The sequence below is a fragment of the Brassica napus genome, chromosome C8, assembly GCF_020379485.1.
Source record: "Brassica napus cultivar Da-Ae chromosome C8, Da-Ae, whole genome shotgun sequence".
Lineage (NCBI taxonomy): Eukaryota > Viridiplantae > Streptophyta > Magnoliopsida > Brassicales > Brassicaceae > Brassica > Brassica napus.
In genome coordinates this window covers 18,109,837-18,180,105 of record NC_063451.1, presented here as the reverse complement: position 1 = coordinate 18,180,105, position 70,269 = coordinate 18,109,837, and the positions used below count along the sequence as shown (strand labels likewise).

Below are 70,269 nucleotides of genomic sequence, written 5' to 3'. Positions count from 1 at the left end.
ATGGACCTCCGCGCTACTACTTCCAGCCATATGCTGGAGTTCTTCCCCCTGGTCCGCTTCGTGATGCTCATGAGCATATTGGTCGACTTCAGAGATGGAACAAAGCACAAGACAGGACGATAAAAAAGCTGAAAGACAAGTGCAAGGTGCTTAGCAAGACTGTGAAGAAGCAAGGAAAGACTTCAGCCAAGTTCATGAAGAAAGTAGCTGACGTCTTGACCAGGTGAGGAATAGCTGGATGTAGCTCAGCAGACTTCGCCTTCGCAAACACATCAGTCCCCCAGCCTCCACCTCAGCCTACAGATCTTCCCCCTCACTGCTAGACAGCTCCAGCGCAAGTGGAGGAACCCACCCATTGAACCCTCCGCCTCAGGAAACAAGTCCCCATCCCTAGCCTCTTCTGATAATGAGGTCGAGATTGACGAGGTTCAGAGCCAGCCATGGTTTGGAGGCTACAGCTCAGCAACAGGTGGTTACTACACCACATTCTCACCTGACGACGACGATGCTGGGGCATCTGCTCATACTCACTATCCGTAGAAGGTACTTCATTACTTTCCCTTGTATATACCATTTCATTTTTTTTTTGCATATTAGCTTTCTTTTGGGTATCTCTCTCTACTTGACAACACAGAGACTGTGTAACTTAAGTTTGAGGGAGTACCAAGTATTTGATCATGTTTTCTTTGATGATTTTGCATTGAGTCTTGCATACATACCTTTTTGCATAAAAAATAAAAAATCATATAGATTACATCACTTGCATTTTTAGGAGAGTTTAGAGCATATAGGTTGCAATCACTTGCATTGGGAGCAATGATTTAAAATGCATGTGGGAACCAAAATTCGCACTGTCGATTTCCGTTTAAATTAGGAAAATAGGAGAACCCTAATTTTCCAGAGGTCCCGGATATCTGCTAATACCACACGCCAAGCAATAAGAACATGAAACGAGAACAGTAATAAAATAACAAATCGAAAAAGAGAGCAAGATAGTTCTTATTCCGAATCTGCGTTTGATCATTTACAACAAGGTAAGTGCCTGGTCTACAAGAGCTGTCGGCGAGATTCCTAGTTCTAAAACCCTAAGACGGCAAGGTCGGTTTACGCTTTTCCCCTTCTGCCCTTAAGCCGTCATAACATAAAAATGGAGACATTCCATTTTTTCTGATCTTTGTAATTATCTTCAAAATTTCGAATTTTTCCGCGGAAACTTGACATTTATCTTTCCTTGCGAACCAAGCGTAAACCGTCATGCGGCTTACGGGCTGTTGGTTAAAAAATCGTAAGTTGGGCCTCGAGTCATGTCTTAGGTCCCTTTGGGCCGTCTTCCGACTCGAAGCGTTTATTACGGCTTCTTTCGATAAAGAACGAACTTTCCGCGGTTTTTACGGTAAAGTTTGATCGATAACTTAGAATGGCGGGGAATCGTGAAATGGGTTCGCTACGGTCTTCGGGAGATAGCATCGAAGGGTAGACAAGAAAGCATGGACTAATGTCGTATCGACGTTTCGGAAGAGCTCGGTCGCTACGTAGCCACCGATCTTCGGTTCGAGCTCGGTCGCTACGTAGCGACCGAGCGGAATGGACGTTCGGTCGCTACGTAGCGACCGAGCCTTGGCTCGAACTCGGTCGCTACGTAGCGACCGAGCGGAGCACGTGTTCGGTCGCTGCGTAACGATCCTTTTCGGGCTCTTGTCCGATGACGCGCGTTTCCTCCGCAAAGCTTTTCGTAAAGAAGAATCTATTTCGAAAAAGTATTTGTCGAAGAAGGTTTCTACGTTTTTCTTCTTCGGGGATTTGGACGTTAACTTCGTCGTAACCGTTTTCGACCCCAACAATGCCTTGTAAAGAACACTACCTCGCGCTCGAATAGCAATTGCATCTCTCAAAAAGCCTTGTATGTTTCGAGCCTTGAAAACTCTTCCTGAATCTCATTAGTTGCTGAAACTCAATCTTTGAAGCCAACTACAACCTTATTTGAACAGAACGAACTTAATGCTTCTTGCTCATGGTCCCTTGTGTACTGAGTCATGGCTATATACACTTGAGTTGTCACATCCTTTACGCCAATCTTTTTGACAAACTCGAGTGGTAGACCACTCCCAAAACCCTTTCCTCCTTTTAAGCTTTTATTGTTTGATGAGTGAGGTCTTTTTCGGAAAGTCTTACATGTGCATAATGTTGAGAGTATCGGAAACGACAATGCTTGATCTTCATTCTTGCTAGATTAGGCACTCTATTGTCTAGCTATAGGTGGGGGGTGAGTGTTGTGATTATGATTTGGGAGTATGAAAAGTTTGAAGGAAAAGAATAGACTCATTGTGTTTAAGTGAATAGTCTTATTGGGATAAGTAGATAAAGATCTAGCTCAAGTTTATGAAAATTCTTGGCCCCAAAAAAAAAAAAAAAAAAAAAAGAAAAAAAAAGGGAAAAAGAAAAGAAAAGGGGACTAGCAAAGTTGTTAGAAGCTAAGAAATGTTTTTAAATTGTGAAAGACAAAAAAAAAAAAAATCTCTTGTAGATTTCAAAGAGAAAGAGTTTTATGTGAAAAATGTTCTTAGGATCTTTTGGGGAGAGATGTGAGTTGAGTTTGACATTGGGAAATGATTGTGTAACTTGTATGTTTGGGAAAATGGTAGAACAATGGAGATTGAGCATTGTATGCATGAGTTGATCCCTTTCTTAGATATATTATATGCAATGTCAAGGCTACTTGTCTTGAGAGTAAACCACCTTAAAGATCATAAATCTTAAACCTCTTGACTCACTTGAATAAAAAGTCTTCCCTTAGCCAACCAAATGATTTGGACCAATTGACCATTTGCAAGAATTCACCTGATGTTTATTGCTTAATGAATGTGAGAGTTGGTTGATTTAAATGTGTGGATGCTTGATGATGATTGTAGAGAAGCTAGAGTATAATAAGAGAGTGTGCTGATGCTGATTTGAGTGCTAGCTGTGTTTCTTTTGGCCATGAGCTCCCACCTTCAAACCTCTCTTCCTATGAGTTCTAGAAAGTTCACTTGTGGACAAGTAAAAGACCAAGTTTGGGGGAGTTGATATCTTGCATATTTCCATTGTGTTATCCATTCACCCATGTGCATTTTGATCATATAGACTAGGATTTAGCCATGTTTAGGTTGCATTTTTGCATGCATGAGTCTTTATTAGGTATTGGAGTACCACATGGAGTTCTTGGAGACATTTGGGTGCGTTTGGAGCTCAAAAGAGGTGATAAAGGTGATCATTGGACGAGCAGTGCATGGGAGAGACCCTACCGGAGCGACGCCATGAACTCGATGTGCCCTACCCCTCAGAGCGACCTTACCAGAGTGACAACACGAGGTCGCTCGCCATTTTTGTTTCGGAGCGACCTCCTAGAGCGACAAGGCGAAGTCACTCCAGCTCCAGAGCGACCTCACCACAGCGACACCCAGAGGTCGCTCGGGTTTGTGTCGAAAACGAGCCGGGAGAAACCTCCCGGAGCGACGTGCCGAGGTCGCTGTGCTTCAATTATTTGGTCGAACTTATGATTAATCAAAGGCCTTTTGGTCATTTGTTATGCACGTTTTTACACTTTCTAAACCTATGTTTAAGTACCTTTTGTAAGCCATTGGAGGCTAATTATCTTTTATCTTAAGAAAAACCACCAAAAACCTCTTGGAAAGTTCATCTCTTTGATTCAATTGATCATTTTTGTTATTGCAGTCCTGTTATTTTCATATCGATTCTCTGTATTTCTCTACATGATTAATCTGAAATCCAATATGGGTTTAAGAGGAATCATGGAGATTAGTGAGTAATCACCTTTTGAATTCATGTGTTAGGGAGATTAAGGGTGATTAGGTTAGAGTTAGGATGTTTTAGTGTAGATCATTCTTAGTCCTTGCTAGTAGAGTATTCATAAAGCATCTTCTGAGTTGGCCTCTCAAAAGTTGATCTTTAGGCATTTTCCACCCAAAAGGTGTTTGATGAAATGCCTGAGACAACTCTTCTAAGCTTTTAGCATACTTTGCCAAAAACATTTGTTGTTAGAGGTGCTAAGATAGCTATTAGACTTGTTAGTAATGATTGCTTTCATATTATTCAACCAAAGACATTTGATGTTTTAAATTTGTTAGTAAATGAACATTCATCTAGACATAGAGCTTGTTTAGAATTGTATCTAAGCTTAAGGTTGATAGTTTGATTGATCGTTTTACATCCTTAGTTCGAAACTTGATCGCCCAAGGTCTAATCTCTATGCCCATGAGTTCTCTTTTCCCTTAGTCAAGAAAGTTACTCCATTTATCGCTTTTCTTATTCTGCAACTGCATTAGCATTAATCATTAGTTTAGAAATCTTTTAAATCACCGGTTGCACTTAGATTAAGTGAGTACTTGCATTCTCAGTGCTTTGAAATCCCTTATAATTGGTTCGACAATCTTTTATACTACATCATTTGTCTTAGGAGCCTTGAAAACTCTTAACATCACGTACATCCGGCAAGGAGCTCAGGCTGGATCCACGACCAGACGACCAAACTGATCGTACTGAAGCCCGTCTTTCCCGACCAATCGTAAGTAGCTCAGGCTGGATCTTCGGTTCGAGCTCGGTCGCTACGTAGCGACCGATCTTTGGTTCGAGCTCAGTCACTACGTAGCGACCGAACTCTGGCTCAAACTTGGTCGCTACGTAGCGACCGAACTCCTGCTCGAGCGACCGAGCGGAATGGACGTTCGGTCGCTACGTAGCGACCGAGCCTTGGATCGAACTCGGTCGCTATGTAGCGACCGAGCGGAGCACGTGTTCAGTCGCTGTGTAACGATCCTTTTCGCACTCTTGTCTGATGACTCGCGTTTCCTCCGCAAAGCTTTTCGTAAAGAAGAATCTATTTCAAAAAAGTATTTGTCGAAGAAGGTTTCTACGTTGCTCTTCTTCGGGGATTTGGACGTTAACTTCGTCGTAACCGTTTTCGACCCCAATAGTTAGCCCCCCAGCTCGTTGGGAGCGTGGATTTCTAGCGAGGTCCCAATGTACAGTATGGCGAGTTCGGACGAGATTGGTGTATTTGGGCGAAGTTCGTGTCCAAAAATCCGCAAGTAAATAGTAATTTCTCATGCCTATAAGAAGGGAGGTAATTTCTTCACAATCTTCACACTTACTCATTCTCATAGAGAGGTTTTTCTTGAAAAGTTCTTTCTCTTTCTCTCTATCATTTCCTTCTTGATTAAAAAGAAAAACACGAGATGTCGAGTAAGAAGAGGAGTTCGAAGATAGGGTCCTTGCCCGCGAACGTTTCTTAAGAGCTTCGAGTGCCAAAGATGGAATTCGTTCCTCATTCGGTAGACCCAGCCGAGAACAAGGCATGGTGGGTGGCGTGTTACGGTTCGATCACGCCTCCCAAAGAAAAATCATTCCCGGTCATGAACCATCGCCCGGTGGAGGCAGGTGCACCGAGTAGGAGTACTAGTGTATTCCTCGAGGTCATGTGGTCGTTCTACCATATTTCGGATGCGGTGGAATTCAGGGTTCCTCGTCAAGGAGAATGCGCTAGTAGTCCCCCGGAGGGCTTCTTTACTTGTTACGAGGCATTCGTAGTGCGCTGCCATTTGTAGTTCCCAATCCCCGAGATTATCGTCCGTGTGTTGGGTCATTTCGGGGTGGCGATAAGCCAACTGAATCCTCTTGGCATCCAGCACCTCATAGGAATCCTGGTCCTGAGCTACGAGCATGGTCTCTCTCTCACCGTCGATCACTTCGAAGCGCTTCTTCGATTACAGATCATCAGGGACACGGACACGTACAGGCTGGTTCCTCGGAACTTCATGTCAGTGGTAAAGGGGTTTACTTCTAACTTCAACTCGTGGAGGATGTTTTTCTTTTTCGTTCATGTAAACGCAGCGTCCGTTGAGGAGAGTTGTATCCCACTGTTTCGGAGGTTGACGAACGATCATCCCTTTATCAACCCTCTTGCTCCGTTTCGTGAGGACATTATTGCGATGAGGGATCTCCTCAGGAATGGTCCTTTTTTCTGGACTTCCTTTACGCCGAAGAGAGTTCGAAAGGCGCTGAGGTTTGTGCATCCTAGTCCTGCTTTGGGCGGAGAAACAAGGAGTGATTCCGAACCTGAAGACCAAGGTCCCAACACCACTCCCACGATTGTGACGGGGCTGAACTCTTCGAAGGGGAAAGATATTGATCTCGGCGACCTGGAGTTTTCGGTGGACGATTGCATGCTTCCAGGATGGGATCCAAACCTTGCTTTTGGCAATGGAAGCGGTACGAGCGAGGTCCTTATTCCGGAATTTGATGATTTCTTCGCTGGTCTTCCTTCGGGCTTTGATGCTCCTCAGGCCACGAGCGAGTCGAGGAGGCCGAAAGTTGTCGCAGAAGGATCTCGTATCATTAACGGGGTATAAACTTTAAGAATTTTGACGATCGTTATTATTATTTTTTGCTTATAACGTATCAATCGGTTTTATAGGGTTTGAGCTTGCTTGGATCGGCCATTGAGGCGAGCCACAGAGAGGCCATGATCTATCGCTTTAAAGTGGAGAAGGCGGAAAAGGATCTTGCTCGCATGCGAGACGAGATGTTGGCACGAGACGCTCAACTCGCTCGTGATCTTGCTAGGGCTGTTCGTAGGGCGGAACAGAAGGGCAAGAGGGAAATTGTCGAGGTGATGAAGACTCGCGCTTCTCAATTCCATGTTGAGTACGGGAATCTTAAGGGCGCTTTCAACTCACTGGGCGACATCCGTGAGTGTCGCGGCTCCGTCGGGAGCCTTTGGAAGACGCAGGCGGATGACTACGTTTTCGAGAGGGAGATGGAGTTAATGAAGGGTGGTATGAAGGATCATGCTCACGCTGAGGCGATCATTCCTCCAATCGATGGGAAGATTCAGGGATTCTGAGATCCCATCCCGGTTTCTTCTGATACCGTAGAAACCACGACTGATTTTGCCGGTGACGATGAGGAAGTGAACTTTCCCTCGGATGCATTCGGAGCTTCCTTGTCCGGGAATTTTAACTTTGATCTGTGAGCGTTTTGACGGGAAGGAATTTTTCCCTTTATCTAGTATTTAGCGGCCGAGTGTGGCCTTTGTTCATATATGTCTGGCCGAGTGTGGCCTTCGAACTTTGTATGGGCCTATTTTGGCCGTTTTTGTCGGGACTGGCCGTTGGTGGCTTTGAACCCCTACCGCTATGCGGTTTATATAATGGATGTTCGTTTGAGTTACTTTATTTAGAGTGGGTTTGAAGTAAACATGAGTTGTCATCTCATATTTAACTTCGTTGAGGCACTCAATCTGTTAGTTTGTTCGAGACGTGAGTTTTCGTGAAAATTATTTACGATCTTTCGGGAACATTGAGATATGAACGAAGAGACATGTTTTAGGATCTCGTATCGTTTAGATATCATGTCTTTGAGATGTCTGAGACCAATGCGATGGGTTTAGGGCAAGACTTAGGTTTACACTCGGTTTTAAGGTTTGTGCGGTGACTAGCCGGCTATCGGTTTTCCTGTTGCGATTTCTACCTGATTCGTACCGATTTAAAGTCCGCGATAGGTTCTCGGATTATACGACTTGTATGGTACGAATCGAGCATCTTTCCAGAGACAATTTTTAAGCCAACTGGAAATGCTAGACCAAAATTTCGGATTTTTTTTGTAGCGCGCTTTCGTCCTTGTGTTGGGCGTTTGAAGATCAAAAGAGTGATCAAGTTGCGTTTGTTTAAGACGGCTGATGTGTTTGTCAGGGCCAATCGACGAACGGAGTGTAAGATTTGTAGTGGTCGCGTTCGGACAATTTGTTCGTATCATCTCGATTTTTAACTTGACGACGTCTCGCAGTTATTTCGAAGACTATACGTATATTTTCGGTGCTGAAGTGAGATTGTTTTGCGATTTTGGGCCGTACGAGGCTGCTGGCAAGAGTATTAACGTTCGTAGATTTTCTAGGCGTGTTCTGAGACTTTTGCAAGTGTCTTAAAAAGGAGCGACGCATATTGATCGTAAAAAATTTCGAAATCTCTATAGAATTCGACGCATCTTTTCCTATGGGGGAGTATACGAGTATACGCACCCAATCCCCCCCCCCTTTTTTTAGAGAGGAGGATAGCTGAACTCGTCTTTCGACGAGCTGCCTACGTACCCCTTTCGAGGATAAAGCCATCTCGTAGTTCTGTTTTATGCCGCAAGTATTTTCACTCGGCGGTTGTTGCCGTGCTGGCCGCCTTGATCGTGATGATCGTGGCTGGGTCAGTGTTCTCTTCCGGAAGTTCCAGTTGAGTTGTAGTGTCGGCTTCGGATTCATGTTGAGTTTCGACACCCGAAGCGTCTGCGTCAGCAGATGATGTTAAATCGTCTTTTCTTGAAACGTTGTTGGTCGAAGATTTATCAATCTTCGTGCGTTTACGATTTGCCATTGCAGAGGTTGTCATCTGTCTTAACTTGTGTTCCGCGAGGAAGCACAGTCGCGACTGTTTATGACATCCCAGATAGCTGCGACTCCATTTGGGGTCGGGAATTTGGCGCCCAGGTGGTACGTCAATGGAACGGCTTGCATAGCGTTGAGCCATGGGATTCCCATGATCACGTTGTAGATGGCAGGATGATCGACTACCGTGAACTCGACGATTTTTGTGATCTCCTTGGCCATGACTGGTAGCTGAATCGATCTGAGGGTCATCGATACTTCGCCTGAAAAGCCTGTGAGCGGTTTCGGAGTTGGAGTTACTTCTCCGAGTTTGATGCTCATCTGATTGAGAGTGTCGCAGAAGATTACATTGACCGTGCTTCCCATGTCAATGAGTACTCTTCTGACTTCCAGATCTCGTATGACGAGGTCTATGACGAGCGGATCGCAGTGAGGCTGATCGATCCCGCCGGCTTCCTCCTTTGTGAAGGTGAATGAGCAGTTCTGATCATCTTGGGTAGGAGACCATGTAGGCCAGTTTGCGCTTGACTCCGCCTTCCACTGGTAAGCCTTGATGGCCGAAACCGTATCGTTGCAGAATTGCGATCCTCCGATGATCATGTTGACTCAACGACGATTGTTATCGTTCCCTTTGTCGTCTACCCTCCTGCCGCGTTTATCCCAAATTGGTTTCTTTGAGGAGATCTCTCCGCGGGAAGATTTCTGTCCGGCTTCGGGGGGTGATCGGTCTCGAGGATGAGATCTTTCACGCTGGTCACTTCCGAGAGTTCTCCGGCTAGTAGCTTCGCGGCCAGCCTTGCTCCCAAGACCTTGCAGTTAGTCGTGGAGTGCCCTCGGGACTGGTGGAACTCGCAGAAGGTGTTTTCATCATATCATTGATTGCGAGTCCATGTATTACCCGTGGTTCGGCCCTGGTCTGAGCCGATCGCGTAATTGTGCGCTCCTTGGAGTTCTTCCCCCTCGTGATGGACATACTTGTCGTTACGAGGGTTCTTCTTCCTTGTTTTTGGGTCTACATCTTTCGAGGATGATCTCGCCGACTTATGTTTTTGCGATAATATTTTCGGTTCTTCCTCGATCATGATGTAGTTCGTCGCCTTGTGGAGGGCGTCTTGGATTGTTCGCGGTTTTTCGAGGGATATCCATTTTCTGAATTTCGACTTGTACCAGAGCGCCTTTCTGAGCGCATCGATGGCTACCTTGTCGCTTATCCCGCTGACCCTAGACACTACCAACTTGAATCGGCTGATGAACTGGCAGAGGGGTTCGTCTTCCCTCCGGGACAGACTCCAGAGATCGACATCGGAAGGTTCTCTATCTATGAACATAGAGTATTGCTTGAGAAATTCCGATGCAAGCTGTCGGAAACTTCCGATAGAGTTTCGCTTAAGGCGCGCGAACCATTCGAGGGCTGCTCCTTCTAGATTCTCGACGAACAGGCGGCAGTAGCCGGCGTCTCTTTCGCCGTCCTTCAGCCTCGCTCTTCCCATTATGATGTGGAAAGCCTGAAGGTGCACTCTCGGATCGGTCGTACCATCATACTTTGGTATTTGATTTTTCCTGGATCGGATACCCTCGTATATGAGATGCGAGCGGTGAAAGGGGTCTTCCGAGCCCCTTCCAGCAGCCTGTCGATCTCGGGGGCCGCGATGGTAGCGTGATGGTTTTGGGATTTTACGGCTATTACTTCTACCACAGTCTTGGTGATATAGTCGCGAAGATCGCGTATATCCGACGTCTCGTCAGCAGATTTCCGCGCTTGTCGGCGTTTACTGCGAGTGAGCTCGGTTTATTTTTCAGCCAGCTCTTCTTGTTCGTTCCAATAGAGGATTTCCTCCTCTTCTGTCATTGGTTTGTCGAACGGAGAGCTTTCCCGAGTGAATCGGCTTCTGGTCCTCCTTGGATGCCTGTCGACGTCCTCATCAGTATTGTTGGAGACATCGCTAGGATCCAGGTCGACTTGCTTGACTCTGTTGTCCTCCGAAGCCTTCGCGGGAGGCGGAGCGCTTTAAGAGTTTCCCTTTTCGATGGGAGATTTCTCGCTAGGGTTTTGACCCGATGGTTGTTCCTGCGCGGCTCCAGTCCTGTTGAGTGGGGTTGCAAAGTCGAGTCTTTTCCCGCGGACTTGAGTGGTTCCACGGGGGCGGATTGCTCGAGTCCTTGTCGTTAAAGTTTCAACTTGTTTGGTCAAGGTGCTCACGAGCTTATCCTGTTCTTCCGACCTTTCTTCGTAGGTGGCGAACATCTTTTTAAACTCCTCGAGCGTCGCGGCGTTGGCTGGTGCGTTGGCCGCGGATACGTCCGCTGCGGGAGTGTGGATATCAGTGCCACTGCCTCCGTTAAGAGGAGTCTGCACGTTATCTGTGTCGTCAGTTGACATGTCTAGTTGAGCGTGATGTGGTTGAGAGTTAGATTGATCCGTACCCCCTCCTTCTAGCGCCAAACTGTGGGAACCGAAATTCACACAGGCGATTTCCGTTTAAATTAGGAAAGTAGGAGAACCCTAATTTCCCAGAGGTCCGGGATATCTGCTAATACCACACGCCAAGCAATCAGAACACGAAACGAGAACAGTAATAAAATAAGAAATCAAAAAAGAGAGCAAGATAGTTCTTATTCCGAATCTGCGTTTGAGCGTTTACACAAGGTAAGTGTCTGGGCTACGAGAGCTATCGGCGAGATTCCTAGTTCTAAAACCCTAAGACGGCAAAAACCTAATTGAGTCGCAGCTCGAATAACAAAAACGGAAAATTGCCTAAAATCGCTCTAAGTGCTAAGTTTTCTGTGAAAAAGTTCTCTCCCATGCCTCTCGCCTAGGACTCCTTAGATACTGGCTCCAAGGTCGGTTTACGCTTTTCCCCTTCTGCCCTTAAACCGTCATAGCATAAAAATGGAGATATTCTATTTTTCCAATCTTCGTAATAATCTTCAAAATTTCGTATTTATCCGCGGAAACTTGACATTTATCTTTTCTTGCGAACCAAGCGTAAACCGTCATGCGGCTTACGGGCTGTTGGTTAAGAAATCATAAGTTGGGCCTCGAGTCATGTCTTAGGTCCCTTTGGGCCGTCTTCCGACTCGAAGCGTTTATTACGGCTTCTTTCGATAAAGAACGAACTTTCCGCGGTTTTTACGGTAAAGTTTGATCGATAACTTAGAATGGCGGGGAATCGTGAAATGAGTTCGCTACGGTCTTCAGGAGATAGCATCGAAGGGTAGACGAGAACGCATGGACTATTGTCGTATCGACATTTCGGAAGATTTCGGTCGCTACGTAGCCACCGATCTTCGGTTCGAGCTCGGTCGCTATGTAACGACCAAGCGGAATGGACGTTCGGTCGCTACGTAGCGACCGAGCCTTGGCTCGAACTCGGTCGCTACGTAGCGACCGAGCGGAGCACGTGTTCGGTCGCTGCGTAACGATCCTTTTCGGGCTCTTGTCCGATGATTCGCGTTTCCTTCGCAAAGTTTTTCGTAAAGAAGAATCTATTTCAAAAAATTATTTGTCAAAGAAGGTTTCTACGTTTTTCTTCTTCGGGGATTTGGACGTTAACTTCGTCGTAACCGTTTTCGACCCCAACAATGCCTTGTAAAGAACACTACCTCGCACTCGAATAGCTATTGCATCTCTCAAAATGTGCATAATGTTGAGAGTATCGGGAACGACAATGCTTGATCTTCATTCTTGCTAGATTAGGCACTCTATTGTCTATCTATAGGTGGGGGGGGGGGGGTGAGTGTTGTGATTATGATTTGGGAGCATGAAAAGTTTGTAGGAAAAGAATAGACTCTTTGTGTTTAAGTGAATAGTCTCTTGGCCCGCCAAAATAAAAATAGACTCTTGGCCCCCAAAAATAAAAATAAAAAAAGAAAAAAAAAAAGAGAAAAAGAAAAGAAAAGGGGGCTAGCAAAGTTGTTAGGAGCTAAGAAATGTTTTTAAATTGTGAAAGACAAAAAAAAAAAATCCCTTTTAGATTTCAAAGAGAAAGAGTTTTATGTGAAAAATGTTCTTAGGATCTTTTGGTGAGAGATGTGAGTTGGGTTTGACATTGGGAAATGATTGTGTAACTTGTATGTTTGGGAAAAAGGGTAGAACAATGGAGATTGAGCATTGTATGCATGAGTTGATCCCTTTCTTAGATATATTATATGCAATGTCAAGGCTATTTGTCTTGAGAGTAAATCACCTTAAAGTTGATGTATCTTGAACCTCTTGACTCACTTGAATAAAAAGTATTCCCTTACCCAACCAAACGATTTGGACCAATTGACCATTTGCAAGAATTCACCTGATGTTTATTGCTTAATGAATGTGAGAGTTGGTTGATTTGAATGTGTGGATGCTTGATGATGATTGTAGAGAAGCTAGAGTATTATAAGAGAGTGTGCTGATTCTGAATTGAGTGCTAGATGTGTTTCTTTTGGCTATGAGCTCCCACCTTCAAACCTCTCTCCCTATGAGTTCTAGAAAGTTCACTTGTGGAAAAGTAAAAGACCAAGTTTGGGGGAGTTGATATCTTGCATATTTCCATTGTGTTATCCATTCACCCATGTGCATTTTGATCATATAGACTAGGATTTAGCCATGTTTAGGTTGCATTTTGGCATGCATGAGTCTTTATTAGGTATTGGAGTACCACATGGAGTTCTTGGAGACATTTGGGTGCGTTTGGAGCTCAAAAGAGGTGATAAAGGTGATCATTGGACGAGCAGTGCCCTACCTCTCAAAGCGACCTTACCAGAGCGACAACACAAGGTCGCTCGCCATTTTTGGTTTCGGAGCGACCTCCTAGAGCGACAAGGCGAAGTCGCTCCAGCTCGCTCCAGCTCCAGAGTGACCTCACCACAACGACACCCAGAGGTCGCTCGAGTTTGTGTCGAAAACGAGCCGGGAGCGACCTCCCGGAGCGACGTGCTAAGGTCGCTGCGCTTCAATTATTTGGTCGAAATTATGATTAATCAAGGGCCTTTTGGTCATTTGTTATGCACGTTTTTACACTTTCTGAACCTATGTTTAAGTACCTTTTGTAAGCCATTGGAGGCTGATTATTTTTTATCTTAAGAAAAACCACCAAAAACCTCTTGGAAAGTTCATCTCTTTGATTCAATTGATCATTTTTGTTATTGCAGTCCTGTTATTTTCATATCGATTCTCTGTATTTCTCTACATGATTAATCTGAAATCCAATATGGGTTTAAGAGGAATCATGGAGATTAGTGAGTAATCACCTTTTGAATTCATGGGTTAGGGAGATTAAGGGTGATTAGGTTAGAGCTAGGATGTTTTAGTGTAGATCATTCTTAGTCCTTGCTAGTAGAGTATTTATAATGCATCTTCTGAGTTGGCATCTCAAAAGTTGATCTTTAGGCATTTTCCACCCAAAAGGTGTTTGATGAAATGTCTGAGACAACTCTTCTAAACTTTTAGCATACTTTGCCAAAGACATTTGTTGTTAGAGGTGCTAAGATAGCCATTAGACTTGTTAGTAATGATTGCTTTCATATTATTCAACCAAAGACATTTGATGTTTGAAATGTGTTAGTAAATGAACATTCATCTAGACATAGAGCTTGTTTAGAATTGTATCTAAGCTTAAGGTTGATAGTTTGATTGATCGTTTGCCATCCTTAGTTCGAAACTTGATCACCCAAGGTCTAATCCCTATGCCCATGAGTTCTCTTTTCCCTTAGTCAAGAAAGTTACTCCATTTATCGCTTTTCTTATTCTGCAACTGCATTAGCATTAATCATTAGTTTAGAAATCTTTTAAATCACCGGTTGCACTTAGATTAAGTGAGTACTTGCATTCTCAGTGCTTTGAAATCCCTTAGAATTGGTTCGACAATCTTTTATACTACATCATTTGTCTTAGGAGCCTTGAAAACTCTTAACATCACGTACATCCGGCAAGGAGCTCAGGCTGGATCCACGACCAGACGACCGAACTGACCGTACTGAAGCCCGTCTTTCCCGACCAACTCGACAAGCTAGGACTAATGATCAAGCCAGAATCAACTTCGAACGCACCGATTTGGATTCAGACCGTAGCTTCTCATTTCTCGTCCGGATGGGCCGTACCGCATGTACTGACGGACGTACTGATGGACTGTCCGACTACTTTGATCCGATCTTCGAGTTTAATCATCAGGAATTCTCTAAGGCAACAATACTGAAGCTTTCAGATGATCTCAGTCACATTTGGTCCAGTTCAGTTTGTGAGAAACTTCATTCAGACCGTGCCGACTGTCCGGCTCATGTACTGGTCCTTACCGCGGGACGTGCTGCCGGATACATTGAATATGGAAAGAACTACTCGAAGAGACCATCGACCAGTCTTCTTGTTTTTCCGTGTTTGACTAGATCTGGTCAAGTTTATGTTTTCTATTCATTGTTTTTACACATTTCTCATCAATTCTCTTTGACCAAGAATTCTATAAGTATGTAACTCAACTTCGGATTTTGGGATCGATTTTCCCTTTATAAAATTTGAGTCTTTACTCTCTCTTTGTTCTTCTTCAAGAACTTGTCTTTGATTGCTTGGTGTGGTTAGCTCCAAACAATTCTCTCCTTCTCGTTGGACCGGTGCGTCACATCCGACAACAGATTGAGAACCATCTCTTTGTCGGACATGTGAGTCATATCAGGCGACAATCAGACACGGGAACATCGAAGGCCACTCCGCATCCTTCGTGCGACCCTACGATCCATCAGTACTCCCATCGGAGTTCATATCAAAACCGTACCGGCTGAGTGTTCCGTACTTTAGGCGTATCAGTTTGGTATCAGAGCCACTCAACCGGTATCATCTAATCATTCCATCTTCTCATCTATTATTTTCATGAAACACCTCTTCTTCTACCTTTCTTGAATCCGGGCCCCTCATTACCATCCACATATAAATAAAAAAAAAAGAAAAGAGAAAAGAAAATGTATAAAAAAAAAGAGATTGATTTGTGGATTGGTGGTGGAAGAGTAAGTCTGCTGGCTGAGGAGAAATCCAGCCTTTGAGGTGGTTAAGGCGGATTCCAAACCAAAAATTTCTTATCTGTCTTTCTTACCAAAAATCCCATTATTTTGTTTGGATCTACCCATTGGGTTTTCTTAGACTTGTCTTACTTAGAACCTTGAGAAACAAAGACCTTGAGTGAATCACCATAAAACTTGAGAGAAACACGTGTGTGGGTGAGGATCAAACACTCGAGGGTGTGAGGTTTTTTTAAATTTCTAACGTTTTGTGTTTAAGCTTTATCAGGAAAACATGAGCAGTGAAGAGGAGAAGAACCGTCCCGAAAATTCTATGGCCGATTTATCTAACCTGCAGATGAGAGCCTTGAATGATACTATGACTAACCTTATGAATGCAGGTCTTGATCAAATCCATCAGAGGCTAGATGAGATCCAAGGGAGTCAACAAACGAGATCTAGAACCGGAGCAAGAAGAGCCCATTCTAGGAGACCCAACCGGTCCGACCATGACATCCATGAGGAGGAGGGTTTGGGTGGTTTGAAATTGAAAATTCCGAGCTTTGATGGCAAGAATGATTCGGACGCCTTTTTTGAATGGGAAAGAAAAATGGAGTTGGTTTTTGATTGTCAAAATTTTTCAGATCTTAAAAAGGTTAGACTTGCTGCTGCTGAATTTTCTGGCTATCCTATTAACTGGTATGATCGAGTTGTGACTCACAGGAGGAGAACAGGTGAGGCACCAGTTGATACATGGGAGGAGCTTACCATGCTGATGAGGCGACGCTTTGTACCTGACCATTACCACCGTGATCTACATCAGAAACTCAGGCGTTTGCTTCAGGGTACTAAGTCAGTGGAGGATTATCATCAGGAAATTGAGATATTGATGATCAAGGCTAAAGTGGACGAACCTTTAGATGCCACCATGGCTAGATTTCTAACCGGGCTCAACCGTGACATCCAGGACCGTATGGAGCTCCAAGACTATGACAACATGGAGCAGATGCTACACAAGGCCATCCTGATCGAACAGCAAGTCAAGAGAGAGAGTTACTCTAAGTCGGCCTATGCTCCAAAACCGTCATTCACTCTTAAGCCAAACTACCAAGAAAAAGGTAAGTCTTCTTCCACAACAAATATTGCTTTGAAAACTGATGTCTCTACTCGTGTTGACAAAGGAAAAGCAGTTGAGAACCCAAGCCGGGAAAAAGACATCAGATGCTTCAAGTGTCAAGTTCTAGGACACTATGCCAACAAGTGTCCAAACCAACGGGTGATGATTCTCATGGATAATGGTGAAGTTGAGTCCGAGGATGAAAAGGAAGACAAGGAGGATCTTGGACCAGTTTTTGATGAGGATGAGGAAACCTTTGATTACCCAGCCAGCGGTCCACTTCTTGTTGCTAGGAAACTCTTGGACGACACTCATGAGCCCATTTTCGATGAGGAGGTCGATGGTGTGATTGACGAGTCCTGTTCGACCTTCATGGAGGATTCTGGTCCGATCTTTGATGAGGACAGCCTTGACTACCCAATATCTGGTCCATTTCTTTTCACTAGACGTTCCTTGAGTGTGCAACCAAAAACCGATGACAAAAAACAAAGGGAGAATCTCTTTCACTCTAGATGTCTCATTTCTTCTAAAGTTTGTTCTTTGATTATTGATGGAGGTAGTTGCACTAATGTGTCTAGTGACACCCTTGTAAAGAAACTTGGGCTTGTTACTCGGCCTCTTTCTCGTCCTTTCAGGCTTGAGTGGCTAAATGAAGCTGGTGAGCAGTACGTTAAGGAGCAAGTCACCGTTCCACTCACCATTGGTCGTTATGAGGATGAGGTCGTGTGCAATGTCCTTCCCATGGACGCTTGTCATATCCTTTTGGGTCGTCCTTGGCAGTTTGATAACAGGAGAGTACATGATGGGTTCACAAACCGACACTCTTTTGATCACAAGGGAAAGAAAATCACCTTGGTTCCCTTGTCACCTTTGGAGGTTCATCAAGACCAGGTTTAGCTCAAGAAAGGTCGTGAACAAGATTCTAAAGTAGACTAACCTAAAGCCTCCACTAGAAACTCCAACTTTTATATCAAGGAAAGTCAGGTAAGAAAATCCCTTTGTTCTCAAAAGCCATTTCTTTTACTTGTTTGTAAAGAATCACTCTTGGCTTCTTCTTCTTCTAACCTTGCACCAGAGATTTCGAGTGAATTGCTAAGTATTTTGCAGGATTTTTCTGATGTTTTTCCAGAAGAAAATCCCAAGGGATTGCCACCAATAAGAGGCATTGAGCATCAGATCGATCTTGTCCCGGGCGCTTCACTACCAAACCGATCAGCGTACCGCACCAATCCAGTTGAAACCAAGGAGCTCCAGAAACAGATTGAAGAGCTGCTTGAGAAGGGATACATCAGGGAGAGTCTCAGCCCTTGTGCCGTGCCTGTTCTACTTGTACCAAAGAAAGATTGTTCGTGGAGGATGTGTGTGGACTGTCGTGCCATCAACAACATTGATATTAGGAGTTTCAAGGCTCCTAAGACAAATGTTGTAGTATAAATGATTGTCGAACCAATTCTAAGGGATTTCAAGCACTGAGAATGCAAGTACTTACTTAATCTAAGTGGAACCGATGATTTTAAGGGTTTTCTAAACTAATGATTAATACTAATGCAGTTTCAGAATAATAAAAACGGTAAATGAGTTGACTTTCTTAACTAAGGAAAATGAGAACTCATGGGCATATGAATTAGACCTTGGGTGATCAAGTTTCGAACTAAGGATGGCAGACGAACAATCAAACTATTAACCTTAAGCTTAGACACAATCCTAAACAAACTCTATGTCTAGATGAATGTTCATTTACTAACACATTTCAAACAACAAATGTCTTCGGTTGAATAATATGGAAGCAATCATTACTAACAGGTCTAAGGCTATCTTAGCACTTCTAACAACAAATGTCTTTGGCAAAATATGCTAAAAGCTTAGAAGAGTTGTTTCAGGCATTTCATCGAACACGTTTTGGGTGGGAAATGCCTAAAGATCAACTTTTGAGAAGCTAACTCAGAAGATGCATTATGATTACTATACTAGCAAGGTTTTGGAATGATCTACTCTAAAACATCCTAGCTCTAACCTAAATCACCCTTAATCTTCCTAACCCATGAATTCAAAAGGTGATTACTCACTACTCTTCATGATTCCTCTTAAACCCATTTTGGATTTCAGATTAATCATACAGAGGGATACAACAACGAATTAGAAAACACAGAATTGCAATAACTAGATGAACAAAGATGATTCAAGAGATAAACTTTCCAAAGGTTTTTCTTAGAACCAAAGATAATATGTCTGGTGGCTGCCAATAATCCTTAAAATATAGGTTTTCAGAAGTAAAAACGTGCATAATGAAATGACCAAAAGGCCCTTGAGTAGAAATGAATTCAAGCAAACAGAAGGCGCACAGCGACCTCCAGTAGTCGCTCCGGGAGGTCGCTCCAGGCTTCGGGAGTGACCTGGAGGGGTCTCTGCGAGACGTGGCTCTGGGTCGCTCTTCGCGAGCGACCTCGCTGTGTCGCTCCGGTCACGTCACTCCGGGTGATGGAGACGCGAGCGACCTCGCTGTGTCGCTCCGGTCACGTCGCTCTGGGTGATGGAGACGCGAGCGACCTCGCTGTGTCGCTCCGGTCAAGTCACTCTGAAAGGGTGTCACAGGGACTTCACGATGTCACTCCGGTGAGGTCGCTCCCATGCACTGCTCGTCCAATGATCACCTTTATCACCTCTTTTGTGCTCGAAATGCACCCAAATGTCTCCAAGAACTCCATGTGGTACTTCAATACCTGATAAGGACTCATGTATGCAAAAATGGAACCTAAACATGGCTAAATCCTAGTCTATATGATCAAAATGCACATGGGTGAATGGATAAGACAATGGAATTATGCAAGATATCAAAGCCCTTGGTGCTTGTTTCAAGCCGTAGAGAGCTTTATGTAACCTATAAACCTTATCTTCACTTCCGTTTACCTTGAAACCCTCAGGTTGTGAAACATAAACCTCTTCAATCAAATCTTCATGAAGAAATGCCGTCTTAACATCAAGATGATGAGTCTCCCAACCATTGGACGCAGCTAAAGCGATGATAACACAAACAGTTTCTATCCTTGCAACCGGAGCAAACACCTCTTCAAAGTCAATGCCATGACGTTGCACATAACCCTTAGCTACAAGTCTGACCTTGTATTTGCTTATACTCCATCTGCGTTGTGTTTTATTTTAAAAACGTACTTCAACCCAATTGCCTTGCACCCCATGGGAAGCTCCACAAGCGTCCAGGTCTTGTTCTTCTCTATAGACGGGATCTCATCCTCACAAGCTTCTCTCTAGACTCTCTCATATTTTGCCTCATTCCAGTCCCAAAGCTCTTCATTAACGAGAAGAAGAAGACTTTCTGTCTCAATAACTTCTGATATCAGAACGTAGTCATCCAAGTAACTCAGTTTTGTACTAAATCATGTTGATCTTCTCGGTATTGTCTCAAAATCCTCTGTTTCAATTTCCTCTGTTTTGACTTCATTATCACCATCACGGTCACTGTCTTCTTCTTCTTCTTCTTCTTCACATTGATCGATGTCTTCAGTCACGGGTTTAGCTTCTATCTCTTTATCATAAACAGGAAACATTACGTCAAAGCTCGCTTCATATGTGTCGTCTCCGACCTTGTTCCATCTCCAAGTCTTGTCTTCAGCAAAGATTACATCTCGGCTGACCACTATTTTGCGTTTCTTAGGATCATACAAATGATATGCCTTCGAACCTGGTTCAACTCCGAGATGTAACTAATTCTCTAGACTTATCATCCAGCCTTTTGAGATGTGGAATATCTTGTTTATCATAACAAATACAGCCAACTACTCGTAGATGTCCCTCGTCAGGCTTCCTTTTCTTAAAACACTCGTATGGACATTGATCCTTTAGCGTTCGAGTAGAGATCCTATTAATCAAATAGGTTGAGTGTCTCACAGATTCTCCCCATAAATAGTTTGGTACCTTTCGTGTGTTTTATGATACTCCTCGTCATCTCCATTAACGTCATGTTTCGTCTCTCCATGACTCCATTCTGTTGTGGTGAGTATGGAGCCGTTAAATGACGGTTGATCCCATGATTATCACAAAATGTTTGAAATTCTTGTGACGTGAATTCTCCTCCCCTGTCTGTGCGTAGCGTTTTTCTTCCTCAATAAGTCGCTTAAACCTTTTAAAACGATCAAAGGCTTCACTTGATACCCCCTAAGTACGGAACATTCAGCCGGTACGGTTTTGATATGAACTCCGATGGGAGAACTGATGGATCGTAGGATGCGGAGTGGCCTTCGATGTTCCCCTGTCTAATTGTCGCCTGATATGACTCACAGGTCCGACAAAGAGACGGTTCTCAATCTATTGTCGGATGTGACGCACCAGTCCAACGAAAAGGAGAGAATTGTTTGGAGCTAACCACACCAAGCAATCAAAGACAAGTTCTTGAAGAAGAAAAAAGAGAGAGTAAGGACTCAAATTTTATAAAGGGAAAATCGATCCCAAAATCTGAAGTTGAGTTAGATACTTATAGAATTCTTGGTCAAAGAGAATTGATGATAAATGTGTAAAAACAATGCATAGAAAACATAAACTTGACCAGATCTTGTCAAACACGGAAAAACAAGAAGACTGGTCGATGGTCTCTTTGCCTACTTCTGTCCAGATTCAATGTATCCGGCAGCACGTCCTACGGTAAGGGCCAGTACATGAGCCAGACAGTCGGCACAGTCTGAATGAAGATTCTCATGAACTGAACTGGACCAAATGTGACCGAGATCATCTGAAAGCTTCAGTATTGTTGCCTTAGAGAATTCCTGATGATTAAACTCAAAGATCAGATCAAAGTAGTCGGACAGTCCATCAGTACATCCGTCGGTACATGCGGTACAGCCCAGCCAGACGAGAAATGAGAAGCTACGGTCTGAATCCGAATCGGTGCGTTGGAAGTTGATTCTGGCTCGATCATTAGTCCTAGCTTGTCGAGTTGTTCGGGAAAGACGGGATTCAGTACCGTCAGTTCGGTCGTCTGGTCGTGGATCCAGCCTGAGCTCCTTGTCAGACGTACGCGGGTCGATCCGATACACTGCACAGTCAGTCTATCTGATACGGTCAGATGGCCGAACCTCAGTCGAAATAATCTGATTGTCCTGATCAGCATCCAGTGCTGGTTCCATGTACTAATCCATGGAATAAAGCGCATCATTCCCTCCTTCTTCAAAAGGATTTGTCCACAAATCTGGAACATCTGCAAGAAAAGGGGAAAGATCAGAAACATTAAAGCTAGAAGAGATGTCATACTTACCTTGCATGTCTAGTTGGTAGGCATTGTCGTTGATCTTCCTAAGGATCTGGAAAGGACCGTCGACCCTAGACATGAGTTTGGACTTTCTCTCTTCTTGAAATCGTTCCTTCCTTAGATGAACCCAAACAAGATCACCTTCTTTAAAGACCACTTCCTTTTTCTTCTTGTTTGCCTTCCTTGTGTAGATTTCGGTTTTGACTTTGATGTTGTCACGGACTTTCTGATGCAACTTTAGAATCGTGTCCGCCTTCATCTTGCCATCTGTACTAACTCTTTCACTCAAAGGCAGAGGCAAAAGATCAAGTGGAGATAAGGGATTGAAATCATAAACAACCTCAAATGGAGAAAAATTTGTAGAAGAATGCAAAGAATGATTATATGCAAATCTACATGAGGCAAACATTCTTCCCAAAATTTCAAGTTTTTCTTAATCAATGATCTAAGCAATACAGATAAGGTTCGGTTTACAACCTCAGTTTGACCATCGGTTTGAGGATGACAAGTAGTAGAGAACATTAATCTGGTACCTAGCTTAGACCACAAGGTTTTCTAAAAATAGCTAAGGAACTTAGCATCACGATCTGAAACTATTGTCCTAGGCATACCATGCAACCTAACAACATCTCTAAAGAACAAATCAGCAATATGCACGGCATCATCAGTTTTATGGCACAGAATGAAATGAGCAATTTTGGAGAACCTGTCAACTACCACAAAGATGGAATTTCTACCAGATTTTGATCTAGGCAAACCAAGTACGAAGTCCATTGAAATGTCAACCCATGAATCAGAAGGGATGGGAAGAGAAGAATACAAACCTTGGTTCAAGGCCTTGGACTTTGCTTTCTTACACACCACACATCGGCTGCAAATTCTTTCCACATCTTTCATCAGGCTCGGCCAATAGAAGTGCTCATGGACGACCTTGTGTGTTTTCTTGACTCCAAAGTGTCCCATCAGGCCTCCTCTGTGTGCTTCCCTGAGAAACAACTCCCTCAAAGAACATTGGGGAACACAAAGGCGGTTATCAGAGAATAAGAAACCAGAAATCTGATAATACTTCCCATAGGCCGTTTTAGAACTCTTTCTGAAAACTTCTTTGAAATCTGGGTCAGTTGCATAAATGTCTTTTATAAACTCAAAACCCAGCAACTTAGTCTCAAGGGCTGAAAGTAGAACATACCTGCGTGACAAGGCATCAGCCACCACATTCTCCTTACCTTGTTTGTATTTGATCACGTAAGGAAACGTTTCTATAAACTCCACCCAGCGTGCATGACGCTTGTTCAGTTTCTGCTGGCCCTTAAGATCAAACGATGAGAACAAGAAACCATCACTTGCTCCTCCTTCCGGGTTAGGAATACAGTGAAGTTGACTAAAGATATAGAGAAAGAAGCTGCAAATTGGTTCATAAAGTTTATGGAAAAAGCTTTGGAGAAAGGGATGAAGAAGTGTAAAGGCACGGATGATGCAGATGTTAACAAGTTCCACTGTCTCAGTTTTTTCCAAGTTGTAAACTAGGTGGAAGCAGAACAGGCTGTTGTAATCAAGTTTATCATACAGTGGCTGTTCTCAAATGTCATAGATAAAAGATGGTCATATCAGTAAGAAAAAGAAGAAAAAGACAAATAGCAAATGTTATACAAATTACATAAGTAGCTTCGTGTAAATGTAATGAAGGTCAATTTATCATTATCATAAGTGTTAATGCTTTATCAAACTAAGTCGAGAAATAAGCATAACTAAGTCCAGCTGTTAAGGGCGAGTTGCCTGATTTGGTCCCTTGATGGCAGTAACAACAAGCTTGACTTGCAAGTAATTGAACTTTGTTTTGTTTCACCGAAACCAGATTTGCAAAAGAAAATAAAAAGAGCGAATCGCATTGTTTTAATAAAAATTTGTATAAATACATAACTCCATTACAGGGTAACTAAAATCAAATGAGGTCTGAATCTGACATAACTTTTTCTTTTTTTCATTAACAAAACTTGAGCTTTGAAAAATCAATTTAAAAATGATGAAACCAAAATCAATGATTAATACATAATCAGAAAAATAAAAAACTAACAAAATGTAACAAATATAAAAAAAAAATTTATTGAATTACGTACATAAAATAATCCATAATACATAACAACAACAAAATATTGCTTTTACGTTGTATCAAACCAAATTGCACAAAAATCAAGAAGAAAAATAGTGTATCTTAGAGTTTTTTTTTTCATGTATAAACTCAAGTTTTTCAAAAAAAATCAAGTTAAAAGTATTAACCAGAAATTATTAAAAGAAAGAAAAAAACAAGTAAGATTCAAAAATAGTTGGAAAAGTAATAAAATAATAATTTTATATGAATATCAAGAGAACTAAAAAATTGTAAAACAAAATTATAAAAACGTAAATCTAAGCTACTATATCCAATCAAATATCTAGAATACACCCAATTTAAGTTTTCAATGAATAAAGAGATACAATGTAATAAATAAAAACACATATCATGTTCACATCTTAAAAAAAACACATTATAAACCACATGAAGAAAAAAACAGAATATACATTACTCATGTTTCAATTTTCGTGTTGCAGAAATGGGCAATCACTTAAGATAATAAGGATGTAATTTTGTTAATCAAATAAACACAATAATAATAAATTACACTAATTAAAATGAGACAATATAAAAATATTTGTTTGATAGAAATTTTTAAACAAACCACATTAATATAAAAACAATTGTTAACCTATAAAATTAAAAAATAGAATATTCAGTACAATGCGGGTAAGGTAATATAGAATAACCTGACAGTGAAAATGCCAATAATCGTAGAAATCAAATTAGATGATCTAAATAAAATAAACATATCGGTGGAAGTCCATTTGGTCCGGTGGTTTGACTAATGGTTCATTAATGCTTCTACACCAGAAGGTCTGGGTTTCAATTCCCGGAGAAGACGGAATTGTGCGATTAATGGAGAAAAGGCTTACAAGTGATCTGCAGCATGACGCAAGGAGTACCGACAAGCGTGGATCCTATAGGGCACAGCTCAGGTGATGCAGTCAGGCGTAAATTCTTATATGGCAAGTAGAATTGTCGGTTTTAAAATCGTCTGTAATATTTCTCATAGTTGTAATAGCATAATTATCCAGCGTTAAAAAATAAAATAAACATCTCAAAATATTCACTCTGCCAAAATAAAAATAGTCTGTTAAATTTTAACATTATATTTTGAGATTTAGTTAACCGCAACGAAATTGAAGTTGAATATCATAACATCAAACAATTTTAACCGTCAAAATTGATGAAAATAATAAGTGAAATAAAAAAAATAAAGATTTAAAAATAACATATAGTACATGTTTTAATAATAAACATAAAGTTTAAAAAATATCTAATGTTTCATAGTGTTTTGTAATTTAAAACATTTATGTGTCTTATTGGCATAGTTAAACTAAAATAAACACTGAGATAAATTAAATAATTATTTTTAAATGTTTACTATAACTAGATAAGTTGATAACTTCTAAAATGAACTTTAAAATGCATAGATAAAATTGTGGTAAAAAAATTATGAACTTTAATAGTATTTTTAGTTAAAAGTAAATTAAAATTTCATATAAATTTGTATTATTAATTTATTTATTTTTTCACTCCAGGGTCCGCCACCTAAGATCGAAGTCTCTCATGGTGACACGTGTCCCTCTTATGATACGCATCACTTCATTAACTTGAGTACTTGACCATCGGATGGGCTTTCTCTTATACACTTAATGGGTTCTTTCTTTCATTATTAATTTTATGAAAGTAAAAAACGCAGCCAGATAGAAAGAGACCAATGTCTTCTTCGGGTAAGGATATCCAGTTTTAGGGTTCATGATTCTCCTTCAATCTCTGACGATCTTCAACAACAATGGAGTTTCAGGAGGGTGAGTGAGCGAATCGTCGTGAATAATATATTTGTCAAGCATCTATTGTGTCGGTTCCTCTTATCCTCCGAAACGTTACGAGGTATTGATTCATCGCATTCAACAAACTCCATCGACCTATATCTAGCACGATTTCACATTCAATGTTCCTTATCCCTTTGATGGGCGGTGTATCTTGACCTATAAAAAATTGAGTCTTCATCCCTTGAAGTCTGACCGTTGTTCTTCCACCGTTGAGGCGTGGCTGCTCAGATTTTGGGAAGTCAGAAACCTGAAACGCGACGGGGAGTTGATAGGCGTGGACTTATGCAAAGGTTTTCTGTTCTTTATACTCATCATGATCATTGTAGTGTTAAACTTTTCTGGCGTTTAAACTTTAAACTCATGATTATCAAAGTTTTGTATTCATATCTTTAGATCATCATACTGTTAGACTTTTCTGGCGTTTAAACTCATAATTATCAAAAACAATCATTCTTGGTTTCAATCTTTTTGGTTGCTGTGAACTGTAACCTCAGTGTTTTTTATTTGTTACAAGATCGATGCTCCACTGAATGAGAGGGATGGAAAAGTTCTAATGATGGTTCTACTTCTCCACCACAATGGAGCTGCGAAAATAAGAACAAGCTTACAGTGAATAAATCATGAGTGAAACCCATTCAAAACCCATTGTGTCAACAGAAAATAGTCCATTTTTTTAAATCAGTTTTTCATTTGTCATTCAGGTCTGATTCATGTGTTTGTCACATGTTGTTCTTAACTCTGATCGTGCTATATACAATACAAGTGCTTCTCTCAAGCTGTCTGATTATTTCTTTATTGATTTCTTGGATGAAGATGAGATGCTAAGAAAGCTATGGAAGTTTGCAAAGTAACTATCTTATTATAAAATATACAGTCATGTGCCATACATGGTCTAAGCATAATTTGTTTCACTCATCGAACTATCATATCTCTACTCTTTTAGTGTTATTTGGATTGCTAAGTGATCAGTAGTGCTTTATTACAATCTAAATTTGATGCATGTGTCAGATGTCTAGATTGCAATGTTTATTTTCTAATATTGGGCAGGTTTGGTGATCAAATGGGGCTAAATGGGAAGGCTTTAGGCGACAGAGAAACAAAGAATTAGCAAAAATAAGTTTACAGTTGTAGGAGTTCCCCCACATGCATCACATGGTCTGTAAGAAATAATATTCTTGGCTTAGGACATAACAGGATTTATCCCTGGATGGAATGTAGGTAGGGTGTCATCGCAAAACTATTACGAAATTGCACTAGCTCACTTTCCAATTTTTAGATTATTTCACCTTATTTTCAAAAGGTTTATTACTTCCTTTACTATTCACTTCAAAATTGTAGTTCTATTTTATAAAATCATAAAATATGTTCATTAGGCATTTTATATTTGTTTTTGTTCATGCTTCACCTCATATTTGTTACTGGCCATACTCTGCGTTTTTTCAACAAGTTGAGGATAAGGTGTAAAAATGTTTCCAATTTTTTGGACAAAAGTATAAATGTTTCCTTTAAAGATCACTAATATTAAAGAGAGGAGAATATATGATCTCAAAAGAGCAATGACAATGTCAGGTAAAAGAGAAGATCAATGATAATGTAAAGCCGAATTAAAAGCTCAAAAAAATAGTGTTAAGAGCGTTCAGTTTAGAGGGAGATCATAAGGATGGAGCCACCGCAAATGATCCAAGACTCACTAAAGAAGATACTATTCCAAAACTAATTGGGTTATGCAAGTGGAGAAATTGACTCACGAACTTTGGTTTGAAGAAATTAATCTATATATATATATATTCAATAGTACACACAACAATAAACTAAAACTGTAAATCAACTGTCAACAAATAAAAGACTTCGTCTGAAACATATGTTCACCAAGGTTGAGACCTCATAAGAAGAGTAAGAAAATTTTATACATTTCTAACTTAATCTCTGACTTTTTATTACATTTATGTTCACAAAAATAAAATGAAGTTTAAAAATAAATAGTTTATGAAGTTTAGCAAAAGAAAAAAATAATCCTTCAAATCATATAAAAAAAATTAAAATGAAAACAAAAATAACAAAGCTGAATAATAAATATATTTTCAAATAATTTTCAAAAATTGAAAATAAACTAAATATTATTTTTTTTCTTCAGTTACGGGCCTACCCTAGTATATTATATATTTTACCACAACAAGCACTACAAGAAAACATATTTTTTACTAGGGTAGTATTCGTTGTAAATTCGTCGTAAACGGGGTGTTACGACGAATTAACCTCGAAGGACGTTTCGTTGTTAAACCTCCGTCGTAACGGAGGTTTCGTCATAAACGACTCGTTACGTTTACGACGAAATATATTCCCCGTAAAGCGCAGGGAAAGAATTCGTCGTAAATGAGACGTAAGATTTCGTGGTAAAGCCCACGTAATGATTTCGATGTAAAGCACACGTAAATACTTTCGTTGTAAATCACTCGTAAACATTTCGATGTAAAACCCTCGTAAATCTTTCGATGTTAATCACTCGTAAATCTTTCGATGTTAATCACTCGTAAACATTCGATGTAAACTCCATGTAATGTTTACAAGAAGTTTACATCGATTATTATTATATGATTATGAATTAGTATATAATAAATTTTAATTTATATTTAATATTCAGAATTTAAAATAATTTAAATTTTGAAACGAAATATGAAATTGAAAAACATATTTTAAAAAGTCATTTAAAAAGTCATACAATAATATTTAAATTCATAATACAAACAGAAATATAAAAAAAACTGCATATTCTCGAAGTAGTTGGTGGGGTTGCTCGGCTGTTGACGGGTTGGATCGGATTCTTGGGGATCTCGTACTGGCAACCCAAGAGCGGCTCGTCTCTCACTCAACATTCTCTGCATAACCGGGTTTTCCACGGCCATCACGTCTAGCAAATCCTCAAGAGAGTCTAAACGAACCTGCTGGCTATCCATTCGAGCCTTCATCTGAGCAGTCTCTTCATCCCGTCTCGAAGTGTATGACGAAGTTGCCCTTGCAACTTCGTTAACAGAGCCTATACCGACTATCCGTCCCTTCTTTTTAGGAGCGACCTATAAAATCAAAACATATATTAATATAGTTAATTATGTTAAAATATTTAAAATAATGTAAACAAAAATTTTAAGTTGTAGTTGTTTCTAAAAATGCATCACTAATCATATCTTGAACCCTATCATGATCTACCATCTGCTCCTGATCTTGATGATAATTATATTCATTATGCAAATGATTCGGTTCTTCACTATGATGAGCATCCTCAAAATTATTATTACTACTACTAGCTTCATTTCCCCCATAACCCTCTCCATGTTGATACCAAATGTAGTACTGTGGTGTAAATCCTATGTTTACTAAATGCTTCCATACAGTTTCACTACGTGCAAATTTTGAATTCCTGCATTTCCGACAGGGGCAGAACATCTTACCGCTTTCCTGCGTGATCGGTGTACAGCCCGCCTGGTGCATGAATGTCTCTAGCCCGCTCAGAAATGCGTTCGTCACCCTCCCGTTGGAATCTTTGTGCAAATACATCCAACTCCGTAACTCGTAAATACTACCGCCACCGGCCATTTTTTTCTTAGATTTTTTTTGAAATTTTTTTTTTTCTGATTTTTTCGGATTTTTTTTTTCCGTTTGTGTGTTGTGAGGAAGAGAGTTGTGGGAAATGACATATATATAGAGAAATTTTCGAGTTGGGTAGTTGAAATATAACAACGATTTTACAAGGAATGTTTTACATGAATTTTACATGGTTTTAACATAATATTTACAACGACTTTACGACGAAATTAGGTAAGTTAAAGCACATTGAATACACGTTTTCACCTAAATATAAAGGTAACATGTTTCGTTGTAATGTCGATGTAACGATTACGACGTATTTCTCATTCCACGTACTTTCGTCGTAAACTTACATGGATTTTATGACGAACATATTTCGTCGTAAATTTACATGGCGTTTACGACGAAAGTTGGACTCCTCGTAACTGCGTTATAAACACCATGTAAATTTACGACGAAATATTTTCGTCGTAAATCTTCGTTGTTATGGGCACGTTTTCTTGTAGTGAAGATAATATGTGTACTAAATCAAAAATCTGCCACATCAAAAATTTATGATTAATGCAATATTTTTGTATAAAAATTCCATCATCAAGTTGGGATGACATAAACAGGAGTTGATTACACTAAGAGACATTTTTTGAGTTTCTATTACACCTAGAGACACTTCTTACATGTGACACACTTTGTTGTGGGCCAGCAACAGATTGTGGACAATTTTGCCCTTAATGGGAAGGACAGTTGTGGATGGGTGATTTGTGGATGAGTGATGTGTGGTTGGGTGATTTGTGGACGGGTGATGTGTGGATGAGTGATGAGTAATGTGTGGATATGTGATGTTAATGTGTTTATAGTAGATAAGTGGACAAACTCTCTGTTTTGATTCCATAAAACTATACAACAATACGTGGACATGGACTCATGTTACTAAAATTATACCATAAAACGTGGACACGAACTATGTTATCTCCAATACAAACACTTGGCTTCTTCAGCTCAATTGATAAATTATCTGCAGTTAAACTTCAATCAAAATGAGAAAGAGATGATATCGAATAAGCGTTTACCTTCTGTCGGAGAGTAATAGATCTTGCATGTCAGAGATTTCTGATCTAAGGAATTTGCGCTTTGTCATGATGTGGATGGATGTAATTTTGATTAGAATTGTATTTAGATCCCGAGATGATGAATGAAATCGAATGAATATTGTCCATGTCCACAACTAGTTTATAATTCTGTTAAGATGTTCATGTCCATAACTAATTTATAATTCTGTTATCCACGCTTTCGTGTTCACGTCAACATTTTGTTTACACATTAATATATATAATATATATATGAACATGGATCTTAAAAGATAGAGAATTTTATATAGTTTATTATGACAATTATTTTTGTTTAATATATTTTAGAACTTGAGATAAAAGTAAATAAATACATAAAGTAAAATAAGAAAAATAATAAAATGAAATAAGAAGAGAAGAGATATTCTCTTTAGTTTAGGCTCATAAGAGTCTTTTTGACAAACAAAAGTGTGTCTCAAGTAATAAGTGTCTTGTAGTGTAATTTGAACGTGAGAAAGTATCTCTAGATTGTAAAAAATTCTTAAGCCAATACATTACCTCGCTTCTATGAACATGAAACATAAAAAAAATAATGTAACAGTTTAAAGAAAAGATCGCTGGACCTCTAAATCTGAGTCATTGTTGTATATATGAATCTTCTCAAAATTGACATGTATTCTAAAGGAACCTGTTTTGGTCTGTATTAGCTAGGATTAAACTAAATATTATTTGAGGTTTAGATACCAAAACAAGCAGTTGACTCTTTAGACTATTCCTAGAATATTATTTCAAACTACGAATCTGGTTCATTATATACGATGGATCACACACAAGAAGTTGAACACCACAACTCGGTAACTCTCGTTGCAGAGATTCACCATCTTCACAACAAGATCAAAGATATCTGTATGATAATCCTTGAAGGCAAATATCTTCATCTCCTCCAAACACGGGGAAGACTCCAACAAATGCTTCACCATTCTCATCTCTCCCGTTGTCCCTCCACAACTTTCAATTTGTATCTTTTTCAGTGGACAAGATGTGAGCCAAAGATTTTTGTCCTCCCGTGAAATGGAGTCCCAAAGAAAGAGACGCTGAAAGCACAAAACCTACAATAAGAGCATGATTAATCCGAGCTCTTAATTTGGGGTTTTTAACTTATGATTTGACATTTTTTTTTAATACTTTTATTCGGGTTCTTAGAGCATGATTAACCTGGACTCTTAATTTGGGGTTATTAACTCATGATTTGACATTTTTTTTGTTTTTGATTTTTTTCTTACACTTTTCGACTAAGAACCGGTTCTTATATCTCTTATTTAAGAGACGGTTCTTAGCATTTCTTAGTTAAAAGTTAAGAAACGGTTCTTACCCAAAGCTAAGAACCCCATCCTAAAAACCCGGGTTAATCATGGTCTCTGGAGTATCAAAAGAAATGCTCATGCTCGTTGGAACATGTACTGTCATGCTTTCACAACCCTCGGCTCGGAGAGTTAGCTTCTTAAGGCTTGCACTTGACACTGTATCACCCCAAGGTTTCCACAGAATGTTTTTTACGTATAACTCATCGAGCACAGGGAAAGCGGGAAGTAGCATCTCAAGCTTATCCTTACAGCGCAAATCTCGGCTAATAACTAGAGTTTTAAGCTTTGGTAAGAAAGTGCCTTCAACTCAAGGCCACCACTGAACGTCGCTTAATTTCAGCATGACTAGTGTCCTACTGACGAACATCTCTTGAGGCAGAAGATAATCAAGATCATCACGACCATCTTCATGAAAAGTTCAAGGTCTGAAACACCATGACGCAGCACGTTACGTATCCAACGATTCAGATCATCTGGATGAACATAGTTTTTACACTTTAGGGATACTTTATTAATGGAAATATTACCCTGCAAAGCCAATCCCTTTCCATAAAAGCCATGAAGCTCCGCATAGTTCCATACATATCATCCTTGCGAATAGCACCATAAATTGCACAAGAAACAGAGCCGTCTAATTGCACGATCTTGTTATGAGAACTGATGTCAAGATTGGGGACCAACGTAAGAAGATTGCGCCACCTCGTAGAGAGAACAGATGTCAAAGCAGCAAGCTTTGTCGGAAGGAAGGACAATATATGGCTAAGAACCTCGTCAAGTAGACCGCTAATATGATCCATCTCTAAAGTCATTGTCTTCAAACTTTAAGACTTGAAACACTATGGAGCAGATGTCAGGTACTATACTTCCATGTGTTGTTTTTCTTTTAGTGTTGCTATCTGTCTTTTACACGAAACAAATGTCTTGCTATCTTTTGTATGCCAGGAACTTGGAAGTCTAAGACACTTAACAGATGCAGGGAATCTGATTGAAGTCCCAGACCTTCTTTATAAGGCAAGGAGAGTGTTTTTGTCTTTGTTACAGCCTTACAGGGGAAGCTTATGCATCTCACGCTTGCTTACTGCCCAAACATTCCAGTGCTTGGAAATGGAGTGAAAATACTGGTCTTAAACGGAAGAGCGATCGAACAAGTGTCAAGGTGCAAGAGGCTCTATAATCTCCCTCACACGGAGAAAAGTGAAAACATTGAGGTTTCTTTGTCTTAATGGATGCATTAATATCACTGATCAGAAGTTGCAGGGGAAATAGAGAAATATGGAATTCAATCTGAATATGGAATTCGTGAAAGGGTTTCCCACTCTAGATAGTTGAACCACAAGATATGATGTATTAATATCACTGAGAACCAACATTCTTATTATTACCGTTGTTTTTCAAATCTTGGATGTGTATAGTAACCACAAGATATGTAACAAAAGGTTCTTTTAGCAAACAAAACACGCATGTTCTTCCTCATTATTGAGTTTACACATCCCATTTCTGATCTTACAAGGAACCAACAACATTGCATATTACCTTTATCATACTGAGATTATTTACTTGTCATCAACTCCGTGGATGTTCTTCTTACGGGCAAGCTCTCGCGCCATCTCTCGTAGCTCCTCGGGTGAAGGAGGTCGAGGTGCCTCCTCAGGGTACACAACATATGATCGCTGCAAAACCAAAAAAATAAATAATTGAATCCATTGAGCATTAAAGGAAACAATTCAGATCATAATATACACATGTTACTAAGCAACAATCAAGCGAAACATATCAATTTTACATTTCTAATCGAACACGATGATATTCAGTAAGAGAGAGAGAGAGATTACATTTCCCATGAATTTCTTGATATTGGTGCTATTGTTGGCGAATGTATACATAAGACCGATAGGTACAGCGACGTAGAAACCGAACTTGGCTATCTCCAAGATCCCTTTCGATGTTCCTACAGCCGACATTTTTTTCTTTCCCAGAGATCAGATTGGATCCAACGACGAGCTTTTTAGGGTTTTTCGATTGAGAAATTGGGGGGGGGGGGGGGGGGGGCAGAGCCTATTCGTCTACTTTAATGGGCCGGTGTATTGCTTGTTTACGAGCAAGCATGTCAAAGCCTCTTTATAATTTTTGAAGCCTAAATAAAAGAGCTTTGGGCCTGGCCTCATCGAGTCATTCATTGATTCCATCAACCCTTGAAAAAGCTTTAGAGAACACATACAAAGACTCCTTATATCATAAATAAACAAGTCTCCACGTCTGTATTTTGCCGAAAGGGCTTTGGTTCAAACAAGACAGAGATAGCCATAGCTATACATCTATAAAAACAATTCTTGCAGCGGCTACAGTTGTACTATGATCATACAGTATGATACTTAAATGACCATTGATTGTTTTATTTCATCACTGTTTTTTTCATTTATATTTTACTTGGTGAATATTTATCCTTTTTTCTTTTCTACGAATTTTAGTAGACATTTTGTGTTCTTACGAGCAAGCTCTCTCAACATAAAAAAAAAAGTTTCTCCAAAATTGAATCCATATTTTATAAAACTATAAACAAATATTTTAACTCAACTCCAATAGGAGCATGTGTTAAATGGAGTAATGTTAAACCAGTCCATTTTTTTTTGTCATCAAGCCAGTCCATTATAGACATAATCATATAAAACATAAAAATAATCATATTCTGAATTTTTTTTTTTTTTAAACATAAAACAAATGTTATCATAGTAAGCGTGTTTTAATAGCAACACAAAATTATCTACTGAATCCTACTATATAAAAGGGACTAAATTCAAGGCTTTTGGGACTATCCACCTCAGCCAAAATATTCTCATAAAAAAAAAATTAGAAATAAATGTCATTTAGAAGATAATTAACTAATATACGACTTTTGATATTTTTAGAAATTTCAAATTTGTAACTGCTAATTTATTAATAGAATCATATATCTAGATTGAATTATGTTCTATTTTTAATCGTTAGACTTCAAGGGTAAATAAATTATTAATTTATAATATATATAGTTTATAACTTTATATTGTAGTTATAAATAAAGAGAAAATAACCGGGGAGGGTGAAAAAACTCATGTAAAATTATGTAATTAAAATGGTAAAATGGTGAGTATGATGAGGTGAATCTAAGAAAATTTGTTGTACAAATTATGGTGCTTTATTTGTCCATTATAATGATTTAAAATAAAATATATATTCACATAAATAAGTCAATATTTGTTGTTTTTTTTTTGGTAAGATGTTAAGATTATCATTTTCTAAAAGGTTACACTGTTGTTTTTAAACAACTTATTACATCAAGGAAACAAAAACAACCAACAACAACTCAAAGTAAAAAAAGCCTTAAGGAAGTCTTATACAAGAAAGATAAAAAGAAGTAGAGAAGAAGAGAAAGAAGAACTTGCCGGGTAAGAGAGGAGACGGTCACGCATCTTACGGTCGAGAGAGGCAAGGATGACTGATGAAGGTGAGGAGACAGCTGTGAACACACGAGCATTACACTCTTTCCACAGCAGGTAGATGGCTGACTGAAAGTAGAGCTTGATGACTGGAGTAGCATGCGCATCTGCGTTGACGCGAGGTTGATTGATCCAGGCTGCAACAGAGTGTAGATCATCCGAGGAGAAATCCAAACTTCAGCAACAAAAGGCTCCTATATCAAGCGAGAAAAAGAGCACTCAAAGAAGAGATGATGGTGAGTCTCTATTTCCAGATTACAAAGGACGCACGTTCCGAAGACATTTAACCCCCAACGCCTCAAGCGATCCTTGGTTGGCAGTCTTCTCCGCAAAGCCAGCCATGATATAAACGCATTACGTGGAATATGTTCCTTGAACCAAATAGTCTTGTGCCAATATTTACTGTTGATAGTGTTTATATTCTTTTCTGACATTAGTATCCATATTTTTTTAGTAAACTGATCCAAAGAGATTAGTTTGTGGAGCTAACCAAACGAGGATTATAGTGTTTACTTTGGAAAAAGTAATAGGTTGAATGATAGATGACGTGCGTGCTTTTTCACATGGAAATCTGCACATATATTAAAATTGTAAGATTTGAATCATAGAAAAAATATAGTGTATATGACTGAAGTTGGTCCATTCCGAAACTAAAGATGGCTAAAATTCTTCTTTGTCAAAATGCATAGATGTGAATCTTATACGAATAGAGTTCTCCATTGCTGAAAGCAGTGTAATAAATTCCGTGTGTAAAGGAGAAAACATGTTATATAAGTGAAAACAAAAATTATGATTTTTTTTCTTGTGCCTATAGGCTCTTCGCAATTTGAAGAAGAAAGAACATATTGTGTAAAAATCTTTGGCTCGGTCAAATTTTATCCAGTTGTTTATAAAACTGTTGTTATCTGATTCATGTAATTTTTCAGTGTTGATTTAAAAGCTCAAAAAACCCATCTATACTGACTTTTTGATATTTTTTTCTGTGATTTGAATTTAAAAAGAGATAAAACTTTCGATAAGTTATGTAAGCTCAGAACAAGTATTTAGCTTTAGAAAGCATTTACATGTTTCAAACTTATAATATATACATATATAATGTTTAAAATTATGCATATACAACCTGTGTAAAATGTGCCTGAATATGTTTCTCTTCTTTAATGTGTTAATCGTACTATATATAACATTATTTTAGAATTTCAAAAATTTTATGTCACATACAAAAAACCATCAATAAAAAATATAATTCTCCATCTACAACAAGAAAAATGAAAATTTATAAACATATAAATTTAAATTAAGAAAAACTAACATTGGAAAAAAACAAGAAGTTAATGTAAAAGAAAAAAACCAAAAAATAATATTATAAATAAAATAAATTTATAAGACACAATCCGCGCGAAGCGCGGAAAAAATCTCTAGTCAACAATAATGTTTGTAGACAAACAAAAAGACCAATCGATATAATAAATCAATATTACTTAAAAGACTAATAATTAATTTTACTCTTTGAAAGTACATATAAAATATGGGACAAGAAATCTAATACGAGACGTCAAAATAAATTAGAATTGGTTATAAACATCAAAACTTAAATATTAAAATCTAACCAAAAATCCGTAGTGGCTTTTAAATCCAAAAACTATTAATCAAAAAGTCATTTCTCCTTTAAAAAGTGTGGGTCAAAATCTATTCTGCGTGCAATAAAAATTCTTTTTGTTTCTAATGTGAAATTTTTTTTATTATTTGCCTAAATTTAATAAGATTATTTATTTAGAGACCAAAAAATATTTCTCCACATTTTTCTTTACATTAAATAACCATTTTATTCAGTTTAAAAACTTATAAAATTTTGGTTCTAACACAAACTCGTTTGATTTGGTTTAAATAAAAAATAAGTCAGGGTGTAAAGTTGCACAAACACAAAGATTATAAGAACTTCTTTTATTAGATTTAGAAACTCTCTCAAAACTAAACATTTCAATATGTTTCTCTTGATTGAACATCTCTCTATGAGAACTCTTTATATAGGAAGAAGCTACATCTTTTCCTAAGGGCGAAGGTACATCTTTTTCTAATAATAATATGGAAACATTCCTAAGCTCGATATGTTTTCCTTTTTCCTTAACCCATCAAACTTCACTTTAATGAGTTAACTTGCTCCTCAAGTTAATTGGAATTATCCAACATTCTCCCCCCTTAATTCCAACTTGAATCTTAGGTACGTTGATCTTCTGAACTCCGATGAACTTGCGCATTGCTTCGAACTTGATCCTTGCCAATGGCTTAGTGAGTATGTCTGCCTTCTGCTCCACTCCAGGTACGTGCTTCACTTCGATAAAGTCGAACTCCACACATTCTCGAATGAAATGGTACTTCGAGAGCATGTGTTTGCTTCTACCGTGAAACACCGGGTTCTTGGTGAGGGCTATCGCTGACTTGTTGTCAATCTTCAACACGACCTTCTTGTCTTCTTTGTTCATGATCTCTACCATTAACTCATGTAACCATATTGCTTGTTTTGCAGCTTCTGCAGCTGCCCTGAACTACGCCTCACACGAAGAGAGTGCCACTGTGGATTGCTTGCACGATGTCCACGTGATCGGCGATGTTCCTAGGTAGAACATAAACCTTGTAGTGCTTCTTCCATCCTCAACGTCTATGTTATGGTTGCTGTCACTGTAACCTGTAATCTCCGTTGTTCCATCCCGTTTGAAGAAGAGACCATACTTTGTAGTGTCATTTATGTATCGTAGTAGATGCTTCACTGCTTCTCCATGACTCTCTCTTGGACTCTGCATATATCTGCTTAATACACCAACCGAAAACGCCAAGTCTGGTCGTGTATGAAGAAAATACCTTAAGCATCCTATGATGCTTCGATATGATGTTGCATCAATCTCAGGCTCCTCCTCTGCCTTTGATACTTTCGAACTCGTGTGCATCGGAACATGAGTATAGTTACATGACTCCATCTTCGTCTTGACAAGTATACCTTGCGCGTATCATTCTTGTTTGATGTGAATGCCATCAGCTCCTTGCGTTACTTCTATACCAAGATAGTATGTAAGCTTCCCGAGGTCTGACATCTCAAATCTTCTTGACATATCATCTTTGAATTGCTTGATAACGTTGAGTGAAGTCCCTGTTACAAACAAGTCATCAACGTATATAGCTATGATCAGAAGCTCCCCCTTCTCTTTCTTTTGATATACCGCAGGTTTCTTGGTGCACTTCGTGAACTCCATCTCCTTGAGAACACGGTCGAGTTTGATGTTCCAAGCTCTCGGAGCTTGACGCAAACCGTATAGTGCTTTGCTAAGTTTTTACACATGATCCTCCTTTCCTTTCTCCACAAAGCCTTCTGGTTGAGTCACGTATATATCCTCATTTAAGTCTCCATTCAGGAACGCAGTTTTTACATCTAAGTCATGGATCTCCCATCCATTAGTTGCTGCTAACGCCAAGATTAGTCGTATGGTTTCTATCCGAGCAACTGGAGCAAATACTTCGTCGAAGTCTATGCCTTGTTGTTGCACGTAGCCTTTTGCAACTAGCCTTGCTTTGTATTTGATCACCGTTCCATCTGCATTTCTCTTGACCTTGTAGATCCACTTCAAACCTATCGGTTTCACACCTGCCGGCTTCTTGACGAGCTTCCAGGTCTTGTTTTTGATGATAGATTCGATCTCTGCCTTCATTGCATCGATCCAAGCTTGTATTACTACAGCTTCGATGAAACTTTCTGGTTCACCATCGATGGTGAGCAAGAGTCTGCCACCTTCAACTTCAGCGAGTAGGGTGTAATCATCGAACCGCTTTGGTTTTCTGATGTTACGACCATATCTTGATGTTACATGCGGGTCTTTGGTTTGCATCGTTGTTCTCTACTACTTGCTCTGTTCATCTGCGTCTACAGCTTCTTCTTCTTCATTATTGTTTTGCTCTTCGTGGTGTTGGTGATCTTGATGCTCATCGCCATCTCCTTCTTCTGTAACATCAATATGAGGAAGCTTGAATGATCATGCTTGAATGATCCTGGTTCTTCGTCTACGTTTGTTGATAGTGTGTACGATGCAGTGAGATGTCTAGTTACTCTGTTTTCTTCACAAAAATGAATGAACTCAGAAGATGTGAACTCTCCTCCTCTATCGGTGCGAAAAGTCTTGAGTTGTAGCTTCATTTGATTCTCCATGTACTCCTTGAACTTTTTGAACCGATCGAACGCTTCACTCTTCTCTCTTAGCAGCATCGTCCACATATATCTTGAGTAATCATCAATTAAGACAAATACATATCTATTGTTTGCTGGTGTTGATGGTGATATCGGACCGCACAAGTCACCATGTACCAACTCCAATGCGTGTGATGCTCGATACTTTGCTTTAGGCGGGAAAGACTTCCGAGCTTGCTTCCCAACTAAGCAGGCGCTGCACACATCTTTCTCGTGTATCACCTGAGGCATCCCTACTACCATCTCTTTGTCTACCATATTCTTCATGACTCCAAATTTCACATGTCCTAGCCGTGCATGCCACGTCCATGTAACATCAGTTTCTTGTATTTGAAGACACTTCGGATATTCAACCTCCATTGGCATCTTTTACAATCGGTTTGGTTGCCTTGCGACTTGTACTAATAGCCTTCCACGGGGATCTTTCAGCATCAGTAAGTCTTCTTTCATATTAACCTCACAACCCATCTCAGTTGTTTGTCCAAGACTTATGATATTGTGTTTAAGACTTGGGATGTAGTTCTTTGAGTGCTCTTCTCTCCCCTGTTTTTCCGATGAACGTGATCGAACCTTTCCCAACAATCTCGACGTTTGATCCATCACCGAATTTGACTTTGCCTTTGAAGACACTTCGGATATTCAACCTCCATTGGCGTCTTGTACAATCGGTTTGGTTGCCTTGCGACTTGTACTAATAGCCTTCCACGGGGATCTTTCAGCATCAGTAAGTCTTCTTTCATATTAACCTCACAACCCATCTCGGTTTCTTGTCCAAGACTTATGATATTGTTTTTAAGACTTGGGATGTAGTAGATATCTTTGAGTGCTCTTCTCTCCACTGTTTTTCTGATGAACGTGATCGAACCTTTCCCAACAATCTGGACGTTTGATCCATCACCGAATTTGACTTTGCCTTTGATGCTCTCATCTAGGTTTGAGAAGAACTCTCTCTTGCCTGTCATATGGTTACTTGCACCATTGTCAAGGTACCATATACTCGTATTTCCATCGCATTCATCAAACCTCTTAGGAAACACTCTCTCTTCGTTGAGGAATACTACTTCATGCATATATAATGCATCTGCTTCTTGTGTTTCCGTTAGGTTAGCTTCTTCTCTTGGTTGTGTAGGACAATGTAACACGAAGTGCCCCATCTTTTCGCATCTCCAGCATTTAACCTTGGAGTAGTCCTTCTTGGTCTTGTCCAAAGCTTCTCATCCTTTGTTATGACCATCAGAACCATTAGACCTTCCTCGTCCTCTTCCTCTTCCTCTTCCACCATAACCTCTACCTATGCCTCTTCCTCGCGAGTTGATATGGCTTCCACGACCTTGTGCATCATTCTTTACAAACATTAGCTTCGATTGATCTTCATCTTGGGTTTCTTCTTTGATGCGTTCTTCAAAAGCCTTCAATCTCCCAACAATGTCTTCGAATCCCGTTGAATTTAGATCCAACACTTGTTCTAACGAAGCTACGATGTGAATGAACTTCGTTCTTGGAAGTCCCTTCAGAAACTTCTTTACCAGCTGTGATGCTTCCATTATCTCTCCTAACGCGGCTGCTCTCGATGCTAAGCCTGAAAGTTTTCCTGCGTAGTCATCCACCGTGTTTGTGTCTGTCATCTTCAGTTTGTCGAACACAGACATCAAAGTTTGTAACCTTGCTTCTCTCACGCGATCAGCACCTAGGTTACGGGATTTGATAGCTTCCCAAATCTTCTTCGATGTATCATGTTCTCCAATCTGAAGTATTAGCGCCTCCGGGACTGATTGAAAGATTAGAGCAATCGCCATATTGTTCTTCTTTGCATCGTTACTCCCTGGATCAATCGTATCCCAAACTTCGTATAGACGAAGCATCACTTTCATTTGCATCGACCATACGGTGTAGTTGGTCGATGTTAGCATCGGACATCGTATGTCCTTCTTCATCTCAAGACCTTTATCACGTGCTTGAGAATCATCTCTCATGTTTTGATCGAAGTTACAACTCCTCTTGTAAACGACCTTCGAAACCTGGAGCTCTGATATCAATTAAAGTTGCACAAACACAAAGATTATAAGAACTTCTCTTCTTATTAGATTTAGAAACTCTCTCAAAACTAAACCTTTCAATGTGTTTCTCTTGATGGAACATCTCTCCATGAGAACTCTTTATATAGGAAGAAGCTACATCTTTTCCTAAGGGCGAAGGTACATCTTTTCCTAATAATAATATGGAAACATTCCTAAGTTCGATATGTTTTCTTTTTTCTTTAACCCAACAAACTTCACTTTAATGAGTTAATTTGTTACTCAAGTTAATTGGAATTATCCAACGAGGGTGGACACTCGAGGATCGATTGGGATTTTTTTTGAGTCTATTCATACCATTTGGATATTTATAAATAACAGTTTGGGTCTGATTCATATTTTTGTGCGCAGATTCGTTCTAAGATTGGATACTAATTTAAATTATAAAAGTGTTAAAAATCCAAATATAGCTTAGAGCATTAGCATCGTTGATCAAAGACAATTTCTCATAAATCTAAAATTAATATCTCAACAAAATTTAGTTATGTAATCAAATTCCAACATTTAAAAATAAATGCTTTAGTCAGTGTGTGACAGCGGGAGAATGGGTATCTCAGTTTTGGTTGGCAGTTTTTCATATGAAAATGAACTTTTTTTTCTCACATGTTTTTTTGGGGCTTTAAGACCATTTGATACATCAATGATGGTGCTCTTAGAACTCTCAAAATCCATTATTAAAAATAATATATAGCATATAAATTATAATAATACATGTTCAATACCTCAAATTAATATAAATTTGGTTCAGTTTGGATATTTAGATGCAGAATTCAGGTAATTTCTAATGTTTTGAATATTTTTATAGTGCTTTTGAATATCTACTTATCACTATTTTGGATAATTTTGGATGTGTTCCAGGTATTTTAGATATTCTGAATATTTTTGATATTAAATCTTAAAATAGATAATTTAATTAAAAATTTAATTGTGATAGGTGTATTTTCAGATATCCTACATATTTCAGTTCGTATGGATTCGATACAACGTTTTTGGATTCTGTTCGGTATTTCAGATATCCTACTTTTCCAATTATTTCAAACTACGAGTCTACTTCATATATCAGGCGAATCACACACCAGGAAGCATTTTTCACCACAGCTCGGTTCGGTAACTCCCATTGCATAGATTCACCATCTTCACAACAAGATCAAAGATATCTGTAGGATAATCCCTTCCGGCAAATAACGTTATCTCCTTCAAACACGACAAAGACTCCAACAAATGCTTTACCGTTCCAATCGCTCCCTTAGTTCCTCTAAACATTTCAATCAGTATCTTTTCCACTATCTTTTCCACTGGACAAGATATGAGCCAACCACCTTTCTCTTCCAGGGAAATGCAGTCCCAAACACAGAGATACTGAAAGAAAAAAAAAAGATACAATAAGGGACTCCGAAGAATGATCTCTATCTATGACTATGGTAATGCTTTTTTGACAAGTTGGTACCTCCATTTGTAGAGTTTCTAAATGTGGACAGTTCTGTAAGAGAACCGGCATTGCTTGCCATCCCACTGGGTGGACACTCCCACTAATTCGTAACATTTTGAGGTTGTTGAACGTTGGCATCGATTCGAAGCATATAGAAAACAACTGTAACAAGGAAAAAAAAAAAAAACATGATTAAGAAAGTTTTACTTTACCTAACATGGCTTTATAATGATTTCATGTTCCAAGAGAAAACAAAATAGAAACTTAATTATCTCGAGAGTTTTAGAAGAAAACGTAAGTGTCTTCACATTTCCTATGCGGGTCATGAGCTTACACAAATTTCCACATCTCAGAACAACATAGTTCCTTAACCCATCATCATTTCGCTCTCTGTATAGCTTCATATAATCAAGATCACGTATATTAAGGTCAAGTACTGCCTCAACTAAATTTGGCAAGTTAACTTTCGGATAGTATCTCGCAACTTCATCAGAATACTCAAGGTAAAGCAGACTTGAAGTATCAAAAGAAATGCTCATGCTCGTTCACTACAAGAAATATCAGTATTGGTAGCAAACCGAAAACGCTACCAAAAGATTTTCGTAACGTTTTTACAAACGCTAGGTCTGTCGCAGTTACGGTAGATTTCCCCTCTATTTAGCGTTTTTTCATGAGCTATAATAAATATAGATATTGTAGCTTTTAAACTCTGCTATATTAAATTTGTTCTATAACATCTTGTTTTTGCTATTATTAAGTTTTACATGGCGTTAACCAAGTAACATAACATATTTTATAATAACATCTTTTTAGTGCCATTGAATTATATATATATATATTATCCAGAATTTACATTTTATTTCTTTTTAAGAAACTTCAATTATAAATTAATTTATAACTAAATCGGTTTAATTGACAAAAAAAATATTTGGTACTTTTATAAATTGAATTTTGGTTTACATGGTTTACCATTACAAATTGGTATACACTTACAAAATGGTTTACAATTACAAATTGGTTTACTAATTAACCCTAACTAAACCTAATTTACTTCTTCAGTCGCCGCCGCACTCACCACACCGCGACATTGCTCTCGCATCTCCACCGCACGACCACCACCGGCTTGTACCACCACGCTTGACCGGAGACGCTGGCTATGTCACACCACTGCTTCTCCTTCCCTGCTCTTTAATAAATCTGTAAACAAAGCAAAATCAATTATAAATTTAAAAGAAGATGACGAGAAGAAAAGAGCAGATAAGAGGAAGGTGAAGTGAGTTGACCTGTGTTGGTGGTGAAGAGGTGAAGCCGACGCAGATCTTCTTGACCAGAGACGAGTCTGTCGCTTCTCCGCCGTTGCTTTAGCGCCTCCTGTGAAAAACCATAATTGAAATGATAATCTTGACCAGAAACATGAAAATAGCTAAAACTTAGGAACCTATTTCTTCTGTTTGTGAGATGCGCCGTGTGTGAGAGAGAGATTAGGAGAGTGAGACATTGAGGTTAGGAGAATAAGACAGAGAGCGGTTTGTGTTGTGAGATGATTAAGGAAAAAAAATGGAAGAGTGATTTGTCGATGGGATGGAGAGAAAGAGATCTCTGAAGATACGAAAGAAAGAGAAAAAAAAAAGTAAATAAAACAATCTCATCCATTGATTTAATTGCATCCTACGGTTCAGAGGGTGATCCGCGTGATGATAGTGGATTGGTCTATAACTTACTTTTTTATTTAATAGATACTAAATAGTTTTTTTCCTCTTGATTTTATCTTTTGTTGTTTCATTTTTCACTATTTTGGTGACTTTTGGTTTATAATTTTTTAAAATTGATGATAAAATATTAATATTTTAAAATTAATACTTTAAAGTTTAATTTTGAAAATCTGTTAATTAATATTATAATTGTTGACTATTAGTTGATATAGTTGTGCTTAAGTTTAAAATATATGGTTTGAAGTTTTCGAAATAGAATTGTGGTTAAGTTAAAATATAGGATAAATATTCGAAAAAGAATTAAGAAATATATAATTTTTATAAAGTATAGGTTCTAGTCTAGTATTTATAAAGATTAGATCCATAGCTTTGTATGTAGTATTTAAAATTTAATATGAGATATGTAATTTAGGGATTAGATCCATGACTTTGTTATTGATGTTTGGGATGTATGAAAGGTTTAGAGTTTAGATATATAAAATAAAAAGTTAAGATTTGAAATTTTAAAATAAACTTTTGTAAGTAATGGTTAGTATAAGAGTAGGATCTTTGAAATTTAAGAATTAATATAGAAATAGATTAGGTTAGTGACTTTGTATGTTGGATTTATATTTGAGGTTTAGGGTATTAGATTTAGAGTATAGATTTAGATTTAGTGTTTGAGGTTTAGATTTTAAATTTGAGATTAGATTTTTAAAATGATCTAATTTGAGTTTAAGTTTAAGATTTATATTTTAAGTTAAAAATATTAGATGGAAGGTTTAAGTTTGGGGTTTAGGGTATTAGATTTAGGGTGTAGATTTAAGATTTAGTGTTTGAGGTTTATAATTTAAATTTGAGATTATATTTTTAAAATGATATTATAAAAATATTAAAATTTTAAAATTTATGTTTAGGGGTTAGGGTTTAAACCCCAAATTAATCATATACCCAACAATAATTAAAAATCTTATAACTTTTTTTTTCATTATTTAATTTCAAGTCTTAAACTTAATCTAAAAGTATAATTATCATTTTTATCCTTTGATTTAATCAAACATATAAATTAAAATACAAAACTTTTTTATCTAATTAAAATATAAATTAAAATACACTCAGACTTTAATTTTACACTCAGACATAATAATTACAAACTCTAATTATCATTATGAACCATATAAATTATCTTGTTTTTTCACCGTGTCAACAAGAAAATCAAACATGAACTTTTCTCTAATCTGTTAAAGCCTTTGAATCACAGCAAACCTCTCTGTCTTCTTACAGCACTTCATCATGAGAGACAGTGCTAGATAGGAAAAGGATCTCCAACATCATAAAGTGGACGAGCCAACCGCATCACACCCATTTAGTACCAAGATCATACAATAACTACCTTTACGTTGTAATCTGGTTGCAGAATCGATTGTGAAGTGTTCCTATAATGATTGAAAATGCACAGAGACAACAAGAACCATGAATCGATTTTCGAAAGTTTTTAAAAGTCAAACCTTTTGCCGAAACGCCATTGTTGCTCTTCTCCACTTTGATTCTGACGGTGTGAGGCATGATTCCGGTGACGACGAGAACGAAACAAGACGGAGATGTTATCGTGGTGTGGTTTGGTCACGGACTCAGGCGCCACCGTGTTAGATTGCGGGTGAGTGGAGACCACAGAGTGGTGGTCGGAGCTCGAGATCGAGCAAAGGGGAAACGCATAGATGAGACTCGAGAAGGACATAGACGACGACGAGAGATAAGATTTTTTTTTTTTTTTTAATCGAAGCTAATGAAAAGAGAATTGTTTTTTTTGTTCATAAGAAGTAAAGTAAAACCCCAAAATTTGGTTAAGTGTTGGCTCCAAAATAATTTTTTCAGCTATAGTAGTGATTTTTGCCTTCCCGCTTAATGAAATTTTATCTTAGCGTGAATTTAGTGCTACAGAAGAATTGTGATCTGATTTTGGGACTTTTGGTAGCAGTTGGTGAATTCGTGCTACTGCGAACTGATACCAATACTCATATTCCTTGTAGTGGTTGTAATATGTGCTATCATGCTTTGACGACCATTGGCATGGATAGTGAGCTTCTTGAGGCTTGCACTTGACACTGAGTCACCCGAATCTTTCCACGTAATGCTTTCTATGTATAATTCCTCAAGCACAGGGAAAGCAGGAAGAATATTCTCAAGCTTATCCGAACTAATAACGGTCTCAAAACAGAGATCAAAACCGGCACTGTTTCGTCAGTAACTAACCAAGAGTGGAGGCCCAAACCTAAGCAATCAGAGCCCACGAATCCTGAGCCCAGTATCAGTCACGTTCAACGGTCTTCAGCTTTAAACGCTAGAGACAAAAGCTCTGCTGCGACAAGGATGGAGAAGCACGTCCCAAACCGTACGACCAAAGAAGCCAGCTCACACAATCGCTTCTCAGTCCTCTCGTCGTTATCTGAAGGAGAATAGGCCTCTAAGGTGTCGACATGTGGCATCGGGAGCTTAGGGTTTTCTAGATATGTCTCAGACTAGAAATAGAGAACAATGTGTAACGTTGAGGTTAAGCAAAATAAAATAGAAAGAAAAGCTTCAATCATTACTCTGTTTCCTCTCTGTTCTTATGGTATCAGAGCTTTGGAACAAGCACTGGAACCTTATGTTGCGCCATCTCTAGACATCTCAAACTGCGTTACTGTTACCTTGAGCGAAAGAAACTACATCCTATGGAAGTCTCAGTTCGAAGCGTTTCTATTTGGTCAAGGGCTTTTGGGGTTCGTCACTGGGTCCATTCCAGAACCGCCACAGACCATGAACGTACCTTCAATCAACGGCAACGTCGTTGTACAACCTCATCCTGAGTATTCTGCGTGGAACAGAACAGATCAGGTTGTCAAATCTTGGCTCCTAGGGTCGTTCTCAGAAGATATTCTCAGCGTTGTTGTATCTTGTCGAACTTCTCTTGAGGTATGGATGACCTTAGCCAACCACTTCAACAGAGTATCCTCCTCTCGTCTGTTTGAGCTACAGAGAAAGATTCAGACATTTATTATGAAGGATAAACCCATGAGCGAGTATCTGAAGGAGATAAAGGGAATCTGTGACCAACTTGCCTCGATAGGAAGTCCAGTTACAGAGAAAATGAAGATCTTTGCTGCTTTACATGGTCTGGGCCGTGAATATGAACCTATCAAGACAAGTATTAAAAGCTCCGTTGATGCGGTTCCAGGTCCAACATTCGAAGATGTCATTCCCAAACTGACAAGTTATGAAGATAGACTCAAGAGCTACTTCTCAGATCTCACAGTCTCACCTCATCTCGCTTTCAATGTCACAAAAAACCAAGAAAACTTTGAATATCCTCAACAAGGATATTACAGAAACAACAACAGAGGAAGAGGGTACAATAACAATCGTTACAACTATAGTAGAGGCAGAGGTAGCTACTCCACTCGAGGTCGAGGATTCCATCAACAGATCTCGCCTGGTTCATCTGGGTCTTATGGAGGTCAGGGCTCAGTTGTGTGTCAGATTTGTGGGAAACGAGGTCATCCTGCTCTCAAATGTTGGCACATATTCAACAATAGCTATCAACATGAGGAGTTGCATGCTGCTCTTGCGGCCATGAGAATCACAGGCATCACTGATCAACATAACCACGACTGGTATGCAGACTCAGGGGCAACAACGCACGTCACAAGCTCGCCACATCACCTACAACAGTCTGAGCCTTACAGTGGAACTGATCAGGTTTTGGTTGGTAATGGAGAGTTCTTGCCAATCACTCACACCGGTAGCACAGTCCTACCATCTACCTCAGGTATGTTACCTCTCAAGGATATTTTGGTTTGCCCAAACATTGCTAAATCTCTTGTTTCGGTTTTTAAGCTTACCAAAGACTATCCTTGCTCCTTTGAGTTTGACTGTGATGGTGTGCGTGTGAATGATAAGGCAACAAGGAAGTTGCTAACTCTGGGAAGTAATCATGGTGGACTGTACAAGCTGGGGAATTTGATGTTTCAGGCCTTTTATGGTTCAGGGTCAAGCTCAGCAACTGATGAGATGTGGCACAGAAGACTTGGGCATGCTCACTATCAGATTCTCCAGCAATTATCATCTCAGAAGGCTATAACTATCAGTAGTTTCTCAAATAAGTTCTGCGAGTCATGTAGACTTGACAAGAGCAGTAGACTTCCTTTTCCTTCTTCTACTTTTCTTGCATCTAGACTCCTAGAGAGGGTTCATTGTGATCTATGGGGTTCAGCTCCTGTCGAGTCTGTACAAGGGTTCAGATACTATGCAATATTTATAGATAATTTCTCAAGATATTCATGGTTCTATCCCTTGAAGTACAAGTCTGATTTCTTCTCAATATTTAAAATCATTCAAGCTCGAGTTGAGAATCAATTTGGATGCAAGATCAGTGTGTTTCAGAGTGATGGGGGTGGTGGGTTCACAAGTAATCTGCTGCAACAACACCTGCAATCTCATGGAATCAGACACTTCATCTCTTGCCCACGCACACCTCAACAAAACGGCATGGCAGAGAGGAAGCACAGACACATCGTGGAGCTTGGTTTGTCGATGATGTTCCACAGTGTGATGCCACAAAAGTTCTGGGTTGAAGCTTTTTCTACCGCTAGTTATCTGATTAATCTTCTCCCATCGTCTGCTCTGGACAATAAGATGTCCCTATTTGAGAAACTACTGAACAAAGTACCAGTGTACTCAGAGTTGCGAAGTTTTGAGTGTGCTTGCTACCCCACCTTAAGAGGCTATGCGGCACACAAATTTGATCCACGGTCGTTGAAATGTGTGTTCTTGGGATATAGTGAGAATTACAAAGGTTTTTGCTGTCTTTTTCCCACTACTGGTCGTGTATACATAAGCCGGCATGTTCTGTTTGATGAACACACATATCCTTTCTCTGACACCTATGCGAAGATTCACCAACATTCAAAAACTCCTATGTATGAAGTCTGGTTCCAGAGTATACAACAGACACAACCGGCACCTGCAACCATAGTTGAACCAGCATCAAAGCAAGTGTCTGAGCCAAAGAGACGACAGACACATACATCAATTTCAACGAGAGCAGTTCCGCCTCCAACGATGCCTACTATTTCTCAATCTCCCTCACCTGTGGTTCAACCTACTAATGCAGAGAACACGGCATCAGAACTTTCAACCACAGATTCACCGAGCACACGTCAACCTCATGAAGAAAGTGGCTCTGCAGGTACACAAAACGAAGTTTCAAGTGAAACAAATATTCAGCTGCAAGCATCAGTACCTGCTGTTTCAAATGCTCATCCAATGGTTACTAGAGGAAAATCAGGAATCACAAAACCAAATCAGAGATATGTGTTGTTTAACAATAGAGTAGCCTATCCAGAACCAAAGACGGTCACGGCTGCTCTGAAAGATGAATATTGGAATGCAGCTATGACAGAAGAATACGACAACTGCATTGAAACGAATACTTGGACGCTGGTTCCTTATACATCAGATATGAAGGTTATTGGAAATGGATGGATTTATAAATCAAATTTGGATGAGAATGGTGTTTTGAAGAAGAGAAGAGCTAGATTGGTTGCAAGAGGAAATCATCAAGAAGAAAGGATTGATTACCTTGAGACTTACAATCCAGTAGTAAGGACACCTACGGTTCGGTTAGTCCTTCATCTTGCGACAATAATGAAGTGGGAGATCAAACAAATGGACGTGAGTAACGCATTTTTACATGGAGATTTGAAAGAAACAGTTTACATGCTGCAACCGGCGGGATTCATTGATAAAGCTAGTCCAACACATGTTTGCAAGCTCAACAAGTCCCTTTATGCACTTAAACAGTCACCTCGGGCTTGGTTTGACAAGTTTAGTAACTTCTTGTTGGAGTTTGGATTTGTATGCAGCACTGCAGATTCATCTTTGTTCATCTATATGAAAGGATCAGATGTCATTATGCTCCATTTATATGTTGACGACATGGCAATTACTGGTAACAAGTCGACAGTCATGGACAAGCTACTGCAAGAACTTCATAAACAGTTCAGGATGAAAGATCTTGGTCGCTTACATTACTTCTTGGGTATTCAAACTCACTTTCATGATGGAGGCTTGTTCTTAACACAATAAAAATACGCAAACGACTTGTTGGTTCTAGCCAGAATGGACAGCTGTTCGCCAATGCCGACTCCGCTACCAGTTCAACTTAACACAGAAAACAAACCTTCTCCACCATTCTCGAATCCAACTTATTTCCGAAGCTTAGCCGGGAAGTTACAATACCTGACATTAACGAGACCTGATATTCAGTTTGCTGGGAACTATATATGTCAGAAGATGCACTCCCCTTCAGTCACAGACTTCAATCATCTGAAAAGAATACTGCGATACATTAGGGGAACATCAACCATGGGAATTTCTTTCAACAATGTCTCTGCTTGCGTGTTGAGAACTTACTCAGATAGTGACTGGGCAGGATGTAAAGTCACCAGAAGATCCACTGGAGGCTTCTGTACTTACTTGGGTCAAAACCTCATCTCTTGGTCCTCAAGGAAACACCCAACAGTTTCTAAAAGCTCCACATAAGCAGATTACAGAACCATGTCTGAAACTGCTTCAGAAATCACGTGGATGTGCTCAGCCTTGAGGCAGCTGGGTGTTCCACTTCCTCACACTCCCGAGCTTTACTGTGACAACCTTTCAGCGGTTTTGTTAAGCGCAAACCCTGCATTCCATTCGAAAACGAAGCATTTCGAGTTGGATCATCATTACATTCGAGAAAGAGTTGCTCTAGGTGCGTTGGTTGTCAGACACATCCCTTCTCATCTTCAAATTGCTGACATCTTCACCAAGTCACTCCCCATCAACACCTTTATCAGTCTGCGATACAAACTTGGTGTAGATGTTCCACCTACACTAAGTTTGCAAGGGGGTAATATCGGTCTCAAAACAGAGATCAAAACCGGCACCGTTTCGTCAGTAACTAACCAAGAGTGGAGGCCCAAACCTAAGCAATCAGAGCCCACGAATCCTGAGCCCAATATCAGTCACGTTCAACGGTCTTCAGCTTTAAATGCTAGAGACAAAATCTCTGCTGCGACAAGGACGGAGAAGCACGTCCCAAACCGTTCGACCAAAGAAGCCAGCTCACACAATCGCTTCTCAGTCCTCTTGTCGTTATCTGAAGAAGAATAGGCCTCTTAGGTGTCGACATGTGTGGCACCGGGAGCTTAGGGTTTTCTAGAGATGTCTCAGACTATAAATAGAGAACAATGTGTAACGTTGAGGTTAAGCAAAATAAAATAGAAAGAAAAGCTTCAATCTTTACTTTGTTTCCTCTCTGTTCTTACGAACAACCCCAAACGTTAACAACTAGAGTTTTAAGCTTTGGTAAAAAAGTTCCTTCAGCTCCAGGCCACCATTCAATGTTGCCTAATTTCAATTTGACTAGTGTCCTACTAACGAACATCTCTTGAGGCAGAAGATAATTAAAATCATCATCACCATCTGCATCATCGATAAAAATTTCAAGGTCTAAAACACCACGACGCAGCACGTTACATATCCAACGGTCCAAATGATCTGGATGAATGTGGTTTATACACTTGAGGGAGACTTTCTTAATGGAAGAATCACCCTGCAATGCCAATACCCTATCTATAAAACCCCTGAAGCTCCGCATAGTTCCCACATATATTCCCCTTATGCATATATCACAATATAATACATAGTAAGAAAAACCATCTAATTGCACGATCTTGTTATGAGAAGTGATGTCAAGATTAGGGACAAACGCAAGAAGATTGCGCCACCTCGTTGAGAGAACAGATGTCAAAGCAGCAAGATTTGTCGGCAAGGAAGGACAATATATGGCAACGAACTTCGTTAGGTAGACCGCTAATCCGATCCATCTTCGCTGTGATCAGTTTCCACGCATCAAAGCAAGTCTTAGGGTTTGCCGCGACGTGGGGAAAATCTTAGGGTTTGCTTTCTACTTTCGAATTTTGTATGATTTACATATACTAAAACCGAAAATAAAAGTAACGTCGTTTTGCATTAGATTAGTTGCCCAATAGCTGGTTGTTCAGATTAACCCTGATCTATGTACAGTAGAGCTGTTGGAACAGTGATTGAAAACCAAAAAAAAGATCTTGCTCTCAAAATAAATAAGGAGCAAATCTTAATTTAGAAGAAAGCTCGGTGTATCTTGTTATCATATGAGCATATATATATATAGTCCCGATTTTATCAAAATAGAAATTTTCTATTTTTAAAACCTAATTTAGATATTTCCTAATAGTATAGCGTTAATTTCCTTTACTCAAAATTCAAGTGTTGGCACATTAGTTTCATTAAGTGATGATCATCTTCTGACTCCCATATGGACATGAATCCTTGCCTGTAGCTCATTTCAATATTTCACAAATTCATGTACGGGCATTTTATCTTGATCTGAAAAGCTAAACTACAACTCACCAAAAATACTGGATCAGAAACCAAATGAAAAATTTATAAATACCTAGATGGGCTCAAAATTCATATACCTAAAAGAACCAAAACTGAAAAAACCGACCCGAATAAATCTAAATCCAAAAAAAATCGACCCAAATATACTCGTCTCGATAAGAATCGATTACGAAAACATGAATATTCAAAACTCTAATATTATTAGTTCTATTTTATATATTTTAATTTATAGTTTAGTTGAAATATATTTTATTATTATTTTGTAACATTTTAAAGTAATATGAAACTAAAATGTTTAATTTCAATTATTAATAGTTTATGTTTTGGTTATTTTACGAAATTTAAAACAAATATGATGGATTTCGATAAAATTTTGATGAAATTCAAATCTCTTTAGATCTTAAATACTCTAACTACTATAGACCTGGAAATTATATATACTTTAATTGTAGATCCAAACCAATCCAGATCCGAAAAATATCTGAATTTGAACCAAAAAATTTCAAGTACTGTACTGGATCTAGGACTGGAAGGAGCCGGACCTTAACAGAACCGACCCAAACGCTCAGGTATAAAATTAGTAAACTATATATATTAATGGTCTAACTAGTAACCATCACAGAAATATTAGGGACATATAGGAAATGAACAGAAATAAATAAAATTATAGACATGATGAAGAATAATAATTCTTTATCATATTTAGCGAAAAAAAAATTGTTTTATATTTTTATACAATAAAACAAATGAGAGGGAATGGAAATGAGAAAAGATTCCTTATGAATGGTAAAATTTCTTAGAAATGTTAAGAAATGCATTATTCTTTTTCATTTTTTCGTTTTTTAAGAGTTTAAATTTTCCCCTTAATTTTTCAAATTGCAGAAAACACCCTTGAAGCTACCCTTACTGTAAAGTCTAGACTCTAGACCGGACGCCTTGTCTTTGTTAACTTACAAGCATCCAAAGATAAGCCAAGCTACACAGTGAACCATATATTTATTTGATTTAAAAGTACTTTTATTTTCACTTCACTTATTACGATTACAAACAATCACAAGGTGTTCACAGCTTGCAGTACTTGTTGAACCAGACAGCAATGTTGAGAAAGCTTTCATAATCCGTCTGCGGTCTGCAAAAATAAACAATCACAAGTTGCAAAAAAACATGCTTTTAAAATTCAAAACTTTCTCACATTTTTGTTTTAGCTGTAACCTCGACTAAACTAAAAGGCCAAATCTCCAAAATAGCACATTTCTAAGTTTATATCACAAAAATAGCACTCAAAAACTAAAATGACCAAAATAGCACCTTTCTAAGTTTATCATTTGAAAATTTTAATTTTTTTATTTTTCAAATTTGAAATCTTATCCCCAAAACCTCATTTCTCAACTCTAAACCCTAAACCCTAAACCCTAAACCCTAAACCCTAAACTCTAAACCCTAAACCCTAAATCCTAAACCCTAAACCCTAAATCCTAAACCCTAAACCCTAAACCCTAAACTCTACACCCTAAACCCTAAACTCTAAACCCTAAACCCTAAATCCTAAACCCCACCCTTTAACTCTAAACCCTAAGTTTGTGACTTTTGATAAAACATTAAGTGATATTTTTGTGACTTTTGACCTTGAGTGCTAGTTTGGGAACAAAAACTTGATTTAGTGCTATTTTTGTCTTTTTCTCAAACTAAAACTAAACATGCTTTTAAAATTCAAAACTTTCTCACATTTTTGTTTTAGCTTTTTTTACCTGTCTAGAGAATGATTGTCATTAGGAAAGACTAAGGCTTTAACCTCGACTCCTTTCTCCTTTAACGCCCTAACGTACTACACAAACCAAGAACACTGAATTAAACATCACCAATGAGTTTGAGATCTACTAACTTAACCAAGTTGAAGACTGATCTTACTTGAAATCCATTTGAAATAGGAACACGGAGATCCGCAGTTCCCAAAAGAAACAGAGTGGGTGTTTTCACCTGCACAAGTAAAAAAAAAAGTACACAAGAAGAATAATTAAATATAGGATGTCATCAAAACTTATCAAAGAATGGAAGTGGTTTTGTTAAGTGTTAACCTTTGAGATGTATGATATAGGAGAGATTTGATGAAACAGAGACATGTCTTCAGGTGAGGGGGCTTCAGTGTAGTGAGTCTGGTCACCATAAGCTTCAAAGAAACACCAATCAGGTATATCCGTAATCCCAACCATCGATGCAATGTTGCATACAGGATTCCTCGCAGCTGCTGCCACAAACTTATCCGGCGCCTATACCAAAGCTTTTAGTATAAGAATGGTGATTGCCATCACTATAAAGGTGAGAGTGAATAACAGTACCTGGCCAATCAAGTGTGTTGTGAGAAACCCACCATGAGAACCACCTAGCACGGTTATTCTAGACCGGTCTGCAAGTCCCATCTCAACGGCATGATCTACCGCAGAGAGCACATCGTTCACGTCCTGTGATCCAATTTTTCCAGGTACAGACTGCAGAGCATCTTCCCCAAATCCCAACGAACCCCTTTCAATTCACCAAAGACTAAGTTAGAATCACTAGAAGAAGGTTGGTTGTTGGTAACTTAGTGAGGATATGAGAGATGTAAATGTGAACCTGTAATTTACAATCAGCAGACTGTATCCAATTGAGCAGAGATATGCCAACTGCTTGGAAAAGCTGCATGGCGCAACTGTATGAGGGCCTCCATGGAGGACAACAACCAAAGGATCACATTTCCCATTCTCCTTGGTCTTTGAAGACGATACATATATAGCTTCAAAAGGTATTTTGGCCCCTGCGATGTGTTGATGATCGTATGGAAATAAGTCAAGAATGTTTATCAAACCAAAAACTAAAACAACTTGTAATGAATATCTTGTTTGTAAAAGCAAAGATTAAGTGTTAAAAGTACCTTCTGTGAGACATTCAGATACATTACTGACTGGAACATTCAGAATTTTAAACTGAAGAGATGAAAGCCCTGACGTCACCTGCAGAAGTATAATAAAAACAAAAAGATGAACACATGAAGATCTTAACATCATTTGCATCAAAGAGGATTTGGCAAATAAGATATTTACCTTCTCAGAGCATTTAAATATTGGTTTTTGGATACTTGACCAATGCCATGAAGGCTTTCCAGATGGATCAAGAACTTTCTTTCCATACTTGATTTCAGTAACACTCACTGGACTGCTAGACACTTCTCACAAAAAAACACATACAATGTTGTTTCAAGACTGGTGTCTGTTTAAGTTTAAGGTTAGCAACTGAGATTAAGAGCTTGCTCAAAGATGTTACCGGCAACAACATTATCACCATCAAGTGCAAGAACACTCCATGAAAAATCAGAATCATTAGGGCTGACACGTGACAGTTCACCACTGTAATGCCCCCAAGATAAAAGAATTGTATCATCAATTACCGCAGCAGCAGAAGATAATTTTGAAAACTTCTCATATTCACTCATCACTCACCTTATCAAATTTAAGCTGAGTATTACTCTACAACTTCGCCAGTAGGAAGACAATATAAGAGTATGTCCATCTGACAGCCACGGATCACTCAAAAGTCCGGTGACGTAGAGCCCAGGGAAACAACCATCATCAGGACAATTGACAACTTCAATCTGCATCATCAAATAAAATTAGAAGAAAGTTTAAAAACATCTATAGGGAGATAAAGAAAGACAAAGGGTCTATATAAATCGCACCACATCAACGATATTAGTTGATTCAGGAAGTTTCCCATCGCTTGGCCAGCTAATCTTGTGAAGTGACTCAGTTGAACAATGTGCCCCAGAATCCACAGCGGCCTTTGCGGATAAAAACAGAAGATACTTGCCATCTTTGCTGTGAGAGAAGGAAATAAATGTATGGTGAAGAGAGTAAGTCTTTTAACATATGGCTCAGTTAGATAAACAGAGTAACAAGGAGAACAATGCTTTTAGAAGGCAAGAGAAAGTGTCATAAGATGTAAACCTGAAGCGTGGGCAAAAACCGCTGCTTATGCTTTTAGTCAAATTATGAATAGGGAATGCTTCGTTAGCATCATCTCTGGAACACAAGTAAAGACAAAACTCTCTGTCAAATACTTTTTCGAAATAAAGGAGTGATCAAGTTGTCTTCTAGAAGCCAAAAACAAAAGCTCACTTTGGTTCTGGGCATCTAACTGCGTAAATGGCACATGGTCTATTGTAGCAGTGCTTGAGACCAAGCTTTCTTTTATCTCCTAACCATCCAGCGAAAACTAAGTAGTGAGCGGAGCCTTTACTGTTTGGACTCCAAACAACCTGTCCGACACTTATCGATCTTGGAACTCCTTTGATATGCTCCACCTCTCCACTGTCAACATCGATAACAAACAGGGCAGGCTGCTTTTTTCCGGCATACGCTTCTCCCCATTCATCTTCCCAATCTCCTTGACCTTTCCAGCTTCCAATATCCTTGTCCGAAGAAGTTTCTTTCTTGTAATAACCAAGATGGTCAAATGTAGGTTTGGGAGGAGATGGTTCCTCTGCGACATAAGCAACACGAGTCTCATCTGAGTTCCAAGAGATCCCTTCAAACCTGCATCATACACACACACGTAACCTTTACTCACTTCTCCAATAGCTAAAAAACAGCTAAAAGGAAAAGTCTGGTACCATCCATCAAGGTATACAGAGCCATGAACTTTCTGTGGGATATGAAACTCCTTGTCTAGCTGAGACGAACTCCATATCTCAAACTTTGTAGGAGACTCGTTTTCAGGGTTTCGAATCACGAGGAGCTTCAGACCTGATGGAGAGGGGACAAAGGCCGATGCGCCAGTCATCTCAACCGGAAATGGAGCCCAGTGAAAGTTTACAGATTGGTTACTTGTAGTTTCGTCTTTGGAGATGTGAGCAGATAACATAAACTTCCTCCTTTTATTAGCCAAAAGGTTTGCTTGACTCATGGCAACTATTGCCTGACTACCTATAAAAGTGAAATCATCGTTTCATTTGGTCAGATGATCTTGATTCCAAAGTTTACAAGTTGGAGTCATTACCAGAATCAGAGCTGAGAATCCAAGCTTTGTCAATGGTGGGAATGCTCATGAACTCTTGAAGTAACTTTGACTGTGTGGCATACTCTTCCTCAGTAGCTGAGTCCAAGCCAACATGCAGTTCCTTAGCCGAGTCAGTTCCAGAAGAATCCATGGATACAACCCTTCTTCGAGTCCAACTGAAACAAACAAAATCTCTAATTGATTACAAAACGATTCCAGTAAGAAGATTCATCATCCACAGTCTTAACAGAACCAACCAATATAATCAGACACTGAACAGAACATACAGAAAGGATGAGACTTTTGGATTGAACAGATAAACCCATAGATCACTTACGAGGATTGGGTTTTAGCGTGTGGAAGAGTGAGAGTTCTGGGGAAGATAAGGCGACGAAGATGACGATGGGAGGAACGGAAGTGAAATCCCAAATTAGTGGAGCAAGTGAGTGCAGAGTGCGTATAGATTCTCGCCATCTATCTCTATCTTTTATATTATAAAGTTACAAACTTTCGATGTCACATCCATTATTGTGCTTCTATTGGAATTTTATATTCTTCATTTATCTCCAAAACTTTATTTTAGGCATAAATTATCAAATTTAGGGACTGGAATTGTTTTCCGGAAGAATAAATCACTATTGTTTTGGTTGATGCTTTCTCCGGTGATTATACTGGTAGGGTCGGGTTTAATCGAGTTTTTGCTGTGCAAAGTAATGGAAAAATCTATTTTTATTCATAACATAGAGGTTCTTTAGATAGGAGATTACACCGTCATAGATAAATGGAAAGATTACAAATCATAATCTTTTGGTTATGAGCCATCCACAATCTGGTTCATAACAGTTTTCATTTTCCTTTTATTAATGGAAGATAATCTGTGGGAGAAGTTATATGTTGAATTTAAGGCTACTAGTTGTTTTCGGCTACTGCAATTTGACGATGAGAGTGTAATGGCCAAAAAAAGAGGAATTAATAGCAGCACAGCTGTAAGAATCTATATATTATGGTATAGGAATATATAGGGGTGGATATTTTATCCGATACCCGAAGCCACACCCGAAGCCGCATCCAAACCCGATCTGAAAAATTCGAATCGAAGTAGCAAAATACCCGAACGGGTATTAAGTTAGGAGAGATTAGATATCCGAACCCGAATGGATAATATCCGAACCCGAATGGATATCCGAAGATAACCGAACATATATATACTTACCCTTATATAGTTATATTTCTAGTTTACATCTCTCATTTTTAAAAAAAATATTTATATTGATGTTTCACATATTTTAAGATCATAAGTATATATATAATTATGGAGAAAATGATTTGATATTCATTTAAAATGCATGTCAAACCTTTTGTTTTACGTATTAACAAAAGTTACATTCAAAGTTTAAAAACAATACCCAAATTAATATCTATTTGTTTTTGAAATATTATCTTCAAACCTATTAATCATTCAATCTATAAAAATAAAAAATCAGTTAAGTGAAATCTATATTTTTAAATACAAGAAACTTAAAAATGAAAAATTTAATTTTTCTTCTTTTAAAATCTAAATATCCGAACCCGATTCAAAATAACCGAACCCGAACTAAAAATATCCGAACCCGACCCGAAGTACAGAAATATCCGAACGGGTTCTCTATCCCTATACCGAAATACCCGAAAATCCGAAATACCCGAAAATTCGAAATACCCGATCGGGTATCCGAACGCCAACCCCTAGGAATATATATGAGCAAAACAGAACTATTAGTGAAATCATGGGAATGGGTATGGAAGAAACAATGGTTCAGAACTGAAAGTGTATTTCTTTTGTTGTATGGTCATGTTCTTTGTATCTTTGAAAGTTGGCAACTTCAATTTCTTTTCCTTTCGAAAGCATCAATATATTGAATTTTTTTAGAAAAATATATTTTGATCAAAATTTGGAGTTGATCAATATTATACAACAAAAGGAATTTTTGATGTTTATAGTGATTATGTTGTGATATAAGATTTGGAGTTCCATTTTGTTTTATGGATGATAACCAAACATGAAATTTGTAAGAGATCGAGAGTGAATAAGCTGAAAAAAACTGATAAAGTTAATCTGTTTGACACTCATGATGACAAATATGGCGTCTAACGAAAAATCATTGTCAAATGTATAATTGTTCCTTCATATTAATTATGTAATTCATCGTATTCTTGTTATCGTTGCACTTGATGTAATTTCACATAAATAAATTTAGCGGAAATTTGTTTTTATCAAAAAAGTTACAAACTTTTATTCGTTCATGTGTAAATTGGTGCAATCGCATAAGATTATCATATAGTATAAACTTATATAATCAAAACTGGTATAACAGAATTAACAACCTACTGTTACAACTATTTGAAACTATGTCGATCAGTCTATTCCTATTGTACACAACTTCTCTTTTTCTTAAAAGATTTCGAAATTAAGTAGGAGACTCTAAGAGGAACTTTTACCAAAAACAAAAAGGGTTTCCTTGAAAACAGAGGATCAAAAGGCAGGAGCTTCGGATCGTTTCATGATTCTGAGTTTTTGGCAAGATGAAGAGAACATGTCCCATGGAACATCACCCACCAACATCCAATCTCCATCTTTGTCTTCATAAGTCGGTACAAATCCAGATCCTTTGTATCCTTCTCTCTCAGAATATTCACCAATTGTGAACTTGAACATGTTCTCTAGTGCTTTTAGAAGCTCATGATAGTTTTTGTACATCTTGAGATCTATCTTACGCAGATATGGAGCTCCGTCCATACTCACTTTCACATAACTCACACTTTTGTTGTTGTTCTTCCGGTTCGATCTCACTGGTGGCCAGCCAACGATTTGTGTTCTGAAGTTTGCAAACAAAGATTCATCGTTAGTACATCTCTAGACTCTAGTGAATGAGATTTATAAAATAGAACTTCAGATCTCAACTTACTTGGCAGGAGGAGGTGGATATTCTTCTTTTAGATTGTGCTCGTCGTTGCTTTGATGAAACTGACGTTTGTTGCTTTTGACGCAAGAAACCTCTGCTTGTTCATCTGTTCCGGGCAATCCCAAACGAAGCTCTGTGTCCTTAAGGTTAAGCTCATTGATGACTTCTTCATACGCCATACTCTCACTCGGACGCTTGTTACTTCTTATTTCAAACTTACAATCTCTTCTTTAGCTTATATTTCTTCTTCTTGATGGGTTTGTGATAAGATTCTTGAAATGGTATGGAGTTTTTTTTCTTGGGTTTTGAGAAATGGGGGAGGGAGAGAGATAAGTTTATACATTGAGACGTGCATTGAAATTAGGGTTAAAGGGGAGGGAGATGGGAATTATGACGTTGTCGGGAGGATGAGGGGGCAAGTGAGAGGCAAGGGGACAAAGATGGGACACTGAGATATTTGGACGCGTTACTTTTAACGGTCCTGATTTGTCTGCGCCAGTTGCGTACGCGAGATCCTAGCCGTTTCTTTCTCTTATGGTCAATGAAGTAAAGGAGGACCCAACAAAAGGAAGAACAAGGTGGGAGAACTTCTCTACCTCTAAAACCACACGTTGAGTAGATGACACAAGGTTTTGATATGATTTACTTTGCTCTGTATCTTTTTTTTCTTTTAGCTTTAGCTTTTGTGGACCTTCCTGTTTGAACGGGATTCAGTCGACTAAGATGAAAGAAATCAGAAATGGGATGACTAAAGACGTTTTATTTAGATCTGGTTTGAAGGGTTACAAGAGTGACAAGAAGATTCAAGAGCAACAAGATCGAAGAGTAACAAGATCAAAGATATAACCTAAAACCCTAGATCTAGCCGCTCAGTGTGTTCAATGGTCCCAAAAGTTCATTTCTTGTTGCTTCCTTTTCCCTTCTTATAGGACTCCTGCTACAGATGTCCTAGTTTCGTGTCCCTTTGGGCCTTGATGCGAGAGGCCGAGTATACGGACCTGAACAAGGCTCCCTCTAAGCCGGGCATTTTTAGCCGACTTACTCGACCGGCTAAAAATACTCTAAGGTCAAGCCGATAGGTTTAGCCACCGAACCGACCAAATCGATCCGACTTGCTGGATTAGGACCTGTTATTCGATGGGCGTTGTAGAGGGATGTAATCCATCTCTAACACTTCCCTAATAGTAGTTTACACATCAAATTGCAAAACAGAATCCAATTATAGAGATAGCGAAAAGTCAAGGGCATTTGCAATGGGATGTTCTTAGATATGTTCTCATATGTGTTCTCACTATTAAACAAAACAAAATAATAAAAAGTGAAGAAAGGGGATGTAATGGTGTTCTTAATGAAGAGCTTCTGAAACAATTTTGAAAGCACGAAAAGACACTTGTCAACTCTTAGTTAATCTAATTTTTATTTCAAGATTAAAATTAAAGATTTCAAGTATATTAGACTTTAATACTGATATTTTTTTGTTTAAGAACTTTAGAAGTGTTCTCATGGATAATAATGCTCTTACTGGGAGATTAGATTAGATGGGAGACGAGGAGGTGGATGATCGGTGATCAAAGTAAAGAAGAGCAGAACTAGAACTGTATCATTTTGGAGGTGATAGTTGGATTAACATCCCTGAAGCTGTCAATTCAATTTCTAATAGTCAGATCAAAGATAACTATTTGTTATTTTGTTTCATTCACGAAAAATATATAGTATATTTGTGTTCTTTTTATATTAAATAGTATTTCTGTTACTTAAATTTATGGTGGTTTAACAAACAAATCCGGAATAAAACAACTAATAAAACAAAATTCACTATAAAAAGATCTTGCAGTTTTAATTAGAGAATCTAAAATTGAATTTTTCCCTAGAGGAATGTAGGATACCTTTGATGCTTGGAAACATCTTTGAAGAGTTTTTATATCTTCTAATTCTGTTGAGAAGTTTGGTCATGCATGAGGTTCTTTAATCATGGTGATATCATGTAGTCCGTTCCAAAATTCTGAAAAGTTGAATGACGTAACCTATTCTCCATCACCCATGTGAGAGGTTCCAATTCTGAATAATTCTCATCATCTTATGTTCCATGCTTCCATTAATTGGATTTATCCAAAAATATCTTTCCAAAGTCATCCGCATCTACTGAATTGAGAGGTAGGAGTCCATGATACCTCCACCAAATATATGTTCTCCCAACATATGACTTGTGAATCGGCGTTATTGTACAGTTGTACAATTGAAATTTATTTTGGTTGATTCTAAGGTTAAGTGTTTAACTAAATTTACAATTTTCTGCTATATATTGTTATTATATTGCAATTTATAATAATTTGGTATCGTGTACAAATGCATGTCTTTTTGTATGATGTTTATTTCGGGGGAAAAAAATCAAAATAACATTTCTCATGAATTTGTTGTCTATTTTGTTGATGACTTACAGGGAAAAAATGAGATTATATAAAATATTTTAAGATAAAGACAAACGTTATTAGAACGAGGACAACCAATAATGTATTTAAACTCAAATTAAGTATATCCACTATAGTTCAGTCCATTCCAATGTATCATCTTTGTTGTACTTTTATCATCCCAGATTCGCTGATATTATCCACAAAAGCTTGACTTTAAAATTGTTGATGGTGAATTCAGAAATAGAGGAAACGATCTTGTTTTTCTTACTCCCTCTACTGAAGATGAGAGGTATAGTCATTCTCACTTTATAATATAATATATATAAAAATATAAATTGTCATAAAATTGTTTGTTATATATAGTGAATGTAAAATTGAATGCCAAACCGTATGTAACATTGTCATTCAGTTTGAGCGAGAACCAACTTGTTGTTTACAATCTGGAGATGTTGAAATATGTTTATTACAACTTTGACATATTAATCAATTCGCAGAAGATATTTTTGTAAATGCAAGAACTACCTCACAGAGTAAAACACATAGTACACCAAAGAATATCTCTACAAAGATATGTGTTATTACTAGTATTATTTTAAAGGGAACTTACAAGTATCTCTTTAAATAGAACTCGAACAAGATCAAGACCCTTCTTGACTTGCTCCCCTAGCCTCATACGTCCTAAGATCGAATACAAGATCTCTAGAACCTCTACCCCTTAGCCCTTAGTGTTATTCACTCGCTTACAAGCTTAGCGAACTCCACTCTTATGCTAAGAATACAATTCTCTCGACAACCGTAATCCACAGGTCGAGTATGACTATATATACAATACAACCAAGTCGGCTATCCACCCCTATCTACCCAATATTCCCTATCTACCCAAATAAGGTAAGTTCCCTAAAACCTCTCCAAGGCCTTTTAGAAAACTTTCATCGTGAGATCTCCCTTCTCCAAGGTGAATCTCTTCAAGCTTGTTCCCCATGATATCTTCGTATCAACTTAGCCTTGATCCGCAATCCATTCTTCAAGTCGCAATCTTCATCTTGACTTGCTCATCCGCACGTACACTTCTCTGTTGCTCCCTTCGCTGCTGTACTTGCGTCTGTATCAGAACGTCCATCTGATCTTTGCATCTACAATCTCCCCCTTTTAGCTTTGGATGTCTCTCAAGTACCTACACAGATCCGCTCAAACAACCACACACATTCGAACATATATATCCTGAATAATACGTGCATTAAAATTGAAATGAAGGTTCAAAACATGCGAGTTCAAGAGTTAGAGATAAACATAAAACCAAAACACCAAAAACCAATAACATTGTTTTATCTCTCACACCCCCATAATTAAAAAACGAGAAAAAAATTAATTTTTTCTCCCTCATAATCTAGTTCCCCTGGTCATCCTGCTACTGCGGATCGTCTGCCTCTTCTTCTCCCCCTGCTTGAGAGCATACATAGTTAAAATTCATAAAGATCAGAGTAAATAAATAACCAGATAGAAGACTTACTTGGGAAAAGCATGCTTGCAATCTGTCCCACGACGCTCGTCAGAGTCTGCATCGCAGTTGCAAGTTGTTGAATTGCTTCGGAGGTCGTATCTAAAGCCAGCTTTGCCTCTTCAGCATCTATCGGTTGCCCTGGAGATGCAACTGATCCGAGGTGAATGATCTGGAACTTTCCAGCAGCCCGCGGAGACTGTCTTGGTGGCACATACCCATAAGGATCAGTCCTCTCAGATCGAGGAGTGCTTGGAGGTGGTCCAGAAGTAGGTGTTGCAGTTGATGTTGATGCAGATTTCTCTTTCTTCTTGGTCTGCTTCTGAGCCTTCTTCTCAGCCTCTCGTGCTTCCTTTTTATTCTTGAGATACTCTTCTCCCAGACGAGGGTCCTTCTTATATGGAATCACAGCCACAAGTTTCTCTCTTGGTCTTCGCTGCACCATGTGCTGCATCTGAAGCACACCATAGATAGTACGAGGAAATATCAACCACCTCTTGTCCTTCTTTTCTCCCTCTTTTTGAATAACTCCGAGGTTAAGAACTTGATTGTAGACCAACACTCCTATGTTAACACGGACTCCATGAAACAATTTATAGACAAGTTTTGCATGATCAATGGACACGGCATTTTTGTTAGACGAAGGTACCCAGTTGTATGCTGCAAGGACTAGAAGCGCAACTTTACATGGAGACAAAGAGCTTGTTGTGAGGTTCTTCATCTCCCGTGTCCCCTCGGTCAGGAAGTCAGCGAGCTCGTCACTAATAACTTCATCCATGCTTTCCTCTACTTCTAGCTCCTCTCCTTGAATTGGTGAAACATCGAAGTATTGATCAATCATAGCTGGAGAAAATTCATACTTCTGCCCTCGTACTGTCACTATGACTTCTGATCCTCCAGTCATCTCACCAGGCAAGTCTGCATAGAATTCCTTCACGATCTCAGGAATGTAACCTCCTAGGCCTGTGACAGTCTTCTCCAGTTGCCCTTTCTTGATTATACTCAGATAGCCCCATGTGTCTTCCGAGCTCTGATCCACAGAACGTTCTGGAATAATCTCTCTAGAGGCAAAACTTGCATACCTTTGCTCTGCGAGCCGTTCTGCACCTGAAGTTGTTTTGGCCTTCCCTTGAGATTTGATTCTTGAGGCATAGGTTTTCTTGGTTGATTTTTTCACAGGATTGCTCTAGGTTGCTGATGATGGAGCTTTCCTCTTTTTCTCTTTCTCCTTAACACTAATTGGTGGTTCCACGTTCTCAGCATCAACTTCCTCAGCTTCTTCTGAGTCAGTGTTCTCCGAGTCATCTTCTTCCTCAGATTCACCTGAGGAGACTTCGATTGCTTTTCCTCGATTCTCTTTGGAGGCCTTAGTTATATCAGCTCCATGTGGAATCGTCTCAGAGGTTTGTTTACTCCTTCCCTCCTTCACGTTCTTCTTCTTCCTTGTTGATCTCACTGGTTCTGACTTAGCATCTGACTCAGAATCCAGTTGTTCGGCTGCGGTATGAAGATCTTCGGATAGGGGTTGAGACGTCTGACTCTGTTGTGGCGTTGTTTGCTCCTCATCATCAGAGTAGTCTACGAGATTCAATGGTGGTGGATTTGAAGATTTACCGGCGGCGGAGGTGCTTTTATTCATCGACATGATTTCTGGAGAGATAAAGAGAGAGGTTTTCTTTTGAGAGTTTTATTTATTTTATTTTTTTGAGTTTTGAGAGCAAAGAGAGTTATGAGAGAGATAAGTTGGCGTCTAGGGTTTATAAAGGGGTAATCATTTCCTTTTCGGTACATTACCCCATGATCTCCTAGATATTCGCCATATCTCCCACTTTCTCCAAAATGGAAGTTTTTCAAATTTCAAAAATTCGAAATCTTCCATTTAGGCTCACACGATCTCTCTTCCCCATTTCTCTGATGTCTATACGTATTGCCCACTTATGACTTGATCGGACTGAATCTTCACTGTTCCAATGTGACACTCGATGACATAGACTGGTGATATTAACTCAATGACTTTTGCTGACACAACCACTTAGACAAAAGAACATTTAGTACATTAAACACGCAAGCAATGAGAGAACACGTGTCACACAGATTAATTTTTCAATTTTGAGTATAAAAAGAATTTTTGTTTTACCTTTCCCGTTGGCAACTGTTCGTCGAGTGATCCAGAGGCTGACATAGCTTCTGCTACAGATGCACTCTTTTGCTCTACTAGATCCTCATCTGATCATCAGGCTTATTTCATGTCTATCTTTCGCACAAATATGCCTTTATCATGTCTTGATTCAGTTTTCAACCTTTATTCGTCATGAGAGAGCTGGTGGTTGTTACTTCTTTTCTTTTTCTTTTTCTTTTTCTCTTTTCTTTTCCAAGAGTTTTCTTGTGCTCCCTTTTTGATGATGGGAGACACATGACATCTTCTTCCTCTTGTTACTTGATTGCTCTCTCGATGCGAAACCTGTACTTTTTGAGATCATGACGGCATATTTGGCAGCTCTTTTCCACTACTCGCTTCTGATGTAAGACAAAATTTGAAGTTTGGGTGCCTCTGCATCAGCTCTTCTGTCATCCCCTGTACACTTACACAAACTTGTTACATCTCACAAACCCCAATGGAGTTTCGAAGAGTAACAAAATGGTTAAGATATAAAGGTTTAGTGAAAAGATCAGCTAGTTGTAATTCTGTGACAAGGTGTTCAATCACTACCTGTTGTTCATCGACTAGCTCCCTGATGAAATGATGTCGAATGTCAATGTGCTTGGTGCTTGAGTGTTGCACCGGATTCTTTGATATGTCGATTGCACTCTTGTTGTCACAGTAGACCGGAAATGATCCAGTATCCATGCCATAGTCAGCAGACATTTGCTTCATCCACATCAGCTGTGTGCAGCAACTCCCCATAGCAATGTACTCTGCCTCTACGGTAGACAATGATACAGAGTTCTGCTTCTTGCTCAACCATGCAACCAGGTTGTTTCCGAGAAAGAAACACCCCCCACTGGTACTCTTTCGATCGTCTACACTTCCAGCCCAATCTGCATCACAGTATCCAGCAAGATTTCCATTCGATCCCTTTGAGTAGTAGATCCCAAGGTTAACTGTGCCTTTGACATATCGAATGATTCTCTTAGTTGCCTCCAGATGAGACTTCTTTGGCTTTGATTGGTACCTAACACATATCCCCACACTTAGACTTAGATCTGGTCGACTAGCCGCCTGATAAAGTAGGCTTCCGATCATCCCTCTATACAGCTTTGTGTCCACTGGTTCACCCTCCTCATCTTTGCAACTTTTGTTTATCGAGCTCATTGGAGTTTTTACCTCCTTGCAGTGATCCAGTTGAAACCTCTTCAGTAGTGCCTTTGCATAGGTACTTTGCGAGATGAAAACACCTTCCTCTGTCTGCTGTATTTATAGCCCGAGGAAATATTTCAACTCTCCCACCATGCTCATCTCAAACTCTTTGGTCATGTCTCGAGTGAAACCATCTACAAGTTGTTTAGATGTTCCTCCAAAAATGATGTCGTCAACATAGATCTGGACCACCAGCATCCTTGTTTTATTCTTCAGCACAAACAGAGTTTTATCGATACTTCCTCTGATGTAGCCTTTGTCAACCAGAAAGTTTGTCAACCTTTCATACCATGCTCGAGGTGCTTGCTTCAACCCGTATAGAGCTTTGTTGAGTTTGTACACATACTCAAGGAATAGTTGCATCTTCAAAACCCTTTGGCTGATGTACATATACTTCTTCAGACAGTATCCCATTCAGAAATGCACTCTTAACATCCATTTGGTACACTGTGAAGTTCATGATGCATGCCATTCCAATGAACATTCTGATAGACTCCAATCTAGCCACTGGAGCAAATGTTTCTTCAAAATCAACTCCCTCAATTTGCGAATACCCTGAGCTACTAATCTTGCTTTGTTTCTAACCACAATTCCATTCTCATCAATCTTGTTCTTGAAGATCCACTTAGTCCCAACTATGTGACCATCAGATGGTTTCTTCACCAACTCACATACATCATTTCTGATGAACTGTTCAAGTTCCTCCTGCATGGCTTGAATCCAGAACTCATCCGAAAGTGCTTCGGTGTGGTCTTTTGGTTCAATATTTGAGACAAAGCATGCGGACTGCACCATTTCTCTGAAGTTGATCTTCACACCTCTTGTTCTTCTCCCTTCATTCACGTTCCTAATGACATCGCTAGATGAGTATTTTTTGAATGTTTGGAGTGATCGTCTCCTGAGTCAATTCTGAGGGACTAATAGCATGCAGTGCTAATAGCCTCTGCCCATAACCTCTGCTTCACATTGTTACCATGCATCATAGCTCGCGCCATCTCCTGAAGCGTGCGATTTTTCCTTTCTATTATTATATTTTGTTGAGTAGTTCTAGGTGCAGCAAATTGTTGAACTATTTCGTGCTGTCCACAGAAATTACTCATGGCTTCATTCTGGAATTCTCCCCCATGATCACTGCGAATCTGCTTCAGTCGTCTCTTCCCATTGTAACTTGAAGAGCCCAGATCTTGAAGCTTTTCAGTGTATCAGACTTTTCAAGAATGAATCTGACCCATGTAAACCTTGAGTAGTCATCAACCAGAACTAAAACATACCTCTTCCCTGCTATGCTCTCTGTCTGCATAGGACTCATGAGATCCATGTGTACCATTTCAAGCATATCGTTTGACTGAATATCTTGAATCATCTTGTGTTGAACTTTGACCTGCTTTTCTTGATTGCACGGTCCGCATACAGTCTTCTCCGTTTCCTCCAGCTGAGGAATGCCTCTGACTGCACCTTTTCTGATGATGTTGGTCATATGCCTCATGTTCATGTGACCAAGTCTTTGACGCCGCATACTTGTTTCATCATGTGCAACAAAGCACTGTTGTACACTCTGCCATACATAGCAATTGTTAGCAGATCGTACTCCATGGAACATGACTCTGTTTTCCTCATTCACAGCTTTGCACTCTCTGCTTGTGAAGTGAACTATCAACCCTTCATCACACAATTGACTGATGTTGATTAGGTTTGATTTTAATCCCTTGACTAAGAACACATTCTTCAGAGGTGGTTTGGTTTCAACAGTCTTTCCCTTGCCTTTGATCGCTCCTTGGCTTCCATCTCCAAATATGACTCTACCTCCTTTCAATGGCTTTATCTCTCTGAGATTCTTGTGTGTTCCTGTCATATGACGAGAGCAACCACTGTCGAAGTACCATGGATTTTCATCTTTGGATATCAATGCCACTGCTTCTGATACAAGTGCCATGCTGCATCTCGGAC

At 39.0% G+C, this 70,269-nt stretch overlaps 8 protein-coding genes and 2 long non-coding RNA genes across 10 annotated transcripts; 2 read left to right on the top strand and 8 right to left on the bottom strand.

Annotated features, from left to right (window-relative positions):
- Positions 1–14,492: 14,492 nt before the first annotated feature.
- LOC125591885 lies at positions 14,493–17,920 on the top strand. The gene is made up of 6 exons (XM_048766790.1): positions 14,493–14,795; positions 15,678–15,927; positions 16,033–16,953; positions 17,062–17,396; positions 17,613–17,834; positions 17,903–17,920. Exons 1-6 carry the CDS (start codon positions 14,493–14,495, stop codon positions 17,918–17,920), a joined length of 2,049 nt encoding a protein of 682 aa, XP_048622747.1.
- A 7,576-nt stretch (positions 17,921–25,496) lies between these two features.
- LOC106413828 lies at positions 25,497–27,007 on the top strand. Its single transcript, XR_001282670.3, has 3 exons — positions 25,497–26,003; positions 26,228–26,560; positions 26,761–27,007. It is a non-coding gene; the product is annotated as an uncharacterized LOC106413828 (long non-coding RNA).
- A 4,161-nt stretch (positions 27,008–31,168) lies between these two features.
- Positions 31,169–32,532, bottom strand: LOC106412814 (putative F-box protein At3g58950). The gene is made up of 2 exons (XM_048766789.1): positions 32,251–32,532; positions 31,169–31,453 (listed from the first exon to the last, which is right to left on the bottom strand). Exons 1-2 carry the CDS (start codon positions 32,530–32,532, stop codon positions 31,169–31,171), a joined length of 567 nt encoding a protein of 188 aa, XP_048622746.1.
- Positions 32,533–33,076: 544 nt separating this feature from the next.
- Positions 33,077–33,813, bottom strand: BNAC08G09690D. The gene is made up of 2 exons (XM_013854460.2): positions 33,556–33,813; positions 33,077–33,393 (listed from the first exon to the last, which is right to left on the bottom strand). Exons 1-2 carry the CDS (start codon positions 33,682–33,684, stop codon positions 33,277–33,279), a joined length of 246 nt encoding a protein of 81 aa, XP_013709914.2. The 5' UTR covers positions 33,685–33,813; the 3' UTR covers positions 33,077–33,276.
- Positions 33,814–37,739: 3,926 nt separating this feature from the next.
- Positions 37,740–38,168, bottom strand: LOC125591884 (secreted RxLR effector protein 161-like). The gene has a single exon (XM_048766788.1). It carries the CDS (start codon positions 38,166–38,168, stop codon positions 37,740–37,742), a length of 429 nt encoding a protein of 142 aa, XP_048622745.1.
- Positions 38,169–40,641: 2,473 nt separating this feature from the next.
- On the bottom strand, positions 40,642–41,400 carry LOC125591883. The gene has a single exon (XM_048766786.1). The coding sequence runs from the start codon at positions 41,398–41,400 to the stop codon at positions 40,642–40,644; it is 759 nt and encodes a 252-aa protein (XP_048622743.1).
- Positions 41,401–42,591: 1,191 nt separating this feature from the next.
- On the bottom strand, positions 42,592–43,470 carry LOC106412815 (F-box/LRR-repeat protein At3g58930-like). Its single transcript, XM_013853704.2, has 3 exons — positions 43,240–43,470; positions 42,950–43,093; positions 42,592–42,861 (listed from the first exon to the last, which is right to left on the bottom strand). Exons 1-3 carry the CDS (start codon positions 43,468–43,470, stop codon positions 42,592–42,594), a joined length of 645 nt encoding a protein of 214 aa, XP_013709158.2.
- A 373-nt stretch (positions 43,471–43,843) lies between these two features.
- LOC106413759 lies at positions 43,844–44,558 on the bottom strand. The gene is made up of 3 exons (XR_001282649.3): positions 44,370–44,558; positions 44,215–44,302; positions 43,844–44,128 (listed from the first exon to the last, which is right to left on the bottom strand). It is a non-coding gene; the product is annotated as an uncharacterized LOC106413759 (long non-coding RNA).
- A 9,504-nt stretch (positions 44,559–54,062) lies between these two features.
- LOC106415233 (acylamino-acid-releasing enzyme) lies at positions 54,063–58,707 on the bottom strand. The gene is made up of 16 exons (XM_013855880.3): positions 58,451–58,707; positions 58,114–58,289; positions 57,728–58,040; positions 57,234–57,650; positions 57,063–57,137; positions 56,795–56,933; positions 56,559–56,710; positions 56,383–56,465; positions 56,163–56,284; positions 55,994–56,072; positions 55,696–55,876; positions 55,422–55,605; positions 55,161–55,352; positions 54,994–55,062; positions 54,834–54,910; positions 54,063–54,214 (listed from the first exon to the last, which is right to left on the bottom strand). The coding sequence occupies exons 1-16, from the start codon at positions 58,585–58,587 to the stop codon at positions 54,148–54,150; spliced, it is 2,463 nt and encodes an 820-aa protein (XP_013711334.1). The 5' UTR covers positions 58,588–58,707; the 3' UTR covers positions 54,063–54,147.
- A 1,706-nt stretch (positions 58,708–60,413) lies between these two features.
- Positions 60,414–61,693, bottom strand: LOC106413733 (auxin-responsive protein IAA1). Its single transcript, XM_013854479.3, has 2 exons — positions 61,059–61,693; positions 60,414–60,968 (listed from the first exon to the last, which is right to left on the bottom strand). Exons 1-2 carry the CDS (start codon positions 61,232–61,234, stop codon positions 60,626–60,628), a joined length of 519 nt encoding a protein of 172 aa, XP_013709933.1. The 5' UTR covers positions 61,235–61,693; the 3' UTR covers positions 60,414–60,625.
- Between the last annotated feature and the right edge of the window lie 8,576 nt (positions 61,694–70,269).

Coding starts and splice junctions, on each gene's coding strand:
- LOC125591885 (XM_048766790.1), top strand. CDS start 14,493: ATGGGCCGTACCGCATGTACTGACGGACGTACTGATGGACTGTCCGAC. Junction 15,928..16,032: donor TGAGGAGGAGGGTTTGGGTG/GTTTGAAATTGA, acceptor AAAATTTTTCAG/ATCTTAAAAAGGTTAGACTT. Junction 17,397..17,612: donor TGGAGGTTCATCAAGACCAG/GTTTAGCTCAAG, acceptor AGTATTTTGCAG/GATTTTTCTGATGTTTTTCC.
- BNAC08G09690D (XM_013854460.2), bottom strand. CDS start 33,684: ATGTCGGCTGTAGGAACATCGAAAGGGATCTTGGAGATAGCCAAGTTC. Junction 33,394..33,555: donor TCAAGAAATTCATGGGAAAT/GTAATCTCTCTC, acceptor TTGGTTTTGCAG/CGATCATATGTTGTGTACCC.
- LOC106412814 (XM_048766789.1), bottom strand. CDS start 32,532: ATGACTTTAGAGATGGATCATATTAGCGGTCTACTTGACGAGGTTCTT. Junction 31,454..32,250: donor AAAGGGATTGGCTTTGCAGG/GTAATATTTCCA, acceptor TTGTGCTTTCAG/CGTCTCTTTCTTTGGGACTC.
- LOC106412815 (XM_013853704.2), bottom strand. CDS start 43,470: ATGAGCATTTCTTTTGATACTTCAAGTCTGCTTTACCTTGAGTATTCT. Junction 43,094..43,239: donor TCATGACCCGCATAGGAAAT/GTGAAGACACTT, acceptor TCCTTGTTACAG/TTGTTTTCTATATGCTTCGA. Junction 42,862..42,949: donor TAGAAACTCTACAAATGGAG/GTACCAACTTGT, acceptor TTTTTCTTTCAG/TATCTCTGTGTTTGGGACTG.
- LOC125591883 (XM_048766786.1), bottom strand. CDS start 41,400: ATGAGAGATGATTCTCAAGCACGTGATAAAGGTCTTGAGATGAAGAAG.
- LOC125591884 (XM_048766788.1), bottom strand. CDS start 38,168: ATGGAGTCATGTAACTATACTCATGTTCCGATGCACACGAGTTCGAAA.
- LOC106415233 (XM_013855880.3), bottom strand. CDS start 58,587: ATGGCGAGAATCTATACGCACTCTGCACTCACTTGCTCCACTAATTTG. Junction 57,651..57,727: donor TCTGTATACCTTGATGGATG/GTACCAGACTTT, acceptor TGTATGATGCAG/GTTTGAAGGGATCTCTTGGA. Junction 55,063..55,160: donor CTATATCATACATCTCAAAG/GTTAACACTTAA, acceptor TTACTTGTGCAG/GTGAAAACACCCACTCTGTT.
- LOC106413733 (XM_013854479.3), bottom strand. CDS start 61,234: ATGGCGTATGAAGAAGTCATCAATGAGCTTAACCTTAAGGACACAGAG. Junction 60,969..61,058: donor TATCCACCTCCTCCTGCCAA/GTAAGTTGAGAT, acceptor TGCAAACTTCAG/AACACAAATCGTTGGCTGGC.